The sequence below is a fragment of the Sturnira hondurensis genome, unplaced genomic scaffold (assembly GCF_014824575.4).
Source record: "Sturnira hondurensis isolate 20B ecotype Veracruz unplaced genomic scaffold, ASM1482457v3 Scaffold0003693, whole genome shotgun sequence".
In the NCBI taxonomy this organism is placed as follows: Eukaryota; Metazoa; Chordata; class Mammalia; order Chiroptera; family Phyllostomidae; genus Sturnira; species Sturnira hondurensis.
This window is the reverse complement of record NW_028076324.1, coordinates 8,653,042-8,718,827: the sequence shown is the minus strand read 5'-3', so window position 1 is coordinate 8,718,827 and position 65,786 is coordinate 8,653,042. Positions and strand designations below refer to the sequence as shown.

The following is a 65,786-nucleotide window of genomic DNA, read 5'->3' as shown; positions in this document are numbered from 1 at the left end:
AACCCTGGTGACAGTAGGCAGAGGGGCCTGCAGTCTGTGGGTGCACCCCCCCCCATTTCACAGCCAGGTGAATGTTCAGAGGTGGACCCAGCAAGGCCAGGAGTCAAGGGTTCATGGCTCCTGGATCCCAAGAGGGAATTAAGGTTGCCTCCTCTCTCCTCTGTCCACTTTGCTGGGGCAGCAGTTGCCAGCCTTCTCAGCCTGCGGCGCGCATAAAATAATGAATTACTGACCTTCCGGGGCACACCAAAAAATGTATAGTTTTGCCGATCCAACAACAAAATAGTTGTAATTTTGGTTCCTTCACACCAGACAGCTATTGTTGTGTTGGCTGTTGTCATTTAAAAAAAAAAAAAATTGGCAGTGTAAGGGAAAAGAGGACAGAGGTACTAAATAGTCAGGTATTACTGCATGTTTTAAACAGTCTCGTGGCACATGGGTTGAAAACCGCTGGGTTAGAGTGATACAAATACACTACTTAAAAGAGACAAATCCTATGCATTCTGCAGAACCCGTTTAAACACCCCCACCTGACATCTAGAAAGCCTTCCCAACTTTCCAAGGAGGGACCTCAGTCCTGGTTGAGCAACCCTCCCCCCAGCCCTCCCTTTACCCCAGCCCTGACCATTGGGGCCTCAGAGGGTTCTGGTGGGCCTCCTACCACTCCCCTAAAGTTGGGAACCAAGTCCCCAGCATAGCCTGAACCTGGCGGCTCACGGGTGGGACAGCAAAAAACAACAACAAAAGAATCCCACTGGCTTCATTAATGAGTCTGGTCGAATGACCTCCCTATAAAGGTGAGTAAAATGAGGCCCAGAACGAGGCCTTAAGAATCTCAAGGTTACTGAGGCAGTGGGCGCTAGAACAAGGCAGTGGAGCTCCCCATATTCCTGGATGGAAGGAAACGTGTGTGTGATTTTTCCAGGGGGTGTGGGGCTCACTGCCAACCGTGGCAGGGAATTGAGGCTCTGAGGTCACCCAAGAGCCCTAGCCTGCGGGAGGGGACAGGCCTGGCTGGTGGCCCAGCTGCTCTTCTGGGAGGGCGGTAGGCAGAGGTTGGCGATGTCGGAAGCCAAAGGCTTGGCCTCCCCGAGGGAGCCGCTTTCCCGGACCGGGTCGGATCAATGGGCTGTAATTATACCGCACCAGGCCCGGAGCTGGCGGGGAGGGAGCGGGAGCTGGCAGGAGCTAGGAAGCTGGAGGGAGAGCGCGGGCGGAGAGGTACCCACGTTACTTTGATTGACAGCCCTGGAGGGCGCCGCGCGGGAGCTTCTGGGGAACGTAGTCTTTCCAACAAGCCCGGCTCACTTCTCCCCTTCCGATTGTGTTCGGGTAAACTGAGGCACGGGGACGCGCAAGACCCCCACCCCAACCTATATGTCGGCGCATCCCTCCCCCATCTGACTTGGGAGACCAAAACTGAGAGGTGCTAGAAGCCTCTAGACCCCGGTGATAGTCTCAGCTCTTTCCTGAGAGGTCTAGCGTGGCTTAACGTCTCTCTACCTCAGTTTACCTACCGGTGAAATAGGGCGAAAGGCGCCCAGTTGGCCCTTTCAGGTAGCCCGGCTTTTGCAACCATGTTATTGAATGAAGGGCTCTTATTTTTAAAGGGAGACTCGTCAGGCTCAGGGGGCAACTCGCTTCTCCGTTTTAAGATACTAATGGAGTCGAATCCCCCTCCTATCCGGCCGGGTTTGGGCATCCACGAGGGTCTCCGCTTCTCTAAGGGCGGAGGGAGCCGTACTCTTCACACCCCGCTTTTGCCTCGCCGCCTCCCGATTGGCCCAATCAATCTTAGTTCCTTCTGCCATTGGTTGCCAGTTCCCCGATTTCCATTCGCCAGGGCCTGTGGTGACGTCACGGACCCATGTGGGATCGCCGGGGACGGATTGGCTTGCGCGCCCAGCCAACCACCGCGGAGAAAGGAATTTCCACAGTAGCCTGGGCTGTGAAGCTGATTTAAGGTGGTCTGAGCAAAAAGGGGCTCAGCGGTCCTCAGGTTTTTCCTTTCACACACACGCGCGCGCTCACGTACATCCACCTCATAAAAAAACCCAGGCAGGAACTGGAGCTGAGACTTTCTGTATAGTGAGAGGAGAGAGATCAGAAGTTAAGCCCCTCCCCCCATTTCGCAACTTCTTCCTGAATTTTGCAGATGAGGAAACTGAGGCCCAGAGAGGTGGAGCCTGAAGCCATAGGGGTAGACAAATTAGCTCGAGAAATGAGAAGGTTGTGCTACGCTGCCCAGGCTGTAATTCACACCTGGTGAGGCTTTTCGCTGCCTCCTGCTCTGGCCTAGTGTTGGATTCCAGAGAGTTACTGGGTAACAGGCTGCCTAGAGACCCCTTAACCCCCCTCCCCCATCTCACAGACTACTCTTGTCTGAGCCTCCCCAAATTTTCAAAATTGTTCCCAAGCCGAGGATGCTACTGCTTAGAGAAAGGAAAAAAGTCTCCTCCTTGTGTGTGGTCTTGTGGCTTCTTAGGCAATCCACAAATCTGTATTTACACTGTCCTGTGGAGTGTGCCTGGCTGAGAGATCTAAAGACTTGTGGGTAAAGGTCCCCTCCTCCAGGAAGCCCCCTTGAATCCACCAGGCAGAGACTCTGGCTCTGGGTTCCTTAGGCCCTGGGTCTGCCCCTCCGTACTGGCATCAGCTCTACAGACAGGGAGTGCGTCCTAAGCTCGGTCTCCTCCCTAACCCACTTGGGAGCCTTCCTGACAAAGCCTGGGGCTAGGTCCCTTCTAGGGCCCCAGAATCTTCTATCATGGGGAGGTGGTTATAGGACAATTACCCACTTATCTATCAACTTTAGACAGTCTGTTCAATGTGTGTGTGGAGGGGAAGATGCCTTTTGGTGGAGATGTCTGGAAGGGGGTGCCTTTTGGGCCAGGCCTTGAAGGAATGGATTTTGTCCAGGCAGAAAAAGTTCTGAGGGAATTGGAGGAAGAGATAAGCAAAGGCCCAGAGTGGGAAAGAACACAAGATTAGGTGATCTGGCTGGTGCAGCTGGAGCAGAGGGGGTGTTTGAAGTGGTGGCGGGAGAAGTCCTGCTGGGCCAGGAGGTGAAGGGCATCTGTGCTAACCTGAAGAGCTGGAAACCTGTCCCAAGGTCAACAGGAAGCCATGAGAGGGCCTTAAGTGAAGGAGGGCCAGACTCACATGGAAGGGGACAAGAGGAAGGATGCTCAGAGCAGGGAGCTGGCCTGAGGTCCACTGGGAGACGATGAAGGGCTGGTGCAGGCAGGCGGCTGTGGGATGGGGAGCAGGTTGCAGGGCAGGTGATGGCGGGAGAAGAGGCTAGGCTGATACTGTCTTGGGGGATTAGGGTGGACTGTGGGGCCTAACAGGTCTGGGAAGATGCTTTTTCTATAGACCTCAGGGGCATCCAGGGGAGATGCCCAGTAGGTGGCTCGGTCTCAGAATAGGGGCCAGGGATGGAGCCAGAGCTTAGAGCCATCCTCATGAAAGTAGTCAAGAGGGCATGGAGGCAGGGGGAGAAAAGGCTGCCTGGAAAGGTTTTTTAAATGGAGACTTCACAGACCTCACCCCCGCCCCCCACCCATCCTGAGCCAGAAGCACTGTGGGATCGTGGAACTCCCTTTTTCTTAGTATTTCCCAGCAGCAGTGTGGCCAGTGATTGCTGCCTTTAGCTACATCAGCTGTTTCTTCTCATCCTTATGCCTGTTTATTTATTGAGCATTTACTGTGTGCCAGCTCTGCAGGGACCAAGACAGACTTTGTCCGCACACAGCTTAGTACTAGGAGGAGACAAATAACGACTAGAACAATCCAGGAAGAAACACGATCATGTCAAAAACAAAACAAACTCTGTTAGGGCCTGGAAAGAGAGAGAATAGGATGCAGTATTTAAAAATGACAAGGTGACCACTGCTTAAATGGGTGGCCAGTGGGGGCCTTTCTGAGGAGGTGACATTTGAGCTGGGATTTGAATGACAGAGAAGCAAGGGAACAGTGTTCCAGGGAGAGGGAAGTCAGTTCAAAGGCCCTGAGGCAGGACTGTGCCTGGTGAGTTGTAGGAACAGTGAGGAGAGGAGGTCAGTGTGGCTGAAGCAGAGTGAATGAGGGTGAAAGTGAAGGAATCAGGGAGGGGAAGACCAGGAGAAGTTTGTGCAGGGCTTTGTTGGAAGAGGGGGGAATTTGGATTGTATTTTGATAGCAGTAGGGAGCCATGGAATACTGGCTTCAACACACGTGCACTCACCGGATCTCTCCTCCTTCCCCTCCCATGGCTTTCTGTCTTCATCCTTCAGGTCTCCTCTCTAATGTGAACCTCCTTAGAGAGGCCTCTCCCAGACACCCCTGATAAATAGGTCCCCTCCTGTCTACTTCTGCCACCGCTCCCTAAACCCTTCCTTTGTGCACACAAATAATTCCATAATTACCAAGCTGTGATCTTGTCTCCCATGAACTCAGACAGGCCAGAATCTGTTCTCTTTCATCCATCCTTATATTCCTCGTGCCTAAAGGATGTCTGGCATATAGTAGGTGCTCGATAAATTTGTTGGCTGGAAAGTGATACTTACAAATTCGATAAAGACTTTTGCATGCTTTCACTCATTCACCTACTGACATAGAGGTAGACATGAACAAGGGGCAAGAGTTTTTCTCTGTTTTGTTCCCTCCTGAGCCCCAGAGCCACAAGCAGTGTCTGGTCCACAGTAGGCACTCTACATGTTTGTTGATTGATTTAATGAATGACCTCGAGGCTTCTCATACAAAAGATGGGAGTAAGAATCACCCACCTCCCAGGCAAATGTGAAGGACACTCACTGGATGTCTCAGGTCTGTGGTGGCAAGTGGAGCGCTTGCCCTCAGGTACTTCAATCTGATGGCAGAGATTCAGTTTCCACTCTCACTGGGACTTTGCATCCTAGGACCCCCACAGCCTGAGAGGGGAGCCAGACCAGTCTGCTGGTGGTGAAATCAGAGCACCCCCTTCCACGTCTGGGAGCTTACTGTGTGCCATGCCAGGCTGAGGGCTGTGCATGTACCATCTCATTTAAAAATAGCCCCTGACCCTGCCATTTTCAGAGAATACTGAAGCCCAGAGTGGGGCTGAACCTGGGTCTGCCCAGCACCTCCTTCCCTCCTCTGGGCCTTTGCGTGGGTTATTATTCTCTTTCCCCTGGGGGAAGGCTTCCCTGCCAGCACTTGGCAAGGCTGCTTCCTCCTGATCTTTAAGTCTTAGCTCACGTCCTCAGAAAGGCCATTTCTGACCACAAACAGCTCCTCTCCCCACCGAGCGACTCCCCACCTTGGGCCACCAGGTATTTGTTTCCCTGCTTTCTCTCTCTTGCTCTCCGGGAGGGAGAAGGAGGTCGATGTGTGTGGGATTGGACGAAAGGCTCAGTTTCCCACCCGGCACTGGTCAATGGAAGGGGGTGGGTTCCGGGGACCAAGGCCGGTGGTTGGGAGGGCGCTGGGTGGGCGGCTGGTGGGCTGTGTGGGCGGGCCCCGGGGGCGGCGGCGCCACCTTAAGGCGGCTCTGCCCGCGGCTCCCGGCCGAGCCCCGCCGGAGGGAGGCGGCTCGGAGCCGGGCCCGCCGTCCGCGCCTCAGACACCCGGCCGCGGCTCGCCGACCTTCCACGACCGCCGCCCCGCGCCCCTGCCCAGGGGAGTGGGCCTCGGCTCCTCTCTCAGTCCCCGCGACCTTTCGCGCTAGCTCGGGGGACGCGGGGGACTCCGGGGTCCCCCGCCCCGCGCCGCCTCGGCTCCCGGCTTCTTTCTCCGGGCTGCCCCCCACCCCCAGCCTCTCTCCCCCACAACCCACACATTGTCACATTCCGGCGCGAAGCGGGCTTCCCGGATCGGCAGGATGTACCCCCAGGGAAGGCACCCGGTGAGTAGGGTCCCGGGCTGCGGGGGTGGGGGGGCCGGGCGCCTGGGAACTCAGACCCTGACGTCCCCCGCCAGGCCCCACTTCAGTCGGGCCAGCCCTTCAAGTTCTCGATCTTGGAGATATGCGACCGCATCAAAGAGGAATTCCAGTTCCTCCAGGCTCAGTACCACAGGTGAGGGGGGCGGGGCGCCCCGCCCGGGGGACCGGGAGTTCACCTGCGAGCTCACCTGGGAGCCCGCGAAGAGCGACGGGGCCCGGGGCGGGGGGGGGGGGGGGGGGGGCGGTGGGGGGGGGGGCCCGGGCCGGGGAGGANGGGGCCGGGGGGGGGGGGGGGCGGGGGGCGGTGAGGGGCGGGGCCGGGGCCGGGTCAGACAAGGGCCTCTTGGGTGCGGGGAGAAGGGAGGACCCCCAGGGTTGAGCGGAGGGCTTCCAGGTGGAAGCCAGGCGAGGTGGATGGGGACACTTGGTACTGGGGCATTTTGAGGGGTCGGGGCTGAGTCAAACCCATCACTTTGGAAACTGACCCAGATGGGGTGTCCGCGGGTCTCCCTTGCGGGCGGCAGAGAGAGTGGGGCCCCCATGCCCTGTCTCCTTCCCAGCCTCAAACTGGAATGCGAGAAGTTGGCCAGTGAGAAGACTGAAATGCAGCGACATTATGTCATGGTGAGGGGGTTGGCATGCCAGCGTGGGAGGAGTGGGAAGCGAGGATCCGGGTGCAAATCCGGACTCAATGTGCCGCTCTGGGGTATATCCTTGCTCCTTTTAGGGCCTCATTCTCCCTATCCATAGAGTGGGCTGGTTGGGATTCTAGGCTTTCTCCCTGGATCCTCCCAGCTCTTAAGAACAGTAAGACAAGGATGTCCGGTCCTTATGGGTGTCTCTGAGGAGCCAGGCTCTCTGGACACCACCTGCCTCACCTCCCTGGAGAGAGTGGAGGGGCCCTGCTTCCCTCTAGGGGGTCCCATGGGGCTGGGATGATCTGTGTCCTTCTGTGATCACCCCAGCCTGGGGACTCCTGGAAGACCCAGAGCTGCCCAGCCCAGGGCTGAACATCCAGTGGATGTTCCAACTGTCTTTTCCTTTGCAGTACTACGAGATGTCCTATGGGCTCAACGTTGAAATGCATAAGCAGGTAACTGTGTTGGGTATTCGGTAGGGAGGGCGGGGTTGGGAGGCTGTGAGAGGGACCTGGCACCAGGGCAATCTGGGGCAAGGCAGGTCCAGGGAACAGGGGTCTTTCCCTGAAATCTCTGCGACCAGGGAGCCAGATTTTAGCCTCGGGATAGAAAAATGATTCTGAAAATCTGGAGACTTTGTCCTACAGCTAAAGTGATTGTCCAGCAGAGAGGGGAGCAGTGAGCCAGGGCCAGGTGTCTGTGTCAAGGAAGGTTCATAGCAGAGGCCAGCAGCCAGGTCAGGGAGGCAGTGGAGGTGACTTCTGTCCTGGAGTGGGCCAGATGGACTGTGCTGGAGGTCCCTTTCATCCTGGCGAATCTGACATGTGGACCCTCAGGGTCTGAGGGGACCCCAAGCCTCTGTTGCTGTTGTGAGAGGTCTGAGGCCCACTCCAGGGCTCTGAAGTTCTGAGACTCTCTTACGCTTTTGAAAGTGATTTCAGGGTTCTGGGTTAGACCCGAGAGTTCTGAAACTGACTTCAGTTGTTCAAGCTTGACTCTGAGATCCTGAGACTGACCTCAAGGTTCCTTGATGGCTTCTGATAGGATGGAGATTCTGAGGTTGATGGAGTTTTAGATTCTCTCCATCAGAGAGTATCAGAGTCAGTGGGTGGAGCCTAGTGTGAGGTCTTCTGGGTGGGTGGGCTAGGAGTGTAGGGTGGATAGGGGGCCGTCCTGACACGCTTTTCCAGAAGTGTGTGTGGGTTCTGGTCTGGGCCGGAGGGAAAGTGTCTTTCTGGAGCATGATGCAGTCCCACGGGTGTATGAAATAGATCTCCCTGTGGGGTGGCCGGCATGGGGTAGGGCTCGGGTTTTGGGAGGCTGGTTCTGCACTCCTGGTGGGAACACCCGTACCCCTGACACACAAAGTACACAGCACCCCTGAAACCCATGCAAGGGAAAAGCATGGACTGACCACGCACACACCTGGACATGCCACTGCCACCCCCTTCCCCACCCACGTGGCCACCCCTCTGTTCAGCTTTAATGGGGTACCCCCAGCCCAAACCCTGTCCAGATGAAACCTACAAGTAAAGCCACTCTCACTCTATACTTCTGACACTAAGTGTGGGTTTCCTGCACACCAGTCAATTCTCCACCTCTGACACCAGCGGGGTGTCCTGCAGTTCGGCTCCACTCTGACACTCCCTGCCCGGAGTCTGCAGACCCCACAGGTTCGGGGCTCAGCCCTGCAAGGCCGCCCCCTCTTTAGATGCCAACTGCAAGTCTGGACCACCAGTACTTCTGACCAATTAGCTATAAATTGAGGGGTTTCCACCACTTCTTCCATGGGTCCAATAATTGGTAAAATTGCTCACAGAACTTAGGAAATCTCTTACTATTACCTGTTTATTATAAAGAGTATAGCTCAGGAAGAGCTACATTGAAAGATGTGCAGGGCAAGCTGTGGGCAAGGGCTCGGCATTTCCATGGCCTCCCCACAGCTCCACCCTCCCAGCACCTCCGAGTGCTCACCCTCCCGGAAGCTCTCTGCACCCTGTCTTTTAGGGTTTTTTTTTAAACCTCACAGTCATTTAATCTGCACAGAGAGAACAGAGAACCCCCCCTACCCCTCCCAGCCCCTCAGTCCTTGGGCCCCTAAATCAGCCCAAGGAGCTATTAGGAACTAGAGGTGGCTGGGTCCTCAGGCACACTAAGCTGTGCCTAGAGCCAAGAGTGACAGCAGCTGCCTGACCTTCGAGGAGGAGCTGACTGTCAGTGGGGGCTGAGGGCCAGCGGCCCTCAAAGGTGGCTCAGAGCCATGGAGGTCAGAGGGAGGGGCCCCTGCCTGGCCCCGGAGTGCTCTTCCGTGTAGGGTTGGCTCCGGGATAGTGAGAAGAGGCAGGCCAGGGAAGAGAGCCTGGACAGACAGCAACTCCCACAGTGTCATGGGGAGTGAGGTCTGGAGTGGCTAGCCATACTGCCAAGAGCCTTCAGAAGCACTATGGGTGGTACATGGCAGAGGCCAGGACACTGAGCAGCAGGGTGAAGCTGGCCAGACCCAGAGTGGCGGTCAGAGGGGAGGAGGGCCAGTACTGGATCTGGTCGTACCACAGAAGCAGGGGCTGCCTATTTCCAGCCTCAAGGGGCCTGGCTCTGACCCTGGTAGGCAGAGGGGGTAGGGGAACCAGCCCATGTGGACATGTGGCAGTAGGGAACACAGTTGGAAGGGAGGTAAAGGCTGCGAGAGTCTGGGTGCCATCTCCCAGTAGCTGCCCTTGGTAAGTGAGTTGTGCCCACTGCTCCCAGCCAGCAAACTAGGTCATTTTCAGGGAGCCAGTGGCAGCCAGGCCCTGGCTACCTGCTTCAATCATTGAGGAATTTCAGCCTCAGTCCTAGGGATTCCTGGGCAGGGGGAGTCCAGGGGTGGTGGCTTTGCCATGAGCTCTGTGCCAGGCTCTGGTTGTGTGGCCTGACCTCTGTATCTTGGGCTCGGAGCCTTGGATCCTGGGGCCTCCTCTATGATGCTGTTGGTGGCCACCATTGCTTCGCTGCGCTGTGCTGGTGTTGGGGTCCCTGACACCTAGGGCAGTGGATCAGCACCCTCTGAGGTGTGTACTGAGACCCCGATGAGAGCCAGCATCAGAAGGCAAGCGAGCACCTTGAAAAGGACTGTCATCACCCACCCCTTCAGTCAGGGCCACGGCCCTCACCTTTTCCCGCCATACTACTGAGTGCCCAACATGGCCAACTCCACAGCGGACTCTGGGGCACTTCTGTGCTGGAGGCGTCGTGGTTGGCGGTGTGGTGGTCGCAGGTACTTGGAAGCGCCTACTCCGTCTCTACCACCCAGAGGCTTCAGTATATAGATGTGATTGATTAGATCACTGGCCATCTGTGACTAACTCAGTCCCAGTCCCTCTCCCTCCTTGGAGAGGAGTGCACAGTCAGAGGATGGGGATGAAAGCTGCAGTCCTTGAATAAACTCAAGTGTGGTCGAAAGGGGCTTATTATAAGTAATCAAAAGACCCCCTTCATCCAGAAACCCCAAGGGCTTCAGGAGTCTGTGCCAGGAACTGGGAACAAAGACCAAGTATGTATGTGTTGTATCACATCGCAACACCCTCCCCCTGCGTGTGCTGCACTGGCTGCAGCCCCAGGTTGCAGATGAGACCCAGAGAGGGACATGGGCCCAGCCAGGGCTCCGACCTGGGACTCCGGGGAGGCTCCCCACCCAAGGTCCCTCCCCATTACCTCCTGCCAGGCCGAGATTGTGAAGCGCCTCAGCGGCATCTGCGCTCAGATTATCCCATTCCTCACCCAGGAGGTGAGTGGGCCTGATGCGGGTGGGAGGGGAGCTGGAAGAAGGCTGAGGGGGTGGGAAGGGTTGTATGCCACAGGCACTGGTTCTGCTAAGTGGCTTAAGGGCCTGGGCACTGGCTGGGGCACTGGCTTCCGAGATGGGCGGTGGCTGAGGGTAAGGAGTGGGACTCAAGCCCTGTGCCAGGCTGCCTGGGTCTGAATCCCTGCTGTGTGCTGTGGCCTTGGGAAAGCTGCTTGTCCTCTCTGTGCCTCTGTTGTTGAGTGTAGAACAGCTGATACATAGAAGGTGATGAGGACAATGCTGGGTACTTACTCAGCACCCAGCATAAAAGTGAGCACTTACATTATGCTCCATGAAATAAGGCAGACACCAAAGGACAATGTGTGGTTCTACTCACAGGAGGTCCCCAGGGGAGCCAGATGTACAGTGACAGAGAGAAGAGTGGTGGGTGTTACACCGGCCACGTTTCAAGTGCTCCATAGACACATGTGGCCAGTGGCTTCTGTATCCAGCAGCAGATAGAGAGATTTTAATCATCACAGCACAGAAAGTTCTCCAGCACTGAACGCTGAGCACAGCACAGCCACATTGTGGATGTGGCTCACAATATAACGTTGAGTGAAGGAAGCCAGACACAAAGGAGAACATAGAATTGAGACAAAATAGTTCCACATGGATAAGTTCAGGCAGGTTTGGGAAGGCAGCCATAGGTGGGAACACCACGCAGAAAAACGAGAGCCTTGTGCGGAAGGGAGGCAGGGAGGGAAGCAGGGCATTGCAGCAGGCGGGTGGGGACGGGGCCTCCCAGGCGCTGCCAGTTTGTATTTTCTGACCTGGGTGTTTGGTGTATGGGTGCTGATTCATACAGTGGTTCTTTACTGAGGGTGATCCTGTCCCTAGGGAACACTGGGCAATATCTGGGGAGATCTGTGGTTGTCACTCCAGAGGTGGCCCTGGCATGCAGTGGGTGGGGCCAGGGATGCTGCTCAACACCCCATAGTGCCCAGGGTGGACCCACGTAGTGTGGTCCAGCCGCGGTGTCAGCAGTGCCGAGGGGAGATCCCAATTTATAATTATTAGTTTTAACTGCACTTTTAAAAAAAGATTTTATTTATTCATTTTTGGAGAGAGGGGAAAGGAGGGAGAAAGAAGGGGAGAAACATCAGTGTGTGGTTGCCCCTGGAGTGCCCCCTACTGCAGACCTGGCCTGCAACCCAGGCATGTGCCCTGACCAGAAACTGCACCGGTGACCTTTCAGTTCTCAGGCCAGCACTCAATCCACTGAGCCACACCAGCCAGGGCTTAACTGCACTTATATGCTTTGTTTCTTTTTCTGTTTCATAATTTTGAAAGGAAAGGGAGAGATGGGTAGAAGTGAAATACCAAGTGCCAGAGCAAGAATGAGGGTGGGAGAGGAGTGCGGGCCCCACAGGGCATTGCCTGGGCAGATGGGGGCTCCCAGCAGTGAAGGAGTTCTCCTGAGCACCCCCTTTTCCATATCCCCTGCCTCCCAGCATCAACAGCAGGTACTACAGGCCATGGAGCGTGCCAAGCAGGTGACTGTGGGGGAACTGAACAGCCTCATTGGGGTGAGTCTCTTGGCCCCTGCCCTGCCCTGGGGAGACCCCACTCCCAGATCCCCTTATCAGTAGGTGCCAAAGCTGGGGGTGCTGTGTGGGCAGCTGGCTTGGGTGGACCCTGTCCCCACTCTCAGTGGCCTCTTGGGCCAGGGGTACTACGGGGCACCCGACCCCCCCACCTGCCCCTGGCCCACCCCTGCTCCTCTCTAGCAGCAGCAGCTCCAGCCGCTGTCCCACCACGCCCCCCCTGTGCCCCTCACCCCTCGCCCATCTGGACTGGTGGGTGGCAGTGCCACGGGGCTGCTGGCCCTGTCCGGAGCACTGGCCGCCCAGGCTCAGCTGGCCGCAGCTGCCAAGGAGGACCGGGCAGGTGTGGAGGCCGAGGGGTCCAGAGGTAAGTGGGCAGTGCAGGGTGGCATTGGCTCAGGGGTGTGGTGTGGAGGTGGAGGACTGGCAGGCTGCCCTGCTCAGAGCACCGAACTCACATAAGTGGGAGGGAATGAAAAGGGGGCTGCAGGGCCCCTCTACTTCCAACTGGCTGTGTGTCCTTGGGCAAATTACTGATCCTCTCTGAGCATTTATCTGTTTGGAGTGGGGAAGGGATAATCCACTCCTTGCAAGGGTGTTGGAAGGAAAAGGGAGATTCTGAGCTGGGAAGAGGGCTTTATAAACTGTAGAGGGATGTGCCACGTCTGGCACCATGGGCCGTGAAACCCTCATTCTGTTTCCTTCTCTCTCCTTTGCCCCAACCCAGCAGTGGAGAGAGGCCCAAGCAGGGTAAGTTGAGGGACATCCAGGGATTTGCCCTCTTACCTAACATCTGCTTTGTATTCCTGTGTGGCTAAAGCTGTTTGTTCTTAGCCCCTGAGTAGGGGCTGCATCCAACTTTCAAGCTGTGTTGGCCAGGAGATGCCCATAGGCTAAGTTTTATTTATTTAAGTTTTCCAATCTTGAGCTATTTTTGCAATTGAATAAATGAATACATGCCTCTAGTAGCATTCTTCCACCCTTCTATTTATTAATTTATCTATGATCTAATTAATATTATTATTTACAAGAACACTACCCAATAGAAATACTATGTGAGCCCTGTATGTAATTTCTTAAAAACTAATTTTGAAAGAATTATAGATGGACAGGAGGTCACAGAGAAACGTGCAGGGAGGCCCATGGTACTCCTCACCCGACCTCCCCCAAGGGCAAAATCTTACAAAACTAAAACACAGCATCAAACCTAGGAACTTTACATCAGTACAACCCATGGTGCTTTTTCAGATTTCACAGTTTTACGTGCATTCACTGTGTGTGTGTGTGTGTGTGTGTGTGTGTGTGTGGTTCTTTGCAACTTCATCATGTTTAGCCTTGTACCGATATCTCCACACTCTCCTACACCATTGTAAATTTCCTAGTAGCTACATGAGAAAAGTTAAACAGGTGACATTAATTCCAATAATGTATTTTACTTAATGCAGTTTATCCAAAATGTTTCAACTTGATACCAACATAAAAGTTATAAGATATTTCACATTATTTTTATTGAACTAGGACTCTCAGATCCAAATGCATTTTGTACTTACAGCTCATCTCAACTTGCATGAGTGTCCCCTAAGGGACACTAGACAATGTCTGGGGACACTCAGAAGGTCCCATTTTCCAGGCACGTTGCTTGAGTCACAGATCCTAATGACAGTGGCAGGGATACTCAGGCTTGGCTGGGCCGGGATGCAGTCTGGGGCCCAGGTCCTGACCCTTCTTCCCGCCTGGCTCCTATCTCTCCGCAGAGTGCATCCCCCTCGCCCCCTGAAAGTGTGGTGGAAGAAGAGCAACCAGGCGGCCCAGGCGGCAATGGGAAGCAGCAAGCTGAGGAAAAGGATCTGTCAGGACCTTACGTGAGTAGGGGCAAGACAGGGACTGGGGTGGGCACACGTGGCCTCGACCAGTCCCAAGCCCCACCCCTTGGAGCCAGCTGTGTCCATGACTCTCTCACTCCAGAGCCTTCCATAACCCCATTGCTCATGGAGCACTGGCCAATCAGAAGAGACCCTATGGAGCCAGGCTTAATTCTTCAGTCACTTAAGTCTGGCCCACACTATTTTCCCACCTCCTGGCTTTTGCTCCAGCTGTTCCCTCACTCTAGAACCCCTTTCCCCCTGCCTCCCAGAAACCAGTCCCTCCATCAAGGCACACACACACAATTGCTCTCTCTTGCAGGAAGCTGTCCCTGACCCCTCCCTGGAGGGCTGGGACCTCCTCTCTCATTGTCAGAGGGATTGCTGCTCCTGTACTTTCAAACTCTAGTGCCCCAGGGGTCATGCTGAAAGTGAGGCTTGGGACTGTGGCCAGCTGGAGGGCACTTGTCCCATCTAGACGGGCAGCTGTGACCTGGTCCTAGCTGTCTAGTGAGCCCATGTTGGCCAATCTTGCTGTTTCTCACAGAAGCCTTTACTCTTTTTTAAAAAAAATTATTCAGTATAATAGTTTGTTTTATAAATATCACCAACTAGTTTTGTTTTAAAGAAGAAAACTAGGGATAAGGAAGTCAAAGAAAACCCACCCACTGGATGGATGTGGCCTCCAGGCTGCAGCCTTTGGTCTTCCCTTGGTTTCCAGCCAAACCAGGAGGCAGCCCGGCACGTGTTTCTCCCTGGGGGCAATGGGGAGCCATAGAAGGATGTAGAACAAATGTGGGAATCCATCTTAGGAACATCTCTCTGGAGCTTGGAGGGCTACCTGGAAGGGGCAAGGCTGCAGGCCAGGAGACCAAGGAGGGGATAAGATCTGCACTGGGGCCATGGGGATGGGGATGGGTGGGCACATGTTTGGGTGAAAAGGAGGTATGGATGACTCCCACCCTACCCCCCCATGGCACAGAGGGGGAAACTGAGGTTCAGGAAGGGCTAGGAGGCACTCAGGGCCACACAGCAAGTCGTGGGCACTCAGCACTATCTCCTTCATCCCTTTCCAGGAGTGACCCACCCTCTTCACCCCCCTACCCCCCACCTCCCACCCCCAAGCCCTCCCCTGCATTGAGCATGTGCACCTTCCCTTCCAAACCAAGCAAATGGGCTGCTGTAGCCCCGGAGTTCCCGTCCAACCCAGGACCTGCTGGTGTACACTCCCCTCCCGAGTAGATATAAGGGAGTGTGGAAGCAGGGGCCTGGCCAGGGCGAGCTCTCTCCTCCATGTTCCCCCAGGAGAGCGACGAGGACAAGAGTGACTACAACCTGGTGGTAGATGAGGTGAGTTGAGGTCCAGCCTCCACAACTTCTGGCCTCCAGGACTCAGAGGCAGAGGCAGAGAACTGGACATGGAGCGAGTGGTGGGTTTTTGGGGGTGTGGCGGGCCCAGAGGGAGTGGGGTTACTGGACCCCTCTCTCTGGGATGGCTGGGGCCAGGGGAAGCGGGGGTCACCAGACACTTCAGGCCAACATCCCTCCACAGCATGGTGGCGAAACGGAGGGCCAGGACACACTGGAGATGAGTCGCAGCAGTGGCTTCAAGCCCTGGCTCACAGCGTGACTTTGGGGGAGTGGCCTCTCCTTCCCTGGCTTCTTCTTCCCCATCTTTCCAATGGGAAGAAACAAAACCAAGCCTTTATAAGTCATTGCTGCTTGTTCTTATAGAGCAGGTCCCCTCATTAAACCCATTTCACAGATGAGTAAACTGAGGCAAAGGAAGTTTCATAGTCCTCCAAAGGTGGGTTGCAGATGTCCTATCTAGAGGTTGGGGTGGGGTGCTGGAGGAGTACAGAAAGGGGCTATTGTCAGCCACTTTACCCCACTCAACATCACCTCCTCAAACCCAGGACCAACCCTCAGAGCCCCCCAGCCCAACTGCCACTCCGTGTGGAAAGGCACCCATCTGCGTCCCTGCCCGTCGGGACCTTGTGGAAAGTCCAGCCTCCTTGGCCTCCAGCCTCAGCTCACCACTCCCCAGAGCCAAGGAGCTCATCCTGGTAAGGAATAGGGGAGGTCTTGAGACTCGCCTTGTTCACCCTGGGAGCCTGGAAACAGATACTGTGCCACTAGATATGCGCGATGAGAAACTGGCCAGGCTGACGTGGCCCAGCATGCCCTTCCAGATTATTTGGCCACCTTCTTAAAATCCTATTCGGGTAATTTTTCCTAAATAGACTCCATCTGTTGCACCTAAATAAACATTAAAAGGAAATTTCGTGAGTAAACTTTGTAAATACATATTAAGAGGCAACTCACCATCTTGTGGAGAAGTCAAGTATCTCTTGCAATAAATAAGAAATCCCCTGAAAATAAGTATTGAAACTGCAGAATGGGCCACTCCCAAGGCAGACTTCAGTCCTGCCTTTGAGAGGCATTGAAGACACCCCAGCCCCAACCTGAGATGTTGTCCCCACCAGGAACCAGGATTCATATCAGAACAGCTTTCTTCTGGCTCCCCCCCAGGTTTAATGCCAGGTATAGAGACCACTAAGAGTATTCCCCTGGGGGAAATCTTTTTTTTTTTTTTTAGATAGAGAAGGGAAGGGAGGGATCAATGTGTGGTTGCCTCTCATGTGTCCCCCACTAGGGACCTGGCCTGCAACCCAGGCATGTGTCCTCACTGGGAATCAAACCAGCGACTCTGGTTTGCAGCCCAGCACTCAATCCACTGGGCTGCACCAGGCAGGGCCCTGGGGGAATTCCTAACTCAGCTTTATTTGTCCCTCCCCGCCAAGTCTCCCCCAGACCCCTGCCCTGGACCTACCTGGAAGATGGCTTGGATGTCTAGGCCTGCCCTCCCAGTAGGTTGCTATGGCAACCATCAAGGTTGGGGGCTCACTTTGTTTCTCATGTGCCCTCATCCTCAGATCATAGGGGTGGGGCAGCTCTGTTCTAATGGAGAAGCCCCCTGTCCACACGTTGTCCCTGCCCACTCCCTCTCCTGGGTGTGAGTCTGGCAGTCACAATATGTGTCATTTAGTGATGGAAAGCTAAGAAGTAACCGTCACACGACAAAGATGTGAAGTCTCTTATAAGGCAAAGTGGGCAATGGCATAAAGCTGAGACAGTACAGTGTGCTCCTATGTGGAGGTCTGGCTTCCCCTCTTCTCCAGTGTCCCCATGGGGAGGAATAGCTGTGGGGGACATCCCCCTCCCTGTGGGAATAAGGAAAATACTAGATTCACTATTCCTTCATCTGGGGAAATGCTGCGTGGCCTCCCGTGTCATGAGCTCATCCCAGAGCTTCCCATTCCTTGTACCCAGGGGATCCGACAGCCTCTAACTGTCTGTCGCCTCCTTCTGGGGTCCCCCACTCCCTGCAGGGCATGCCCTTCCGTGGGCCTACTGTGCACCATTCTGTCTACACCTGCATTTGTGACAGTGCATCCACACTGCACACCTTATCATATGCACGCACAGTCCTCACCGTACACGTGGGTGTTGGTTCCCTTTGCCGTACTTATGTGTGTATACGCCCACATGCCCGCCTGTCATTCTGATGTGTGCAGATAGTCATGTGTCCCTGTGCGCAGGGGGTCGGCTGTGCCCAGGGGGTCCCCTTCTGATGTGTGCACGTCTAAAAGTGTCTGAAAGCAGAGAGGTACACCACCAGTGCAGCCACCTTCCACGAGCCTGGCCTACCACTCCCTTCTCCCATCCGTTTCTGACCAGATCCTTGGCCTGCAGGGCACCAGGTGCCTGGTGGTGTTCAGTCCTGCCTTTTCCCCCCAGAATGATCTTCCCACCAGCACTCCTGCCTCCAAGTCCTGCGACTCCTCCCCGCCCCAGGATGCATCCACCCCGGGGCCCAGCTCGGTCAGTCACCTCCGCCAGCTCACTGCCAAGCCAACGCCTTCCACAGACAGTATTGGTGAGCACCCACTGGTCCCTGCTGTAGCAAGTCTCCTCTCTGGGGGAGTTCTAGAAAGTGACAGGGTGGGCGAGGCAGGAGGTTTGGATTCCAGCCCTAGCATTGCCTCGGTCCTTTTCATGGCTGAGTTGGATGCCATCTCACTCTGGGCCTTGGTTTTCTATGTCTTGGCTTGACAGATGGGGAAATTGAGGCTCAGAGAGGGGCAGTGACTTATTCAGGGGCTTCAGCCTAGTGCACTGGGAAGACAAGATTTAGAGTGAGACAGGCTTGGATTTGAGGCCAGCCTTGGACACTTGTCAGCTATGTGGCCTTGGGCAAGGGGCCCAACCTCTCTGAGTCTCACATCCCCCTTAGTGATATAAGGATGGCAGTGCTCTTCTTTTCTGTCTTATGGCCAGATCCTGGGCTGGCTTTGGGGTTCCAAAAAGAAATCAGCTCTGGAACCTGCCCTCAAGGAGCTCCTAGACGGTGGGAGGAGTACCAGATCCCCAAACTCCCAGTCTTGTGTGCTCACAGCTGGGGTAGAAGGGGGGGCCCAAGATAGGAGAAGTTGGAGGCCAAGGATGGACTGGAGAGGCTCAAGGTCATTCCTGAGACATTGTTGGACATTGGGTCTAGATTTTGAGGGATGAGTAGGGGCTCGGAAAGTGCAGAAGGAAAGGGGAAGGCATATGAGCCGGAGGAAACAGCATCTGTAACTGTCTGAAGATTTGACAGAGTATGCTGAGTGCTGGGTCAGAGCATGGGGCCCGGATGACAGGCGAAGGCACTGGTAGCCAAAGCCATGGGGGGCAGGGTCCAGGTCCAGGGTGTCTGAGGACCTGCCTTTATCTCTTCTCACACAGCCCTGAGGAGCCCCCTGACCCTGTCTAGTCCCTTCACCGCGTCTTTCAGCCTGGGTTCCCACAGCGCACTTAATGGGGACCTCTCTGTGCCCAGCTCCTATGTCAGCCTCCACCTGTCCCCCCAGGTCAGCGGCTCTGTGGTATATGGACGCTCGCCCATGGTGAGTCCTCAGTGTAGACGCCAGGAGGTGTCAGCAGGGACCAAGAACTGGAGGCTGGGAGGAAAAGCCAGTTACATAAAGAAAAACAAGGGGTTGGGAAAACGGGGGGAGTCCTGGCTTGGCGAGTGCACGTGGGAAGACAGTCTGAGGGTCTCAGTAGTTCCACAGTGTGATACAAATCAGTGCCTGTGCCTGTAGAAAGAGCAGCTGATTATGCTGCATTAAGAACAGACAGCCCCAGCCATGGGGCTCCCTTTCAGCCTCCTGGCAGATGCTGTCTGTTGTTAGCCCTAATTTTTAAGGGACAGTGACAACCCTGGTAGATTGCAAAGGACTAGCCTGGGGAGAGAATTGGAGGTGACGCTCCAGGAGGAGGAGTCAAAGGAGTGAGACCCCATGCTAAGGCGGCGGAGGGCCTACACGGGCCCCAGAAGGCAGTACGGGGACAGACGGCTGATGCAGTGAGCCATCCCCAAGTAGATCGAGATGCCTTCAGAGGCAGGCTAGGCTGGGTGCGTACTTGCAAGAGATGTCATAGAAAAGAAGTCAGCAAATGCTTTCTGTAAGGGCCCAGAGAGTAAATATTTTGGTCTCTGCCACAACTACTCCAGTCTGCCTTCATATGGCTCAGAAGCCACCACAGACAACACATAAATGAGCAAGTGTGGCCGTGTGCCCGTACAACTTCATTCACAAAAACGAGCAGGGGCTGCAGTTTCACACTCTGGTTCTGAGCATTGGCTGGAAGATCCATCAGGATCTTTCTAACTCAGGGGCTCTAGATTCCCTGGACAGAGACCTTGGCCTTCTCTCGTGTGAAAGTGTCCACTCTCTCAGCGGCACTGTGGGGGAGGGGCGGGCATCTGTGTCTTCTTGGGGAGGGGCTGATAAACACACTGGGGGTCCTCTGATAAACAGAGAGGCAGATGGCAGGGGGGAGCACGGGAAAGGGCACAGGCAGGTTTGAATCACCTGCCCTGTGACACCCCTTTGGCATTTTGGCAGATGGCATTTGAGTCTCATCCACACCTCCGAGGGTCATCCATCTCTTCCTCCCTGCCCGCCATCTCTGGGGGAAAGCCGTGAGTACCAGGCTGGGCTCCCCTCTTCCTCTAAGGCACTTCCACAGTGGAGTGGGGCTTGGGGTCCCCTGCTGCCTTTCCAGAAAGTCTCTTCTGTAAGCTACCAGGGGCTCCCGCCTACCCCAGGCCTACTTGCTCCCTTTCTTCTTCCTTCTCTTTGGAGGGAAAGGTAGGCAACCAGCAAAGTTTAGACTAGTGGTTCTCAACAGGGGTACATTTTGTCCCTCCCCCCCGTTTCGGGACAGTTGATGATATCTGGTGATATATTTGGTTATCACAACTGAGTGCTTCCAGCCTCTGGCAGGTGAGGGCCAGGGATGCTGCTCAACACCCACAATGCCCGGGATGGCCCCCCACAGGGAATGACCTGGCCCCAAGCACCCGTGATGGCAACATTCTACACTGGCTGCTCTGCAATCTCATTGCCATCAGCTACCTGTGGCTTTTGAATGTTTGAAATGTGGCCAGTTCATCCAAGGAACTGAAATTTTTAACTTGCCACATGGGACTGGTGGCCACTACTGGACAGCGTTTTCTGGAACTCAAGGCATCTCTGTGGACAAACTTGTACTAAGTGCTTGTTCCCCATGCACCAGGCCACCACATAGATTCCTTTTTCTCTTTTGTACCACACTGACTGCCCCACATCCCTTTAATCATGTGGTTCCCTTCCCTAATGGCAAAAGTGGGGGCAGGGGGTACGTCAGACAGGCAGAGGTACATTGCTGCCTTCTGGGAGGAGGGTGCGGAACGCCCCACATGCCCTCAGGGGTGCCCCCTCCCCCAACATCATGCCCACCTCTTGTCCAGGGCCTACTCCTTCCATGTGTCTGCGGATGGGCAGATGCAGCCTGTGCCTTTCCCATCGGATGCACTGGTCGGCGCAGGCATCCCGCGGCACGCACGACAGCTGCACACACTGGCCCACGGCGAGGTGGTCTGCGCAGTCACCATCAGTGGCTCTACGCAGCACGTGTACACAGGAGGCAAGGGCTGTGTGAAGGTGTGGGATGTTGGCCAGCCTGGCGCCAAGACACCAGTGGCCCAGTTGGACTGCCTGGTGAGGTGGGGCAAGACAGGCATGTTCACGGGGGCGGGGCTTGCAAGTCAAAAACCGACATTTGGCGCTTACAGGTCAGGCAGGGGTAGGGATTATCAGTCAATGGGGTTGAGTTTATAGGCAAACCAGGGTCGGGCTTGTAGGTCAGTGGGGCAAGGCTTATAGGTCAACCAGGTGGGGCTTATTAGCCACTGCGTAGAATTTATAGACCAATCGGGCAGGGCTTAGAGGCCAGTGGGTTGGAGCTTACAGCCCAATGGGTGGAGCTTACAAGCCAATCTGGGGGATTTATACAGGAACCAGGGGTCGGTTGCAGATTCTTCAGCTGGGCTCCTAGAGGGAAGGTTGGGGGTTTAGCCACATGCCCTTTTTTCTCTCTTCTCCCAGAACCGGGACAATTATATTCGTTCTTGCAAGCTACTGCCAGATGGCCGGAGTCTTATCGTGGGTGGTGAGGCCAGCACCTTGTCCATTTGGGACCTGGCAGCACCCACCCCCCGCATCAAGGCCGAGCTGACCTCCTCAGCCCCCGCTTGCTACGCCCTGGCCGTCAGCCCCGACGCCAAGGTCTGCTTCTCCTGCTGCAGTGACGGCAACATCGTGGTCTGGGACCTGCAGAACCAGACCATGGTTAGGTGGGTGGCGTGTGCCCTGGGACCTTGGGCAAGCCCCTGCCTCCTTCTCTTTTGTGCTGTGGGGGCAGAGGGGCCTTGGAGAATGCTGGAGCAGCACAGACTCCAGGATGGACGCCTGGGCCCTTCTCCCTCCAGGCAGTTCCAGGGCCACACGGATGGTGCCAGCTGTATTGACATTTCTGACTATGGCACTCGGCTCTGGACAGGGGGCCTGGACAACACTGTGCGCTGCTGGGATCTGCGGGAGGGCCGCCAGCTGCAGCAGCATGACTTCAGCTCCCAGGTGCCTGCCGGTGTCCAGTGGGAGGGGGGTAGAAGCTCCAGGATCGTGGCCTCCCTTCTCCCCCTAAGCTACCTACTTCCAGATGCTGGGCAGGACCAAATACTTGTTATCTGTGTTCATCTTTCTTGTCCTTCAGACACAGGCCTTCCCCTTTATTCTCCAAAGACGCAGGGAACCACAAAGGAGCTGATTTGTATCACACGGTGGGGCTGCTAAGACCCTCAGGTGACCTTCTCAGATGCTCTTGCCAAACCGTTCCCCCATTCCTTTGTCTCTTCTTGTGCAGCTGGTTTCTCCATCCAGCCTTCTTTTGACCCTGCTGAGAGCTCCAGGACTCACCCTGGGCGGGGGAGCTGCTGATCTGAGGGGGAAGGTAGAGACTGACATAGGAGCTGGGCACTGGGGTTGTTGAAGGCCCACTGGGAATCAGCTGAAGGATGTTGTGAGGGAGCTGGACCGCTGAGCAAAGTCAGGGACAGGGCTTGAAGTTCTCTGGACCCAGATCCTGTGTACCACGGTCTGGGGGCAGGGCAAAAGCGCCCTGGATTGTCATTTAAGGTCTCCATTCTCAAGTCCCAAACACACCATGCCTGTGAGACCTCTAGTTCTATTATTGTTTCCTCTGGCTGACATGACTTTCCTTTCCTTCCACAAATTGGTAAACTCCTACTCATCCTTCAAAACCCATCCAATTTGCCCCCCTCCTTGAAGCCCCTGATGCTTCTGTTCCCTAGTTCTTTCTGTTCTTTTTAGCTTGAATGTTTTCTTGGCAGGGAAGTTAGGGGTGCAGGTGGACATAGTTGTCTGTCCTCCATCTCCAATACTCAGATGGGTTGTATGGGATCCTGGGGTGAGTGTTTCCCTTCCTGCCTGAGCACTTGTCTCTACACAGGAACACTTCTACATGGTCAGGAGGGGACATGTGAAACCTTCTGGTCTCTCTGCTGGATATTTACAGTTCTCTTCATACATGTTTCATTTGTCAGTAAGATTTCATGAGGTTTAGGATGGAACAGAGCCTTACTCTGTGTGCCTCTTGTGGGGTGAGGCACAGAATGAGGAGGCTACTAGGTCATTTCCAATCTAAGCAAAAGGAGGTGTTGGCACGTAGGGAAAGTTCCCAGCTGGGAGTCAGAAGGCCTGGTCCTTCACAGACTTGCTGGACTTGCTGCCTGACTTTGAGCCAGACTTGGCCTCAGCTTCCTTTCCACCATCTGCTCAAGGGCAGCGACTGTCCTCACCCGGCTTCACCCACCACCCCCTCCTCCCTTCCCTCCCAGAGCTGTTGTACGTTCAGAGCAGATAATGGATGTGAGGCCCCAGGGTTCCGTGTAATGCTGATTAATATTAATGATTTGACATGCAGTTGCCTGCTGCTTCCGGGCCCTGGGCCAGCTGCCTCTCTGTGCAGGGGCCACAGAGGGAGAGAGTTGGACCCCTCCCCTCCCCCAGCCCCTTCCTTCTGGGCACCTCCCACCATCCCAAGGGGTTTTTAACCCACCTCTTCCCTCTTCACCCCCAGATTTTTTCCCTGGGCCACTGCCCCAACCAGGACTGGCTGGCCGTCGGCATGGAGAGCAGTAACGTTGAGATCTTGCACGTCCGCAAGCCGGAAAAGTACCAGCTGCACCTCCATGAGAGCTGCGTGTTGTCCCTGAAATTCGCCTCCTGCGGTGTGTCTGTCTGTGGCTGGGGTGGGGCTGCAGCATGGGGGGAGGGCTGCCGAAACGGAACAGTGCTACACAACAACCACAAAAACAATCAAATCTGAATCTTAAACAAATAATTTGTTAGCATAGCATGTCCCAAATGTACAGGGCATACTTACAATAAAAAGCCCCCAATTTGTTAGTACAGATACATCCCAAATATTGTGAGGGATATACTTACACTAAAACAAAGTTGTATTTTTTTAGCATAAGTATGTCTTAAACATTGCATGGAACATACATATTACTAAGAAAGTAACAATAATGAAATAGTTGGGACACATCAGCACTAGAGACCATTTGTGGTTCATTGAGATTGAAATGTGACTGGGCACTGTGTATTTTACCTGGCCAGCCCCCTCCGGGGGGCACCCCATTCCTGAAGACCAGATGGAGCCCTGAGGCCTTGACTTCACTGTCTGGAAAAATGGAAGGACCCGGCCTCATTTCCCCGAGGGACTTCGCGTTGTCCAAATGAGGGCAGAGGTGCCCTAAAGGGAGAGGCCAGGCCTGCAGCCCAAGGCCCCAGGCTTTCTTCAGCCCTCCCTCCTCCAACCTCCATTCTCCTTCCCCTAGGGCGGTGGTTCGTGAGCACTGGGAAGGACAACCTGCTCAATGCCTGGAGGACGCCCTACGGGGCCAGCATTTTCCAGGTATGTGGCTGTCTGGAGCCCTGCCCCTGGCAGGGTGCTGTGTGCCTCGGGCCCCAAGGTGACTGCACTGGTATGAAGCCTGGGGTCCTCCAAGCCTCTCACCTGCCAGTGGCTGCTGCAGTCGGGTCACAAACTTCAGCCCACAGGCCACACTGGCGCACAGCCTGTTTCCTTTCTCATTGTGGTGAACAATGACAAAGTCTGGGCAAGCTCAACCATCTTCAAGTATGCAGTTTGGTAGCATTAAATATTCACACTGTTGTGCCACAATCCCCACCATCCATCTCCAGAACTTTCTCACCTTCCCAATGACACTTCATCCCCATTAAACACTAACGCCCCCTTCCGCTCCCTCCCACACCCTGCCGGCACCCACCCTCTGCCTTCTGTCTCATGCCTCTCCTCCAGGGGCTCCTACCACTGGGACCCCACAGTGTTTGCCCTTTTGTGTCTGGGCTCGCTCAACGTGTGCAGTTGTCCTCAAGGTTCGTCTGTTTCGTAGTAGGTGTCAGAACTTTCTTTTTAAAGCCGAGTAGCCCTGGCTGGGCAGCTTAATGGGTTACAACATTGTCCCGGCACACCAAGGTTGTGGGTTCAATCCCCAGACAGGCCACATAGAAGAGTCAACCAATCAATGTATAAATAAGTGGAACAACAAATTGATGTTTCTCCCTCCCTTTCTTTCTCCCTCCCTCTCTCTCAAATCAATAAATTTTAAAAGTTACTAAGGCCGAATAATACTCTGTTGCATGAACGGACCACACTTGACCCGTTCATCTGTGGACGGACACTCGGTTGTTTCCACTTTTGGCTGCTGAGTCATGCTGCTGTGTGCCTTCACACGTGTATTTGTGTGGGCGCATTTGCGCTTCTCCCGGGTGTCCGTCTAGGAGTAGAACCGCCGATAGCAATTCAGTCTTCGTGGGAACTACCAGACTGTTCTCCAAATTTCCCACTCCCGACAGCAGCACAGAGGGTTCAGAATTCTCCTCGTCCTCAGTGACACTTACTGTTGTGTTGTGTTTATTACAGTCATCCCCAAGGGTGGGGAGTGGTTTTCACATTTTTAAAGGGTTGTTAAAATAAGGATATGTGAGGCTGATTTATTTACCCTCTGGACTTTTTTATCCTTGCCCAAGGACCTGCCCATTGATTTTAGAGAGAGAGGCAGGGGCGAAAAGGGAGAGGGGGAGAGACACGGATCAGCTGCTTCCCGCACACACCCCGGTTGGGGACCAAACCCACAGCCGAGGCATGTGCCAGGAATCAAACGGGAGACCCCTCAATCTACGGAGTAACACTGCAGCCGACGGAGCCACACCAGCCAGGGCTAGCCTCTGGATGTGACGGCTGATGACTTGCCTGTTTGCCACGTATAATGTGCTCCCATGCATAAGGCACACCCACGTTTTTGGCCCAAACTTGCAGGAAAAAAATGTTTTAATTTTTTAATCCAATTATTTATTTAGAAACAAAACTGATTATTGTATTCCAGGGTATTATTTTGTATATGGATATCCTTATTACTTTCTAGAGTTACACTTTTAATACATAAGCATAAATAAAAGTTAAAAAACATTGATATAGATATGGAATTAGTACTACCCACATATAATGCACATTCTTATTTTTCCCTCAAAAATTGGGCAAAAAAGTGTGCATCATACGCGACAAAGTAGTCTATTTGGACGTCAGGCGCAAAGCAGGAACATTTGCTGTTGTGCCCCTAACAGGAAAAGTTTGCAGAGGAGCGAGGGCTGCTGCTGCCCCCCCCCCCCCCGCCCTGAGTTAGCCCCTCCGGTGCCAGCGGCATGGTCTGCCCCGTGCACGTCCTCTGTGTCCTGGGAGAGGGCAGTGCTGTGTAGCCTCTCTCATGGAGTCCAGATAACAGAGGTCCTGCCCTTTCCGGGAGCAGAAAGGGCCCTCTGTGGAGTTTGTGTTGCCCACTTGCTCCTGGCTCCCACTCTGGGGCCTTCCGCCCCAAGTTCTGTCCCCGCCCCACCTTGACTCTAGACTCATCCTCCGAGGCTGGCAGCGGCCCTGGAGGCCTTGCCTTTCCCTGTGACGTTGTGCAGGTGATAAGGAGCTTGCACCAGCCCCAGCAGCGTCAGCCACACCTCATCCCCGCCTTCTCTTCTCTCACTCCCCTCCCTGCTGCAGTCCAAGGAGTCGTCCTCCGTGCTGAGCTGCGATATCTCGGGGAACAACAAGTACATCGTGACGGGCTCAGGGGACAAGAAGGCCACCGTGTATGAGGTGGTCTACTGAGAACCCCCTTCCTGCACCCCTAGGGGAAGGGTGTGCAAACCAGAGAGCCCAGTACCCCCGAATCTCATGTCCTCCCCTGCTGGATGTGGGGCTGGGTGGGCAGAGGGACTTTGGGAAAATAAATGTATTTATCACAGTCGCCTCCTGTCTTGGGCTGGGGACTGGGCCCCACTGCTGCTCCTGGGCAACTGCTATTGAAGGAAGGTCACTTTCTAGCTATGTGACCGTGGGTCAGTCTTTTTCCTGATCTGGACAAAACCACTTGTGCATGAAATACTATGGGGATCTACTGTGAGAAATGGGTGTTGTGTTGGGCAGTGTGGCTTGCTGTGTAACAAACAGCCCCCAGTCTCAGTGGCTGAACACCATACACATTTCTCAGGCAAGCCAAGGTGGCATGTGGGGCTCGACTCCACCTACACACTCAGGGCTCCAGGCTGGTAGGGGTCTCACTGCTTTGATACATAACTTCAGGGTCCAACAGAGCATGGAGACAAACTTCGTGGCTTTTAAATCCCTAGCCCAAGTTTCAGGTATGGCTTTTAGTGCCAGCACTTTGGACACTCACCCCAAGACATTTCCTGCGTACAAAGGATTGAGGGTTACAGTGGAGTGTGTAGCTGTCGGGGTTATAGTTATGTTTCCTTTGAGAGTCAGAATTAAGGGACTGGAAAACGGTGCCTGGCCCACTGTCATCATCACAGCAAAAGTCCCAGTCCCAGAGGAGGTGGCTGCTAAGCCAAGAGCTAAAGGAGGACAAATAGCCACTCGGAAGGGTCACAAAGAGGAAATAGAATGTACAGCCCTGGCTGGGGTGGCTCAGTGGATTGAGCACTGGGTTCGAACCAGTGTCGCTGGTTTGATTCCCAGTCAGAGCATAGGCTAGGTCCCCAGGAGGGGGCACGTGAAAGGCAAACCCAAGATTTTTCTCCCCATCTCTCTAAAAATAAATTTTTAAAAAAATGTGCAGAGACTTAAAGAGGTAAAGAACTTAGCCTGGCGAAAACCAGGAGGGTGAGGGTCAGGTGGGGTCCTCCTTGACTACAAGGGGAGACGGTTCCAGATCAGCCTCAGGCAGAGGCAGCAGGGCAGTGGGAGCCAGAGGGGCAGGGCTGGCAACACAGGTCTGGGCTCTGGGAGCCCCATGGGCAGCCACAAGGACCAAGGGTTAGAAGGGGCTGGAGGTCCAAGCAGGGGTGCTTCTGGGACCTTCTGGAGAGAGATGGCAGGGTGGCAGGGTCCCCGCTTGAAACAAAAGCCACACTCAGGGAAAAGTCACTCCATGGAAGAAAAGAATTCTGTGGTTAAGGAAGGGAGACCTGTTTGAGACCACTTGGGACGGTTCTTAGTCGGGGGCAGGTGAGCCAATGCTGATCTCAGGACCCTATGGACAGGGTGAAAAGCTCCGGTCTAGCCAGACAGGAAGGACAGAACCCCGTCTCCGATTGTTCAGGAACTGGCAGAAAAACACGTTTCTGTGCGATGGGAGGTCAGCGCCGGGGAGCAGGAGGAAGTGCTCCATGTCTGCTCCCCGCAGTGGGGGCTCGTGGCTTCAGTGGCTCAGAGACCCAGGCTGCAGAGTCCTCCCAGTCTCCACAAGACGGCCAGGGTACAGGACACAGGACCAGACCAGCTCTGCCTTTTCCATTGCTTTATTCCACGTGACACAGACCATCAACCCACCCATCATGCCCCTGCACCATGACCCCTCATGGGAGAGAAAAAGGACCCCGAGTTGAGATGACAACAGTGAGCCCTTTAGTATGTGATCTGGTACACGGAGGCGTGGTCCCTGGACCCCGTGACAATCAGACGGTTGTTAAGGGACACGTCACAGCACATGACAGAGGTGGTCTCAGGTACCTGGGAGGGTCAGGGAGCAAAGCAAGGGGGGCTCACTCACCCTTGCCCCTAACTGTGCCTGTCAGTTCAAATATGGTCCCTATGGGGCCTTTGCACCAGGCCTCCTAGGCTCAGCCCCTGAGTGCCCAGGATCCCTGAGCCCCGCCTGCCCCTCGCCCAGCCAGCCCTGGTACCTGGAACACCATGGCTCCTGTGGGCATGCTGTAGATGCTGACCAGGTTGTCCATCCCGACACTCACCCACCACTGGCCTGGAAGGAGGCAGAGAGGCACCAGGTCAAAGCTGGCAGCCAAGGGCCACAGCATGGGCACCTGAGAAATGGAGGAAGCACCCACCTCCCACAGGTCCCCAAGCAGAGCATCACTGAGAGGTTCTGCCCATGAGGGGTGGAGGGGAGGAAGGGGCTCTGGAAGGGTTAGAATGCAGGGGTTCTGTGGGAGGCTGGGGGCCACAGGGTACTCCACTACTCCTGGCCACTCACCGAGAGGGGAGAACTTGAGACTGAGGATAGTGCTGTCCTTACAGCCCACCATGTATTTCTTGTCCCTGAGGGTGGACTGTAGCCACTGCTGGCCATTGGCTGTACCCACCAGAACCCAGTCCTCCCGGGGATTGGGGGACAGACTTATTATCTAGGGATAGGTGGCAGAAAGGAACCTGGTCAGGGACCTGCCTGGCCCAGGAAATGGACAGGGGCACAGGGACTAACCCCAGGTGCCAACCACCTGCCCATTTCCTGGCTGCAAGGCCCCAACCAGCAACTTCACATCTCCAGGCCTTGGTTTGCTCATCTATAGAATGGGTTTGTCCTCTCTACTTTATGGGATTATCACAAAGACTATGAAAGCATCCGGTGCTATTTGGGCAACAAAAGAATATTTCTAATGATTCCTATTCCCTCCAGCATCATTGAGACTTGGGGTACCACTAACCCCCCCCCCCCGGCATCTATCTCCTTCTCTAGCCTGAGGCCCAGCTGCTACCTGACTATGAAGGCTACATCCCAGCCTGCACACCTGAGACTCAAATTGGTACTCCAGGGGCTCCTTGGCAGTCCTCAGGTCCCAGCACCGCAGACAGGCATCCAGCCCCCCCACCCAGACGTTCTGGTCTTTGACAGCGATGCTCTTGGCCCCATTCGGGGGGCCTGGCAGGTCCCTGACCAGGAGAGGCACCAGGAGATTGGCAATGAGACTCTAAGCTTTGGGCCTGAGGAACATCACCTGCCCAACCACCTTCAGTTGATAAATGGGGAAGCTGACATAGAAAGTACCAGGACTGAACTTTGAGAAAACAGCCCAGCCGAGATTTAAACCCGGGCATTCATCTCAAATCTGAGTTCAAGCAGGCAAAGGGCTTTAATCTTGAGACTGCTGAATCCCTGCTCAGCAGACAAGGTTGGAAGGAGTTCTCAGGGCAACCCCACCCACCCTGGGGCCACACCTAACCACACTCTGGTCCCGCAGGTCCCAGATCCTGACAGTGCCATCAGTGAAACTGGCAAAGGCCAGGCTGTCCTCCAGGGTGGCGGCCAAGGCCTGGCAGGTGAGACTTGCAGAGGGCAGCTCATCTCTTACATGCAGGGCGGGTGCCATCAGGTCCCACACGCTCACACCAGGCAAGTTGTGGCCACCCGTCAGCAGGGCGGTGCTGTTGGGGAACAGCAGGCAGGTGCGCAGGTAGGCCCTGCCGGCCTGGGGCGGGCAGAGGCACCTAGTGAGCTCTCCCCCTGTGGGCAGCTCTTCCCACTCCCCAAGTCCCACCCTCTGCAGCCAGCCCCGCCCTTACCGGCACGCCCAGGTGGCTGTCGGGGAACCTGTCCTCTGCCATCTGGCGGACCAGGCTCCACACCTTGACACCACCTCTGCCGCAGGTGAACACGTGCCGTGTGAAGCTGCTGACTGCTGTGGCCAGCACGGGCTCCCCATGTTTTAGCGTCCGCCTCTTCTCCATTCGGTAGGGGACGGCCACCTTCTTGAACTGCCAGGGCAAGGCATCTGGACCCTTCCATGTGTCTTCAAAGTCCTCAGGGTCCCAGAATCTTAGGAGGGGAGACCTCGGGGTTACCAGTCTGCCTAGAGGGAGGTGCCCATCAAGCCCTAGAGGGGCTTCACTCTTTTTCAGATATAGGGGTTTTTTTCTCAGGCCTTCTTTCCTGAATCGACTCTACTTCCCCAATCTCCTACCCACACCTCTCCAAGTATTCTCCCTCCCCCATAACCAAACACCACTCCTTTCTGCCTGGCATGCTTTGCTCCACCCTGGATGACGATGGCTCATCCTTCAAAGTCCTAGCCATTATGCCCCTTCCTCTAGGAAAGCTGTCCGTCCCACACCTGGGCTCCCCCAGCTTTGGACCACAAGGCTGGCACTGTCTGCAATGAGCTCTGACACAGCCCTACATCGCCCACTCTGCCATTCCGTGTCAGTTCCTTCCCCAAATCCCCTGAACCCAGGCTGATTATGGGGGGTGGGGGCGGGGCAGTGATGCTGGCATGAAGTTGCACATCCCTACCCAGACCCCTCATCTCTGGTTTCTGAGGACATCACTGTGGGAAGGGTGAGGACATGCCTGCAGTTTTGGTCCCCTCCACCTCCTGGGGACAGAGCTACAGACAGGAGGGGAGGTTCCAACACTTACATGGGCTTCAGAAAGGGGCAGCCTCTCCCAGAAGGTTCCTGCAGGAGGATCAAGGTCACAGCTAAGCCAGGCTGGCTCTCTCTGCCCAGACCCCCGGACTCTGAGTAGGAGGGAGGGTACCAACTGAGGCCTGGGTCTCACCTGGGCCACAGAGGAGAGCATCATCCCTGGTGCCATGTCTGGTTCTGTACTCCCTTCTTGGGAATCTGCAGGGGGGACGTGGAAGGGCACAGGTAGGCTGAGAACTGGGCAGAGATAAGAACAATCAGCAGCAGGTATGGCCCCCCGGAACAGGCTGCCTGCTGGGATTACCCAAAGTATCTTCGGTATAAGGTTCTGCTCCAAAGTAGCCTGGTTCTGGGTTCTGGCCTTCCTGCCCGTAAGAAACATGGAGATCTGGTCAGACCAGAGGACCTGCGCAAGGTTATCTTAGGACCAGAACACCTTAAGGAGGCCCAGGTAGTGAGGACGGGACTAAGCAAGTGCCTGAGTCCTCCTGTCCAGAAAGAGTTGGAGACAGTCTCAGGACACAGTCCCAGCTCTGTGGAGGGCATGAAAGGGCTGAGGGTAGAGGAGGTGGACTGGCCCCACAGAGACTTGAATGCCACCACCTGGGAGACCAGCCCAGATACCCGCCCAGCCCGGTTACTCACCAGGTCTGGCACCTGTTCTGTCCCTATGACAATGGGAGGGGAGGAAAATGGAGAGAGACAGCAGGAGAACAAGTTTCAATTCATACTGTCCTCCACACAGTTCGAGGGCACCCCCTTCCCACCTTCAGGAAGACTCACGCTTGCGTCTCAGTTGGTCCACCTTATCGTGGGCCTCAGCAAAAATCTGCCAAAGTTGCTGGGTCAGAACGTCCTGCCAAAGCTGGGGCTCAGAGTCCCAGGGCAGCCGCGCGTCTATCTGCTGGGCTGGGGGCTTGTCCACTCCAGAGAGCTGCTGGAGCCAATCGGATGACCTTGTGTCCATGACGTCTTTAAAGTTCTGTCCCTGAAGACTGGAGGGCTGTGGGGCATTGACCTCTGGGTGCAGGGACATCGTGGGGCGGGCTGGTCTCCGGGAGTCCTGCTCAGCCTGCTCAGCAAAGGACACCTGGCTTACCTGGTACAGCTGGCACTGTGTTGTGAGGGACAAGGGGATATACCCCCTGCCCCAGCATGGCCCTCCCTCCTAGAGGATCCAGAAACCTACCTCCCCAGCCTGGAGGCCCAGGGGTTGGCTGCAGGTCTCCACGATCTGTAGGAAATTTTCTACCTGGGGGGGGAGTGGGGAACATCATTCCAGTTAAAGCTTTGTAACCAGACAGCCCCAGGCTTGAGCCCCCTCCTGTAAGCCAGTTTCACACAGGGCTACACGACCAACCTTGAACATTTGGGAGTGATTCGTGATAACAGAGCCCTCTGCACTCTACCTAGTATAAATCAAGGTCATGATACCCAGAGGGCAGTCTTGACCATCGATGATAGAATCTAATCTCAGGATAGTCGCTGTGATAGTAAAGTAGAAAGCAGAGCAGATCCGGGTTCACGTCCAGCTGTTTTCTGGGGATGTCTGAAAACTAAACCCTGAATACTTTGGTTTTAAAATGGCTTCAGGAAGCAAAAACTGTGTACGTGTGTCCCCGTGTGGGCATGACATTGGAATTTGCTTCAACACTGGAAAGATACTAAGAAACTGATTGTTGCCTCTTGGTGAGGGGGACTGGCAGGCAGCAGGACAACCGGGAGACCCAGGCGGAGGGTCCCTCGAGTTACTTCATATTTCAAGTCGAGGCGCCTGACCACACCGATTCCAACTTTAGTTAAAAGCTTCCATGATCACAAAAGGGACTAAGCGAAATTTCTGTTTCCTTTTCTGCCTCTGTGCCGCCCACCTTTCTGCTCTCTGAGGCTATGCGCCCTCCTCCCCAATATCCTACTGTTTTCTCCATGGCCCTGAAGCAGATACCGGGCCGGTTTCTAACCTCTCCTTCCATAGGACAGTGCAGCCCTGCACGGAAGCTACCAGCCACAGTGGCTATTTCAATGAAGTTAAGTACCGTTAAAAATGACATTTCTGAAGTTCCAGTGGCCACATTTCAAGTGTTCAACAGCCACACAGGGCCAGTGACTGCTCACAGTCAGGTGGCACAGGCACCTAGAACCAAGGGCAGCGATTCTGAGTGCCCGATGCCCGGCTGAGAACCCAGAGCAAACACAGCTGGACCCTCCCAGCCAATACTGCCGAGAATTCAAAGCGTGGAAATGTGTGTGCAGCTGTATTTAGTCCAGTACCAGACGGAACATAGTGACAGAGAACTGCTCTAGAGCTGCCTGTCTAGTGGGGTAGCTGCTAGCTTTATGTGGCTATTGAGCATTTGACATGTGACTGGTGCCACATGTGTCCCATGGCTACCGTTTCGGACAGCATGAACTCTTGTCTTGGCCGGCCTGTAGCTCTGGAGGCAGGTGCCCACGCCCCTCCCAGTAGATGCCAAGAAGCTCCCTAGAACTGCCTGGCCCAGGGAAAACTCCAAAATATTGGGAAAATGCTCTGATTCACAAAGAAAGATAGTTAAGAAACATGCCCTGGCTGGTGTAGCTCAGTGGATTGAGCGCGGGCCTGTGAACCAAAGGGTCGCTGGTTTGATTCCCAGTCAGGGCACATGCCTAGGTTGCAGGCCAGGTCCCCAGGAGGAGAGGTAACTATACATTGATGTTTCCTTCCTTCTCTTTCTCTCTCCCTTCCCCTCTCTCCACAAATAAATAAACCTTAAAAAAAAAAAGAAATGCAGCATAAGCACCGATGGTAGTCAGTGCTGTTTAACAGGCATGGCTGGCATTCCCATTTCACGGATGAGAAAACTAAGTCCCAGAAAAGCAAAGCCAATTTCCCAGAGTCAGAGGAAACAGGGGGCCCAGGCAGTGTTTACCTGCCTCCTCAAACAGCTGGCCCCCCGCCCCTGCCTGTGGGGCAGACCCAAACGTGGTGGGAGGGGCTGGGATGTGGCAGCCCTGCTCTGCACCCTCAGCTGAGCTCAGGGCTGCAGCCTCCTGGGGCCATCAGTGATGGATTCCCCAGCTGGGCCTCCCAGCAGCATGAGGCCCAGGGGAGCCTTCCCCAATTCGCCCTGGCTCGTTAATGTGCAATTTACTGGCACTTTAATGCACTCAGCATGAAAAGTGCTGCTCCCTCCTGCCTGCTAGCTGGCCTTCCCTGGGGAGAGCTGTGCGCAGGCAGAAGGTGGGGAGCAGGGGGGCAGCTGCTGCTGCTGCTTGGGATTTTAAATGCACATCAAGGAAGCTGGGAAAACGAGGAGGGGGGAGACAGAGGGAGGAGGAAGTGGTTTGTTCCAGGACTGCAAGGCTGTCAAGGCTGCTACGGATCATCGGATCATCGCCTGGAGGTTGGGGGCCCTCCTGGGTTGAGCAGCAACAGAAGTAGCCTATTGTGGGGCCTTGCTCCCCCCTCCAGGTCTCGACCCTCAACAAGTTCTGTCTGGTTCCTCCCCCAAACACAGTTCACAGTCTGATTACTTTTCACGACCTAACTGCTCTAAGTGCCAAGCATCCCACACCTGGATGGTCCTGACGGGTCCCCCAGCTCCTGCCCTGGCCCCTACAGCCTGCCCTCCCTGTGGTGGCCAGAGGACGCCCATACGCACTTGAGTGAGGTCCTGTCCCTCTGCTCACNACAGAGGGAGGAGGAAGTGGTTTGTTCCAGGACTGCAAGGCTGTCAAGGCTGCTACGGATCATCGCCTGGAGGTGGGAGGCCCTCCTGGGTTGAGCAGCAACAGAAGTAGCCTATTGTGGGGCCTTGCTCCTCCCTCCAGGTCTCGACCCTCAACAAGTTCTGTCTGGTTCCTCCCCCAAACACAGTTCACAGTCTGATTACTTTTCACGACCTAACTGCTCTAAGTGCCAAGCATCCCACACCTGGATGGTCCTGACGGGTCCCCCAGCTCCTGCCCTGGCCCCTACAGCCTGCCCTCCCTGTGGTGGCCAGAGGACGCCCATACGCACTTGAGTGAGGTCCTGTCCCTCTGCTCACAGCCCTCCAGGGCTCCCACCCCCCTGGGGTAAAAACCCAAGTCCTCACCATGGCTCTAACAGCCCCTGCCCAGCCTGCCCTCCCCTCTTCCCTCTCTCACTCACTCTGCTTCAGCCACCGGAGCCTCACTGCTGCTTCTCCAACATGTCAGGCATGGTCCTGCCCCAGGTCCTTTGCGTGTTGTTTTTCGGATACCTTCATGATTCCCTCCCCTCTCCTTCAGTTCTCTGGTCAAATGTCACCTCAATGAGCCCTTCCTGACCACCCTGACTTGCAATCCTCTCCCATCCTGGTGCCCCACATCCCCTTGGGGATGCTTGATTCCACGCCTGCCTTGCCCTGCCCTCACCATCTGACACTTCTGTTTACCCAGCTCCTCTCACCCCAAGGGCAGGGGTTTGTCTGTGTTCGTCTTTGCTATTTCCCTGGCGCCTACAACGGCACTTGGCAAGGTGATGGATAAATATCTGTTGAATGAATAACTGTTCTGGTTGCTTCCTGCCCCTCCTCCACCCCAATCTGTCTCTCCCCTGTTCCTTAAGCTTCCCACCACAGCCTCTGCTAAATTGTAGACACAGCCCTGGCCCTCTGCCAGGCACATCTGGCATGGGCAGGAAGTCCTGCCAGAACCCAAGAGAAAGGGGCCAGGTGGCAGCAGGACAGGCAGGGGTGGAAGTCATGCTTCAGCCCAGGCAAGGCGCCCTGTGAAGGGAGCCAGCGCCCCTGGTGCAGACCTGCCCCTGGCTCGCATGGGAGCTGGGCCCTGGAGAACCCTCAGACACATGGAAGATGGTAATCCGGGCGTGTCTGGCACACACGGCAGGCCCGTCGAAGCTGAAGCAAGAGACTACCAAGTGCTGAAAATGCCCCTGGCCTCATCTGAGCCACATGGGGGGCGGGGCAGGCCAGGAAGAGGCTGGGAGAGAGGATGGGAGATATACTGCCAAGACTTGGGGGTCTGCTGACATCCTGTGGGTTCCAGGTCCTGCTCTTCTGCCCACAGCACTTCAGGATCCCCATTCCCCTAGGGTAAGAGCCCAAGACCTCCCCAAGGCCCAAAGGGCCCTGAACAACCTACCCCCATCTCCACCTTGACCTCACCTTCTCCCCCTCTCCCCTGCCTTTCATGGAGAAGCAGCTGTATCCCAAGTTCCTGGTGACTCACTTACCTGCTTCTGATGATCCTGTAGACCCTGCTGAACCTTCTGGAGCTATAAAGGAACAACAGAAATCACACTGGGCGGCAGTCAATGGAAGTGGGCAAGGGTCTGGAATCCCAATGCTGTGCATGCTTCCCCCCAGCTGTGTGACCCTGGGCACGTCACTCTTCCTCTCTGGTCCCTACTCTTATGGAATAGGATCACACGCTCAGAATGGGAGCTAATTAGGGAGACCCCTGGACTTCATTCTAGATGGAAAGGTCAAGGGGTTTCCTAGAGACCTTTTCCCACCCTCTTCCCTGTCCCATCCTCAGCTCGTTGCCCACTCTGCTCCAGCCCCACTGGCCTCCTTACTGTTCCAATATGCCCATACACAATCCTGCCTGGGGGCCTTCACACATAGTGTGCCCTCTGACTGGAACGCCTTTCCCTGTTCTCCCTAAGGGTGGCAGGAGCCCCTCATCCTTTGCGGACATCACTTCCCCTGAGAAGCCCTTCCTGACTACCTCAGCCCCAAATCTACTCATTCTTATCTCACTTATTTTCCTTTTAATGCCTACGTTTTCTGAATCTTGTTTCTCTACGTATTTGTCCCTCTCCTTCCCTTAGAGCTGCCCTGTCCCATAAGATAGCCGCTAGTCAAGTGGGGCTATTTAAAGTGAAACAAGTTAAAAAACTCAGGCCCTTAAAAGTACTCAATTGCCGTGTCCTGTTGGACATGGCTGATAAAGGACATCATGGACACTGATACAGATCATGCACCCCTCAAGGGCAGCAACTCCGGTCACGTGCTGTGGGCTGCAGAAATACTTCCTTTAAGCCTGGAACTTTTAGTTTTCGCAGCAAAAATGACTATGAAGAAAAACTCACATGAAACCGGGGCTCAATGGATTAACTCACTTGCCCGAAGTTAGCAAAATAAATAGAGAAGAGGGTGTCTCAAAACCTTGCTCCTGAAGCCAAACAGGAGAGCCCTTCCAGAGGCCACCCAGAGGGGCTGCCTGCTTTGTGGCTCACCAAGGAGTAAATGCTCTCCACCTGCTCGGGCAAGTGAGGGGGAAACCTGTGGAGAAGAAAGACCAGCTGAAAGGGCTGGGAGGAGGGGGCAGGTCTCTTCCCCAGAACGAGCTCAGCCCCTAGCCCCCTGGCTGGGAGGGCATGAGGGTCCCATTCAAGGGGCCACATTTAAGACAGTATCGAGGTGAATACAGTTTTAATGCAGCACTGAAAAATCGTATACATAATTGCAAGCAAATTCACACTGAATAACAAATCAAAGATTTAAGTAAAAACCAGGGTTAATATTCCTGATTTTCTTTTTGCTTCAGGCTCCCCCATTACTGGTCCTGTCTTTTGGGTCAAGGGACTTCTGTGCCACCAAGACACCAGATAGGACTCTTTCCCTCAGTGGGATTCTGGGACCCCCATGAACTGTCCTCACCTAGGGAACTGCTTCTTCAGCTGATCCAGGATGCCCTGATAGTTCGGGGCTGGAGGGCTGGCCTCATGATGAGCCTGGAAAGGTTGAGGGCAGGTGAGATGGGATCTCCTAAAACCTGAAGATAATCTGCCTTCTCTCTTGTTCCTTAAGTGCTACCGAGTACCTTCCATTTTGCATCTTGCCTTAAAAAATGTGAAATATTCCCTCCCTGGCCCTTTATGGGAGAAATTTGCCCACTCCTGGCCTAAACTTTTAGCAGTGGTCATCTTTGGGGAAGTAACATCTGGAGGAGGAAGGAGTTCACTTGTCAAATATTAACAGAACAGACAATATAGTCATGTGTTTCACACCTGGATTATAAGAACTTTAATTTAAAATAGCAAGTGCCTTGGCACCTGTCAGGTATGACGGGTTATACCTGACTCCAGCTTAAAGGCCTGGCCAGCCACCCTGAGTCCCTCCACAGAAGCAGGAGAATTGGATATGAACCCCAGGCCCTCGCCCCACCCCCTGGAGTTAATGCCACAACACAGCCTCCTCACCAAACTTCCTGAGGGCATCACCATCATTGGAGGGTGCCCCTGGGGGTTAAGATAGCCACCAGAGGTCATCTTCGGGCAGTACTCCCAAGGGTTCTAAAAGTAAGGAGAGAAGACTGCAGGTTCTGAGGGCAGAAAACTAGGCAGTGACCGGGAGAAAACAGCCCCACCCCATGCCTGGGCCTCCATCACCCCTCACCATGGCCCCCCAACCCCATCCCTGACCTCCAGTACCCTACTGCAATCCCTACAGCCTGTGTTCATCACTCGTCCAACATGCTGGTGCCTGCAGCTGTGCTACCAGTGGGGACCCCAAGGACCTCACCCTATGAGGTGTGGGGGGAGAGCAGTCAGGGCTTGGGGATATCAGAGAACATCTAAACTCAACCTCGGTTTTCAGACAATTTCCTAAAGCACGGGAGAACACCAATGGAAAGAGATTTTGAAGGATGAGTAAGAGTTGGCCAGGTGAATTAGGAATTTCTCAGGTAAGAGGAGAGACCTCTCTACCCTAGTCACTCCTGTTACGCCAAGTCCCTTCTTTACTTCGCTTCTGCCCCTCAATGCCCCCTAAGCCTGCTCCCCAGCTCAGTGACCTTGGAGTCCTCCTAAAATTCCAGGGCCTACTCACCTCCCTTAGGATGGAAGCTCACAATAAGCAAGAAGGAAACTGCGGGGGTCAGCCAAGTTCAGGCCAAGAGGAAACGCCTGGCCCCTACCCTCACCCCGGGGGGCCATTTGACCCGTCGGGCCCCGCCCCTGCCCGCCCTGGTCCTGCCCCGGCCCGCCCCGGCCCCGCCCCGCCTCCACCTGTACCGCGAAGCGGATCAATGAACAAGCAGCTGCTGCACGTGGGCTCGGGCTCCGGGGGCGGCCGCCGGAAACTCTGACCAATTGCGAGGCCTATTGCCCACGTGGGTCTCGGCTGCTATCGTTGATTGGTGATTTCGCTCTAGCCGAGATCCTGGCTGTCAATCAGCGCACCCAGGGACAGGATTTAACCCTTGCGGTCGGACTGCGGGGAGGAGCAGCATGCACAGCCGCAGGCAGTTAGGATGCTGGCTGGGGCAGGGATAGTTAGAAGGACCTGGGGCTTGGGTTCAGAGGGTACAACTTGGTGAGGGACTGGGCAGCGTGTAGTTGCACTGTTTGGAGAGAAGCCTGATAATTTTTCGCGATGCCCAGGAGTGGCTATTGGCAAGAGAGGGGGAAGGGGCAGCGAGGCGGGGTGAGGCCAGCACTTGGGGTGGGGGGATCTTTAGCACTCTCACTTTAATCCTCAGATATGGGCTAATAACATTTTCGTGATATTAATGTGCAATGCAAATCAAGCTTCAAGCCTCCTTTCCGAGGAAAACTTAACAGCTCCCTTTTATCCCGCACAACCCATAAGCCAAGCCTCGGGCTACACATTTTTATCAGGAACTTTCCCAACCGCCCTCCTAGCCCAGGGACTGCAGATCTGAGAACTGAAAGCAGCTACTGCAAAGGCCTTGAGGCTGGTACACTTTCCCCGGGGTTCAAGGTGGCTAGGAGAGGTGGGTATTCTGAGCCTGAGGTGATGTCAGGGATAAGTGGGTGGGGGGTTGTAGGGGGCTGTTGCGGGATTCCAGAGTTCTGTTTTAGCTTGGTTTGAAATGCCTACTCAAGATGTGAAGTGGTCAGTCCAGAGTTTTGGAGTGAGAGGCCAAGTTTCTGCCTACCCCAGGACCTTTGCACTACCTATTTCCTCTGCCAGGGATGGCCTCCCCACTGACAGCCACTGACTCACTCTCTCATCTTCAGCTCTGGCTCAGAGGTCACCACCTCAGTGAGACCCCCCATTCTCTCTTTCTTGTTTTATTTTACTCCAAATGTGGTTTGAATTGGAGTTAATCTTGTTTTCATCTCAGTGGCTCTAAACCCTGCTGTGTTCAAAATTCACAGAATGCTGACAGGACTCTAATACATTCTTATAACTGGCCACAGGCTCCTGGGAGGGATCCACACGACCAGAGATCTCTCCCATTGCCCCTGGTCTGTGCTTTTTTACTAGAGGGAAATTGAGGGTTCAGATCCTGGGATGCATAACCCCCAGAGGTTCTGATGTAAATATACACCTTGGGTTTTTGTGGCTAGTCTACGAAGGAGAAAGTGAGGGCTGCCATATATGAACCGCAAAATAGGTTTTTGCCTGTGATCCCTCAACTGGCCCTTAATTGAAGTGTATTTTATTTATGGTCCAGCCTGCTAATTGCCTCCCTCTGTGAGCCTGGCTCTCCTCCTCCCGAGGATGTAGACTTTCAGCTGGGATACCAGCTCATTCGAAGCTGGTTTGTCTCATCTGCTTTCTGCTGGGTACCTCTCGCTGCTTAACAAGAATTAAAATTAAATAAAATTTAAAACTCAGTTCCTCAGATGCACTGGCTGCATGTCAATTGCTCGGTGGTCACAAGTGGCTGGGGACTGTCTGCACCGGACAGCATGGACCTAGCCTATTGCCATCATTGTAGAACGTTCCACTGGATGGTACAGATATGAGTTTCTTCAAAAAGAAAAATTCTAGGTCTGTGAAGAAATTTGAAGCATTTTATGGCAGCCATTCCACGCTCTCACTTGTGAAAAGCCCTGTGTGCGGGGTTAGATAACATTTTGGAACTTTTGCTGGTGTGTGCTCCCTGCTGGCTCTTTCTTTTACTGTCCCTGCCTGCCGTAGCCTGGCCAGCAGGGATGCAGCTTCCTCAGCCCCCGGGGGAAGGGGATAGATGACACAACAGAGACGAAAGGAGGAAGCACAGATTTCCTTCTTGGCTCCTGAGTTGTGCTTTACTTGGTGGAAATCCAAAGTCTGGATAAAAGTTTGAGAAAAAAATATGTTCGTGTTTCCAAAGCTTTGGAATTCCCTGGGCCTGTCTTGGATTTGGTACCTCAGGCGCCCCAGAGTCACCGGAGTTGGATGTGGACCAGACAGAAGGGTCAAGAGAAACCTCAGGGTGGAGAGGAGGCTGTGGAGTGACCACAGGAAAGTGACAGCAGGAAGGTGGTGACAGGCTTCAACTGCCCCATTCTCTCTGAACCCCAGAACTTCCCAGTGGCCCACAGGAGTGAGAGACATGTCAGAAGTGAGGGAGAAGCTGCAGAAAGCCTGTAGGTAGAAGGACCTTGGTGTCCAACCAGTCAATGAATGACCAAGAGCAGTGGGACAAGGACCCTGTGAAGATGCTGGTCGGGCTGGGAGATGCTCAAGGGCAGGTTGCCTCCTAGATGCCCCCACTCTCAGATACCACATTACCCACTACCCATGAACTTAGACCTGGCCCCAGGAAATGTGAGTTTACTGAATTACCTGACATTAATTGAGGTTTGCTTCCTGCCACCTGGTGGAAAGAGGCTCGTAGTCCTTTTCTCTGGGCAGCTGTAACAAATGACCACAAAATGGTTGGCTCAAAACAACAGGAATCTATTCTCACATTCTGGAAGCCCAAAGTCCAAAATCAAGGCATTGGCAGAGCCAAGCTTCCCCTGAAGGCTGCAGGGAGGGACCTTCCTGTCTCTTCCAGCTTCTGGGGGTGGCAGGCAGTCCTTGGCCTTCCTTGGCTTGGAGACACATCATTTTAATTGCTACGTCCATCTTCACATGGCCGTCTCCTCTACATGTCTGTGTCCAAATTTCCCTCTTCTTATAAGGACACCAGTAATTCGATTAGGGCCCAGCCTATTTCAGTATGACCTCATCTTAACATCTGCAATAACCCATTTCCGAATGAGGTCACATTCCTAGGGTGTGGGGAGATAGATGAAGGGCCACAGTGGGGAGGGGGGATAGATGAGGGGAACGAAGGAAGATAATGGGTTAGGACTTGAATATGTCTTTTTGGGGAGACAAAATTATGCCCTCTACAAGGCTCCAGAGAGAAATGAAGTAACTATAGCAACCTACTCAATCTTCCATGAAGCCTGCTCTCTCCATTTTGCAGAGGGGTCTACTGAGGTCCAGAGAGGTTACCTAACCTGCCCCAGGTCACACTGTTACTAAATGTCAAAGGTAGAATCTGAATCCAGGCCATCTTGCTCTGGGATTGAGACTAATAACCCTTACGCCGTAATTCGCATATCTAACTTAGGTCTCTGCTATTGAACTGCCCACGTAGTGGTAATTAGGTTGGACCACCCCGTGAACCCAAGGTGGCAGGAAGGCACGTCTGTTCCGGAAGTGGGTTTTGGATCCACTTATCTTTGGACTCAATTCTCACTTCTGAAGAAATCCAGCTAGAGTCACAGATCAAATTGCCCTCAAACTTGGTGACGTGACACAATAAACATTTATCATCTCAAAGGTTCTGATGGGCAGGAATCCGGAAGTGGCTCTACTGGTTCAATGCTGGGACGCTGATGGGCAATAATCCAAGTTCTAGCCTCTCTTTTCCCCTTTTCATAGAAAACAACTTCTGCCGTCCAATTGGAAAATCTCTTATCAGGAAGGCTCCATCACTTTCTCCTGTGCTCCCTAATCCTACTCACCACTCTGTGGGGTTTTTTTTTTAATTTAAATTTTCCTTGCTTGTCACGTTTGCACATTGCTGGAAGGATGGCTGAACGGAAGACACCTGTGTCCATACACGTGCATTTTGTGTGTATGTGCTTATTTTCCTCAAGCCTGTGTCTCAACTGGGCATCCAAGGTGGCTTCGTGCCTTTCAGGTGCCCCTGCGTGCTTCTGACACTGTCCCCCATTAGGGCTGGGCAGGGTGGGTGTGCTGAGGTTGTCTTTTGATTGTCAAGTTAAAGTTGTTTTAGGCTGTTGAAGGCTTTCCAGCAAATTTTCAGTGTGCCAATCCCAATGACGCCTGTGAACAAAGGCAGTGGCTCTTATACCAGTGAGACCCCGTGGGCCATGGAGAGGCTGCAGGGGAGGCTGCAGAACACCTTCTAGAGGGTCCAGTTCATTCCCTCCCTGAGGGGGGAGGATGGAAGGTAGTCTGTGCAAATTAAATGTAATCCCCTAGGCCCGCACTTTTGAAATGGTGTACTGTGGCGCACTGGTGGGTTGCAGGAATTTTTTTTTAAATATTTTATTTATTTATTTTTAGAGAGATGGGAAAGGAGGGAGACAGAGGGAGAGAAACATAAATGCATGGTTGCCTCTTACCCACCCCCTACTGGGGACCTGGCCTGCAACCCAGGCATGTGCCCTGGCTAAGAATTGAACTGGTGACCTTCTGGTTCACAGGCCCACACTCAATCCACTGAGTTACACCAGCCAGAGCCTGAAAGAATTTTTAAAACATGCAATACCTGACTATTTAGTCAGGGGCACTGACCTCTTTCCCTTTAGATGATCAAATTTTTAAAAATGACAACAGCCAACACAACAATAGCCATCTGATGTGAATGAATTAAACATATCTATTTTTCACCATATCAGCAAAAAATATTTTTTTAGTATGCTGCCAAATTTTAATAATTAGGTTCTAGGTGCCATGGAATGACAAAGGTTGATCACTACTTTTGGCCCATTCTGAGTTAAACATGTGGTCTCTGGCACCATCTTCTGGTGGAACTTTTTATTACAGATTTATTGAAGTACAATTACATAACAATGAGGTCATCCATTTTAAGCATATTGTTTGATGATTTTAAGTACATTTGTCCATTTGTACAACCTTCACCAGAATTCGATTTTAGAAATTTTCCACCTTCTCAGAAATGTCCTTCTTGTCTGTTTTGAATCAATCCTTTCCTCCCGTCTCTAGTTTTCTGTCCCTGTGCCTTTTCTAGAAACATTGTATGAATGGACTCACAAAATATGTGGTCTTTTGTATCTGGTCGCTTTCATCATTTTTTTTTTGAGATTCATCTATGTTTTTGCGTGTGTCAGTACTTCGCTCCATTTTGTTGCCGACTAGTATTCCATTTCATTCCTCCTGATGGACATTTGAGTCGTGCCTAGTTTGGGATGATCGTGGATGAAGAAGGAATGAACGTCCGTGTACAGCTCTGTGTGTTGGGATTTGCTTTCATTTCCCTAGGTTAAATGCCTACAAGATGAATCGTTAGGAGAGGTACTATAATGTGTCTGTTTAACTTTTTCAGAAGCTCCTGGGCTGTTTCCCAAAACCACTACATCGTCTTCTGTTCCCACCAGCAGTGTGTTAATGATTCCAAAGTGGAATCAATTTTTGGAAAAAGATTTTGCCCTGGAAGATGTAGCTCAGTGGATTGAGCACAGTCCGTGAACCAAGGGGCCACAGAATTCCACTTTCCGCTGGGATAGAGGACCGTGGGTTCTGGGTTGCTGATCTCAACCCTAGACTTTGATTGGGGGAGGAGTTCGAGGACTCCAATGTCAAAGGTCAAACGTCAAAAGGGAGCTGGCTCTGCCCTAACAGGAGGTGACGTCAGTGTGTTTTTGTTCTTGAAAATGGGGCATAGACCAACGGTGACTTTGTCGCTGGACGACCCCCTGACCTCGCAAGTCATCAAGCCCTTCTGTCCCGTCCAGGTTCTAGATAAGGGGCGCTCCGCAGGGAGACACGGAGTCAGGATTTTCTGACTCCAGCGGAGAACGATATGGAAGCCGGGGAACTAGAGTCAGTGACTGGACTACCCAATCAGAGTCATGAGGAGGAGCATGCCTGGAAACATTGTCCAATAAAGGTGTGGGGCGGGTTTCAGAGAACTGTCCAATCAGGGTGAGGGGGTTTCGACAACTGTCCAGTCAGGACCGGGGGCAGGCACACACGTAGTGTGTAAATTGCCAGAGTGTCGGGCCTCAGAGGATGCCCGGGATATGTAATGTTAAGCCACTGGAAGATGGTGAGCGCGTGGGGCCGGGGCTGAAGCCGAAACCGGGAGGGGCTGGTTCAAACCAGTGTAACTAGCTGGAAGCGGCTGCAGGCCTGGGTTCCCTCGCACCACCACTAACCTCCGGGGTCCGAATCCGGGTCTTCTTCCTGTGCCGAGGAGTGGGGTCCTGGCGTTCTGTCCCTGCCAACCCGTTGGGGGTGTGCCCCTTGGGTCCGGATTGGAGTGTCTGCCAGGGGGTGGGGTACCAGCGTCGTGTCCTGTCCTGTCCCCATTTGGGGGGCCCGGGTGTCTGCCCTGGGCTCTGCTAGGTGTTTTGGGTTTTCCCGTGCCCCCTCACCTTCACACCCGCCCACCTTCACACCCGCCCCAAGCCCAGATCCTAGTCCTTTGGCTGGGTGAGGTCCGAGGGACTGGACGACCGTGGGTGCTGGTGGTCAGGGCAGAGGGTGGCTACGTCCGGGGATCCTCCCTGGACCAGATAAAGTCAAACCCGGTTTTGATTAAGGAGAGACATTGTTTCTGTTAAAACAAAATCGAACTGAGTTAAGATCTGATTTGCTTTATTTAATGATTCATAAATGAAGGGCATCCCATCTAGCAGATAGAAAGGCGTTCCTAGAAGCAGTAGATTTTTACAGTTAGAGAGGGAACTAAGATGTTATACTAGCAAGGAGCTGATTGTGGCAAGGTCACTTTCCTCTAAGGGAAGGTGAGATCTCTCCGGCAGATGACCTCACTAGTGCTGACCAGTAATTCCTGATTGGCAGGTTTAAGATTCCATTCAAGGGATAGGCTGAAACTAAGTTTGGTGAGTGTGGCTTAGCATAAATGACTCCATGGGGGCCTGTTTTGTTTTAACATCCAAGACTGTTGCAACAGGAATGGGGCTCACATCTCAGAGGGCTTTTTTTCAATGGAAGGAACGTGAACAGGAAGGCGGGTGTGACAGGAATTATTCCCAGTGTGCTGAGCACATCCTTTGCTCAGGACAGCAGAACCTTGTTCTGCAGTCTCAGTGTTTGCTCAGACCTAGTGCGGGACAGTGTCTTGGACCTGTGCGGAGGACAGAAGACTGACTGAAGTTTGGGTAAGAAATGGGCAATTGTGATCAGTTGGTCCGGGCTATGGCAAATAAAAAATCCAAACTTAGTAATGGGAGACTTTCATTCAAGAGAATTATTACTGCAAGGGGCAGGGAGAAGGGACTGTGCACTGAGGGCAGGGACTGTGCTGTAGGGAGAAAGTGCCGACCTTACCATCTGCGAGTGTCTCAAGAGTTGGGCTTTCTGAGTTTTGCTTTTGTAGACAGGAGTCAGTAAAAGTAGTAGGGACTCAGTTGGGATGGAAGGTCCTCAGGCCAGCCCGTCCTCAGAAAGGTTGTCTGAGGGCTCAGGCTGAGGGTGGGGGGCAAAGTTCAGGGGTCTGGGGGAAAAACAGTAGCTGAGCCGGGTCTGGCCAACAAGCACTTCCTCTTTTTGGTCAGTGGAGATCAGCAGCTCAGCCGAATCAACGACCACGAGCATGATGGGGATTGGGGAGCATCTGTTTCCGTCTTATCTTGGATAAACGAAGGGAGGGCATTCACCAGTGTGCCCTTTCCCAGCACAAGCCAATGAAGGAGATCTTTCTGTCTTCCTTGGATGTTTCCAGAAGCACAGGACTCAGGGAAGATTCCACATTGTCACCTGATACCTATGAGCAGCCTGTGCCCAGCTCAGCACTAAGAGCTTTCCCTTATTCCAGCCTCAGGTGTCAACAGATGTAAAATGACCGAATTCCTTCTGCCATTTTTCTCCATGGTAGTGAGTGAGTGTCTCAGATCTGTTTGTTCTGTCCTGCGGACTCCTGAACCAGAGAAGCCACTGGGTAAGGGGCTGAACCAGAGAAGCCACTGGGTATGTGTCAATACAGAAAATGTCCTCTCTTCCCGTGGAATTGCCGGGGGTGGGGGGTGGGGGTGGGGAATGCACGAAGTTCCACACCTTCATGAGAGGTGGGTGGAGATTTGGATTAACATATTCATAAAAATCATAGTGATTCCTTGATTCGGGGTGCTGAGTATGATACTGTGATGCTGTCCTACTTGCTGTTAATAGCTGGTTGTCAAAGATTAATGTAAATCCTGTGAAATGTGACCTGTGAAACTGGGATGCATTCAATTCTGATGAATTCATTTACAATTTGCTGTTATAGTCGTGATGATGATGTTAGTGAACTAATGTCTGTTTTCTGAAAGAGATAAGTAGTTTCCAGTTATTAAAAACCACAGAAGTGCCCCAGAATTTTTTCCCCCTACTCTTTCCTTGAACCTGGGTAGAAGTAGGGATTCTGTGGGATCTCATTCAAGCACTGGGACAGGCAGGGCCTTTGTCTCGTCTAAATGACCCTCGGTGCTTGAAGAGATGCATCACACGGGTTGGAACAAGCTGTGCCCAAAGACGGACCTGTGTGGGAGGTGAAGGAAGGTGCAGTGGGGTCTTGCTGGGCGCTTTCCCCTGCAGGTGGCCTGCAGACTCCAGAACCACCCAGAATGTGTTGGGTGCTTAGAGAAGCCACAGAGCTGGAGAGAAGGAGACCCACCTGCAGATGGACTGGGACGGCTTGTGGCTGCCTGGGGTTGCTTCCTGAAGCTTCGTTTTGGCATCCTGCACAGAGTTGGCGGAGTTAGCTGGGATTTGTGCAAAGTGAGTAAGTCTGGGAAGGTCAGTCAGACTTAGGGAGTGAACCTTTGGATTTCACTGCTGGCTGGAAATTGGAGACTTTGAGAGTTCATTTTGGCCAGAACTTAAACTGATTCCAGCTGAGTATTTCCTCCTCGGTGAGAATTGAGGGCCTGGAGGAGGGGAGTTCCCACACGGAGGAGAGAGCAGAGTGTGTGGGGATCCAGAGTCTGGTTTCCAGGGGAAGGGACCACCCTGGGCTACCTGTCAGCTGGGAGAGCCCAGCACCCACCCCCTCAGCTGGGGAGGGCCTAGACCTTCTGTCTGGGGTTCCCTTGTGCACTGTGGGAAGCAGGCTGTGGATCTGAGCCAGCTCACTGCGGGCTGTTCTTCCCCTTTGTTTCCTGGAGAGGATCTTGCTGCCTCGTGACCCCAGATCGCACCACCGCTTAAGAGGGCTGCCCCATTATTTCAGTGTATGAAATTTTCATTTTCTCCACTGTTAGCACTGCTCAGGGTGTGGCCCCATGGCGACCACAGTCCTGGTTCTTGTTACTCTTTGCAACTTCAATCTGTTCGTCACCACCAAGCAGTTAGCTGTGAGCTCTAGTATAAATCCTGCTCCATGAAAAAGCCAATTCCAATTCTTCATCCAAAGGTGCTGATGAGGTTGTCAGACACCATCCAGTACCAGTCCCCAGCAGATGACAAAGCAGCAGAGGGAGAAGGAAGACTTGAGGAAACTCCCTGGGGAAGACACCCTCTTCTTCATGGGCACTTGTGTGCTTCGCAGGGGGCTTGGAGAGGAACTCCCTGGGGGAATATTTCTGGCTGACGACCAATTTCATATACAGTCTGAGTTTTTCTTATTTTATTTATTTATTTATTTAGAGGGGAAGAGAAGGAGAAAGAGAGGGAGAGAAACATCAGTGTGTGGTTGCCTCTCACATGGCCCCCACTGGAGACCTGGCCTGCAACCCATGCATGTGCCCCGACTGGGAATTGAACCTCTACCCTTTGGTTCACATCCCTCAAGCCACTGAGCTACACCAGCCAGAGCCTGAGTTTTTCTTTAAGATGCTTTTGACTTCTTTTCTTCTCGCAATATAACCCTCAGACTGAGAGCTTTTTTCCCTCCAGTACTTTGGGTGTCTGGTGCTACGAGTGTCTTGTTGGGTCTGTGAGCCACGTGGGCTCTCACAGTGACCACTTGTGGAGCTGATCCAGGAGGATTTTTTCCATGTCACTGTTATAAGTAGAAACTGAGGCTGGGACACTGCTCCTGTTCCTGTTATTGCTGAAGTACAGCTCTACCCAGGACCTCCGTCCTCCTGTGTCCCAGGGTCCCACTCTACACGCGCCAGACAAAGGGCACACAGCCCCCAGGGCCAGGGCCAGGGTAGGGAGGGGCGAGGACAGGCCTGGCCTGAGCCAGAGGGCAAGTGCTGGGTCCAGGAGGTGCTACAGCGTCATTCCAGGGCCTCTGCCGACTCTCCTTTGAATATTTCTTGGTGGTCCTTTTTTGGTCTCGGTAATACTGTGCAATTTCTTTCTACAATTAGAACTCACTGATTTTTGAATATGTGATACCTGGCCTAGGAAGTGTTTGAAGATTGCATTTAGTGTGTGGGGGGCATATTTGAATAGACCGATTTTCTTTCCTTTTTTTTCTTTTTCTTTAAATATTTTGTTTATTTATCCTTAGAGAAGGGGGAAGAGTGGGATAAAAAGAAGGAGAGAAACATGAATGTGTGAGAGAAACATTGATTGGTTGCCTCTCGCACACGCCCCAACCTGGGGCTGGGCCTGGCAACCCCAGCACATGCCCTGACTGGGAATTGAACCGGCCACCTTTTGCTTTGTGGGATGGTGGCCCACAAACTGAGCTACATTGGCTAAGGCTCCTTTTTTTTTTCTTCAATTTTTAAAAATTTATTTATTTATCTTTAGAGGAGAAGGGAAGGAGACAGGGAGAGAAATATGTATGGTTGCCTCTCGTGGGTCCCCTGCTGGGAACTGGCCTGCAACCCAGGCATGTGCCCTGACTGTGAATTGAACCCGATCCTTTGGTTCGCAGGCCTGTGCTCAATCCACTGAGCTACACCAGCCAGGGCTTCCCTACCCCCCAATTTTTATTTATTGGTTTGAGAGAGTTGATTTGTTGTTCCACTTATTTATGTGTTCATTGGTTAATTCTTGTACATGCCCTGACCTGGGATCTAACCTACAACCTTGGCCTGTTGGGATGACGCTCTAACCAACTGAGCTACTGGGCCAGGGTCCAATTTTGTTTCTTTAGTGACCATGGACATGCACAGATGTTCTGTTCACTTGCATCATCTCAGCTCCATTTACTGATGTCTATACATTTATCCCATTACATGTAATCTAAAAAATCTCTTCCCACAGTGGTTTATAAATCTCCACAATCTGCTTAATCTGTGAAACATCTGTAATTTTGTTCCTTTTAAAAAATACTTTCTTAACCCTGGCTGGTTTGACTCAGTGGATTGAGCGCCAGCCTGCGAAACAAAGGGTTGCCGGCCGGTTTGATTCCCGGTCAGGGCACAATCCTGGGTTTCAGGCCAGGTCCCCAGTAGGGGGCACTCAAGAGGCAACTGCCCGTTGATGTTTCTCTCCTTTTCCTTCTTCCCTTCCTATCTCTCTAAAAATAAATAAAATCTTTTAAAAAAGAAAAAGAAAATTATAAAAAAAATAAAAATACTTTCTTTTATTTGCCCAATTTGTGTTTTTTTTTAAATTAAAATTGCCATTTTTCTCAAATTCTCAGTACTCGGTTGGTCATTTGAGAGGCCCTCCTGGTTTGACCGATTCTTCAGGAACTGGACATTCCTCCCACCTGGCAGACATGCTGGGCCCAGGCCCTGGCCTGTGCCCACGCCTGCAGTGCTCACCTCCTCCTGGGAGGGTATGTCTGCCTCTGTCAGAGATGAGGGGCTAGACCAGGCTCCCCAGTGCTGTTGCCTTCCAAGGCGAGAGTTGTTAACATCATGCTACCCTGGAAACCTCAGGCTCACAACACCCTGAAAGTCCGGTCGCAGGCCTTCTAGCTGATGGGGAAGTAACTTTGGGGCAGCCCAGTATCCATTTCCATGTTATCTGAATGAAGATTTCATTCTTTAATCTTTGTCTGACTCAGTAGCTGCTTTACCTCAGTAAAAATCATCCTTATAATTATCTGTGGGTAAGTCTGTCTCAATTGTTGTGGCACTTTGCTTCCAGGATCCAAGCACTTGCCCTCACTGAGTGTGCTGCATTGGGTTCGCCTGCTTATCGCTATTTACCATGAGAATGTGGGCTCAGGAGTCCTAGGAATTGGGCCCCGTTTCCTGACTGATGGCCTTCTCCATTTCCCACACACACTGGTGAAGAGGTTGTTGAAAGAGAATATGTGGGGAATTTTAGGATGTGGTGGTCTTTGTGGATGTGGCTGTGAACTTCAGCCCAGAAGAGTGGGCTTTGCTGGATCATTCTGAGAGGAAGCTCTACAGAGATGTGATGCCGGAGACTGGCAGGAGCCTGGCCTTCGTGGGTAAGAACATCTTCACCCCTTCACTTAGATTTTAGGGAATAAATACTTTTACAGTTGTCCCTTCCTTTAGGGGACACAGTCTAAGCTTCCATGGAACCTACTGAGAATCAAATAGCTTTTTCATGAAAACAAAGATTCATATATTAATCTGTTTATTACTGTTCATGAAAAGTCTGAGGGTCCCTGTTTTTGTAAGTGTGGGCACAGTCTCCAGTTCTCTGTGGGGCAGTGAGAGCAGCTTTGTGGTTTTCACCCTTGAGACAGCTACACTGTGGTTAATACACATTTGACATGGTCATCTTGCTTTAATTAAATCTACGCTTACCCAACGTCAGTGGCCTTTAGGGCCATAGAGGCAGCCCTTTTCATTGAATGTTCATTGTTTGCCATCCTCCCCCGTGATGAGCTTTTGTCCAGGAGCAAGGCAGGGGCCACACGCCATCCGATCTTCCAGAGGCGGCTGGGGACCGTGGAGAAAGGTTTCATCTAGGCCTCGGTTTCTGCAAACAGCAGGAAAACCTCCGCCCTCAGGAGGAACAGGCTCTGAGTAAAGGCATGACATCCAGGCGCGCCTGGCAGAAACGACAGTCTGTCTGGGAAGGGTGACAGTCGTCTGTCACTGGCCTCCGTGCTGGACTTCCCATCCATCGCACTCACGTGGGAAGACTCTGCATCTCCTCTGGTGAAGGGGCCCTCGGCACGAGCATTTTGCCCGGGTCCTTCCTGCTTTGCTCTTCTGATAATACTTACTTCAGTATCAGCCTTCGTCTCTCCAGTATTTCTTAGTGAAAAGACTTTTTTTGCTATTATTGCCAAAGTTTCAGATAGCCAAGGTCCTTGGAGTTTTTCTGTGTTCACATGTCCACTTCTTATAAAATTTGTTTATATTTTGGGATCACATATGAAAAAAATCCACACATGGACTATTCACTTCCTCTAACACATCATTTTGATTCCTAGAAATTATATGCTACCTATTATTACAGAATGTTTCATGCACAAAACCAGTAGATCATGTTCTCGGTGGAATATTCTGGAGACTGAAATATCCAGTGAAGACAACATAATCAGATTCACAGGAAACGATTCCTGCTCTCTTTCTGGAGAACACTGGACATTTCACGACGTTGGAGACCAGCCCCAAACCCAGGGGAGGCGTTTGAGGTGAGCAGCACTCCTGTGGGAGGAGGGGGCTCGGCAGCTGAGCATTAGACTAACTTGAAGTTAAAGAAGGAGCATAGCTGTAGCTGAGCAATGGTGCACTCAGAGAATGACCACCTGACAACATTTTCATAAACGTGATGGAGATGCCGGGTGTCTGTGCAGAATTCGGTTGGAAACAATGATCAGGAAACCCCACTTGTCAGAAACAAAGAAAGTTATGGCCTTATTTGAGCTCAGCCAGAGAAGTAAGCTTGTTCTATGTTGTAACGGTGCAACAGTGCCAAAAACAGCCACTCGTTGAAAATGGCAAATGCGTAGTCAATATAGTCATGACCAACCATGAATGAATCAGTAATCAAGACATCATCTGTAATCTGCCCTGGCTGGTGTAGCTCAGTGGATTGAGCGTGGCCTGCAAACCAAAGGATCGCGGTTTGATTCCCAGTCAGGGCACATGCCTGGGTTGTAGGCCAGTTTCCAGCAGGGGACTCACGAGAGGCAACCATACATTGATACTTCTCTTCCTCCTTCCCTTCCCCTCTAAAGATAAATGAACAAAATCTTAACAGAAAAAGATATCATCTATAATCTAATAGTGCACTTCCTCTTTCAAACAGAAGTCACGTGCTGGAGGCTCCCTGTGAGAGGGGTGGAGCTCGTCCATGTGGACACACCCCGAACCCCGTCACAGATCTTCCTGTGGAGGAGGGACACCCACCCGGAGTTAAACCCCATGAGTGCGCTAAGTGTGGAAAAGCCCGCTCGAGTCAGCCAAGGTCTCCCACTGGACACGAACCTCATCCCTGTGAGGAATGTGGACGATCCTGCACGAGTGTCTCGTGTGCAGCCCCTCACGTGGAACCAGAGCGTGTGGACAAACCCTGTCACTGTGGGGACACTGGGAGAGCATCTGAGAGACACGTGAAGAGCCTCAGTAATGCAAACCCCATCGAGTGTCAGAAATGTGGAAAAGCCTTCACTCGCCTCTCCTCCTTTCAGGGACACGTGAGAGGTCACTGTGGATAGAAAACTCATGTTTGTAAAGTGTGTGGGAAAGCCTTTAGATATTATTCCTATCTTACATGACATCTGAGAACACACACCGGAGAGGAGCCCTGTGCCCGTAAGTACTGTGCCCGTAAGTACTTTCAGCTGTTACTCCTACCCACAAGAACACATGAGCACACACACTGGGGAGAAACCCTGCGAGTGTAAGGTGTGTGGGAAAGCCTTTGCTTGTCCCAAATACTTCAGAAGACGTGTGAAAACGCATACTGGAGTGAAACCCTGTGAACGTCTGGAATGTGGGAAAGCCTACAGTTGTTCCTCTTCTCTTCGAGAACATGCAAGAACACACAGGGAAGAGAAACCCTATGAATGCCAGGCGTGTGGGAAAGCTTATAGNACACACACCGGAGAGGAGCCCTGTGCCCGTAAGTACTGTGCCCATAAGTACTTTCAGCTGTTACTCCTACCCACAAGAACACATGAGCACACACACTGGGGAGAAACCCTGCGAGTGTAAGGTGTGTGGGAAAGCCTTTACTTGTCCCAAATACTTCAGAAGACGTGTGAAAACGCATACTGGAGTGAAACCCTGTGAACGTCTGGAATGTGGGAAAGCCTACAGTTGTTCCTCTTCTCTTCGAGAACATGCAAGAACACACAGGGAAGAGAAACCCTATGAATGCCAGGCGTGTGGGAAAGCTTATAGGCATTCTTGATATTTTCAAAGACACGTGAGAATGCATAGTGGAGTGAAAGCGTATAAATGTGAAGATTGTGGGAAAGCGTGCGGTTGCTCCTCCTCCCTTCAAGAACACGCGAAAACGCACAGTGGGGAGAGACCCTATGAATGAGAGCCCTGTGGGAAAGCCTTCAGTCGTCAGTCCTCCCTCCGAGGCCACGTGAGAATACACACCAGGGAGAAATCTGAGTGTGCCCAGTGTGGGAAAGCCTTCCGCTGGTCCCCACCCTTACAGAAACATGCGAGGACGCACTATGAAGAGAAACCCTAGGAGTGCCAGCAGTGTGGCAGAACCTTCTGGCACCCCACCAACCTGCGAGCTCACGTGAGTACGCACAGTGGGTGAAAACTTGAACACAAGGACTGTGGAAAGCCTTTGTTCTTCCTTAAAACCTTGTAAATGCACCCTGGCTGGTGTAGCTCAGTGGATTGAGCTCGGGCCTTTGAACCACACGATCGCAGTTCCATTCCCAGTCAGGGCACATGCTTGGGTTGCAGGCCAGTTCCCAGCGGGGGACTCACAAGAGGCAACCATACATTCATATTTCTCTCCTTCCCTTCCTCTCTAAAAAGATAAATAATTTTTAAAAAAATTAAGAAAACCCTTGTAAATGCGAGCAAACACACTGGAGAGGAACCTTATGAATGTAAGGAATATGGGGAAGCCTTTAGAAGTAGCCCATCACTTATTTTGTACCTGCAAACTCAGGGCAGGACAGAAATCTTTTATTTATTATATTTGTAAAGATGATTTTGACTTTGTAAATGTGTGTGTTACATGCTGTTGAGTTGGCTTCAACTCTGGTGACCGCATGCATGAGCCCACCCATCTTTGACAGCCCTGCTCAGCCGCTGTAGACTCATGTTTGCACCTTCTTTTATGGAGTCAGTTCATTCACGTTTGGTCCTCTGTCTTCTTGCTGCATTATTGTGCTTTCCAGCATTAGTGTACTTTCCAAAGAACCCTGCCTTCTCATGATGTGCCCGAAGTAAGAGAGCTTCAGTGTTGTCATTTTTGCCTCCAGCAATGTTTCAGGCTTCATTTGCTCTGGGACCTGCTTGTTTATGTTATTGGTGATTCAGAGTAACTAGAGGTCTCCCCCAACACCATATTTCAGGTGAGTTGATTTTTTTCTCCATCAGCCTTCTTCACTTTCCAGCTTTTGCCTTCATATGTAGTCATTGGGAATACCAGGTTGTGGACAGCTTGGTCTTGGTCTGCAATGACCCAGCTTTGCTCTTGGGGATCTTTCCTAAATCTTCCATTGCTGCCTTTCTGAGTCTCGGCCTTCTCTAGATTTCTTTGCTGCAGTCTTTATTTGAATTGATGATTGAGGTGAAGGTAAGCAAAACCTTTAACAATTTCTCTGTGTTCATTGTCTATGTTAAAGTTATTTTTTTCTGTAGTTATAATTTTTGTCTTCTTAATGTTCAAATGCAGTCTTGCCTGTCTCATTTTTATTATAATTTCTTTTAGACCTGGGTGATCCTAGGTTGTTTTTTTGTTTGTTTTCTGTGCAACTTAATACAATTTCAGATGAAAAAAATTTAGATTCCCTACTTTTCATCATGTTCCTAGCATGTGATCACTTGTATTGTTAAAATTTCTGGTCCAGTGCTACAGACACAGGGGTTTTTTGACCTGATATCCAGTCCCCCCTCCCCACCCTTTAGTCTGATTTACTGAAAGATGCACCTTCCACATTTGTTGCTGGTGGATGCCACACATGTGTTTTGCACAGAAATTAGTACTTGTTGAAAGATTTTGGAAGAAGACAGTCTCATCTGATTATGTTCATAATTTGGCCTCTGCTCACTCTCCTTGATCTTGGTTGGAAATCTGACATGAAGCATTGAGTTTATAAAGAGAGACCTTGTGATGTAAAGGTGAAAGCTGTGTCCCAATCATTCTACTGAATCATGTTGTCAGCGTGGGGAAGTGGGAAACTATTTCATTGTCCTTTGGTTTATGGCTCTGAGCTAAAGTTCCTGGGAAGAGGAAGCTGCGTGGGGTTTGGAAGGCAGACGTGAAGAAGCCATGACCTTCAGCTGTTCTGTACTGTCAGCAGACAGAGAGGTGGGAACCCAGGGGGCCTGACTTACAGTGCATTCTTCTCATTTCTGGCTCTGCCCAGCTGGAACTGTTGCAACCAAACACACGTTTAATGTTACCTACCCCCCTCCCCCCAGGCAGCAGATCCTGCAGACCTTTGCACAAACTTCCCATCATGGATATTTTGGGTGTGAGGTTCACACAGATCCTTGCATTTTCCCATAGCTCTTGGTTTTCCATCAGGCTTCTTTCTCAATGACTACTCTTACTGATCCTTTCTCATTTTCCAACCCCCTTCTTTGTTTTTGCTAATATGATTTCTGCAGGAAGCATTTTGTCCCTCTAACAGAAGACCCGTTTCCTGCCTCCAGCCGACACTGTCAACACTGTAGGTGCAGATGCTGGGCACTTGCTTTCCTTGTGGTGTTGAGAGACTGCGTTCCTTTTTCTGGAGACTTCCAGGGTTGAAATAAATATTTGTGAACATATCTGGTAGTTTTTGTGTTTTCTTTTACAGCTGAATTTTCTCTAAATGATAAGCCCAGTTTGCTTAATTACTTTCCATATTTATATGCAGCTACCGATTTTTTTTCATTTTTCACATGTGATTCAAAACAATGTGCATTTTTGTCAAATATGGTTTTTTACATTGTTTCTTATGAAACTAGTATTAGCTAGGTTTCCAAATCAGTTGCATACTAACAATATTAGATTATATTAAAACATAAAATGTGTTTTTATATACAACATACATCATTTTTATATTTCATCAACTAAGAAGATATGTAAAAATGTCACATTCCAGATGATTAACTTACTCTCGTAATTGTGTCAATTATTTTATTTCTAAGATTGACATTACCAATTTAGATAACTCATCACCATACCACATTGAAAAATAAACTATCTCAAATTATTTCAATGAACACAGAAAAAGCGTTTTACACTATTCAACATTCATCCATGACAAATTTCTTTTTTTTTTTAAAGATTTTATTTATCTTCAGAGGGGAAGGGAAGGAGAGAAGGAGAGAAACATCAATGCATGGTTGCCTCTCATGAGTCCCCTGCTGGGAACTGGCCTGCAACCCAGGCATGTGCCCTGACAGGGAATCGAACTGCGATCGTGTGGTTCGCAGGCCCGAGCTCAATCCACTGAGCTACAGCAGCCAGGGCATCCATGACAAATTTCTTAGGAGGCAAGGAATAGAGGAGAACTCACAACTTGTTGAAGGGCATCATCAAAGGCAGTGTTTATGAGAGGACACGTATGTAGGCATTTAAAGTTGACCCGTCCAATAAAATAATACACAAATAAGAATACTCATCACTTTAATTCCCCCACTGGTAGACTAGATAGCCTAGCTAGTGCCATGAGAAATAGGTGTGAGTTTGTAAAGGAAAAATAAGGTCACGTTTTTCTCAGAGTTGCCACAATTGTGTATATAAAACCTCAAAACTGTATGTGGGTAGCCATAGAGAAATGGTTATTAACAGTTTCTTAGCATTGTTTCTTACTAGTTTAATATAAAGTGGAAACTTTGTTACCTTAAACTACATGCTTTTCACATTAAAACGTTTTCTTGGGTCATGGGTCTTATCAGGAGCTTCTTCCTTGTCCCAGGACAGGAAAGCGGCTCTTCCGAGAATCCCTACCCCACCGGCAGGTTGTCCTGGGTAACCCACGAATGAAGGGAACAGAGTAAAGTGTTTACAAAGTGAGATTTGGTAATGATTTCTTCAATATCACAGCAAAAGCACAAGCAGTGCAAGGAAAAGTTTATAAATCGGACTCCATCAGAATTTAATTGTGCATCAAAGGATGGCATCGGGGGGTGAATGACGTCTCCCAGACTGAACATATCAGTAAAGTCTACAGGTGATAAGGTTTTATTATTCAGAATATCTGAATAACCCTTTCATCTTAACAGAAGTGCAAACAACCCAGTTTTAAAACATAGGCAAAGGACTTGAATAGATATATCTCTCCAAAGATGAAATACAAGTGGCAATAAACACATGAGAAGATTCTCATCACTAATCACCAGGGAAAGGCAAATTAAATCCACAAGGTGATACCACTTCTACCCATTCAGATGGCTAAAAACAAAAACAAAAACAAGGGATGTGGAGAAATGGGAACCCTTGTCCACTTCCAGTGGGAATGTGAAATGGTGCTGTGGGAACGAGCCGGTGGTTCCTGATAAGAGTCAAACAGAATGACAGAGGACCCTACCTGTATCGAAATAGATGCTCAAATGGGTTATGTGAATGTGTTTTGTAGCACTATTCAAAATAGCCAAAAAGTGGACATGTCCAACAGTGGGATGAATGTTCCCAAACAGCTGATTTGTCCACCTGGCGCTAGTAGAGCCAAACACTGCACACTGCAAGAATTGCGGGGGGGAAAGACTGGCTGTTTTTATTATGAATGGTGCCACCCAGAACACAAAGCTGATGCCCAGAGGCCCCAAGTCCTTGAATTTTCACAGACAAGGGGTTTTACAGAGCCAAATCACCAGTCATAATGAGTGAGGGGTTTGGGTCCTGGGTCTTGCTGATTGGTTGAGTGAGGCAAGGACAGTACATCATCTTTTTAGATCTTCACCCCAGCATCAGTGTCCCTCAGTCTGATTTAATGGGAACTCAGCCAGTGGTCATTCAGCTCAGGAGCTGAAACACAACTTAGGCCATGACTGTATCTTTGGCTTAACAGAAACCCAAACTTCATGACGTTTAGTGAAAGCATGGCCATTGTTTCTGGCTGCCTTAGGGGGTTAATGGGTAGTAAGGAAAAGGGCTAAGGCTTACAGGGCATGCTGGAAAGAAACTGAATAGAGGGCCGGGGCTATCTATTAAATCGAAATTATACATTAAATAAGACCCTTGGTTTCAGTAGGCAGTTTGCTTTGTGTGCTGAAAAACATCTCAACACATGTTACTCAGTTATCTTGATGTGCAGGGTTAAGAAGCTATACACCTTGTGACTTTTACTCATTGTATGCTATTATTTATGCTGTCTTGACTATTTATTTTTTAAAGATTTTATTTATTTTTAGAGAGGGGGGAAGGGAGGGAGAAAGAGAAGGAGAGAAACATCAACGTGAGAGAGAAACATTGATCAGTTGCCTAACGTACATGCCCAGACCAGGGACCCAACCCGCAACCAAGGCATGTGCCCTGACCAGGGATCGAACTGGTGAACCAGTTGACAGGGCTCATGCATACTTTTAAGTGTAAAACTTGGTGGCTTTTTTCCTCTTTTAATACTTACTCAAGGATATACTTATTAATGTTTAAGAGGAAGAAAGAGGGAGAGAGAGAAAGCGGGGAGAGAGAGAGAAACATTGGTCTGTTGCCACCACCACCCCACCCCCCACCCCCTGGCCCTGTACCAACCCCAACCAGGGATGGAACCCACAACCTAGGAATGTGTCCTGAGCTGGAATCAAGCCCGCAGCCTTTTGTACAGGAGGATACTCCAATCAACTGAGCCACCTGGCTAGGGCAACTTGGTGGCTTTTTGTACATTCACAAAGCTGAGCAACACCACTATACTATCTGAATAAGGAAAGATAACAACATCGACTAGGTGTTTCATCACCAAAAAGGATTTATTTTGGAAAAAAATTCGCAATGCAGGGCACAGACATAGCAAGCCACATGCATACACTGAACTCTGGGCCACGCGTTAGAGAGGTGTTTATAGAGGAGAAGAAGGAAGCTAAGGGGCAGTTACAACCATAGAGCTTTATTTTAAGCAGAGTTCTTTTTGCAGTTTTGGCTGTGCCATTGTGTGTGAGAACTTCAACATATGAGACCTCCTCCTCTGCACTGTCTCCTGGATGATCCCCTCCACGGATCCTCCCAACTGATCATGTTCATTTAAAGTGTGTCAGTCTTGCGCTGGCTGGTGTGGCTCAATTAGTTGGATTGCCTTTTTGTAAACTGAAAGGTGGCGGGTTTGATTCCCTCAGGGCACACTCCTAGGTGAGGCAGTGATGCTCATGATTCTCTCTTGTACCGATGTTTCTCTCCCTTCCTCCATAGAAATAGTGAAAGAATCTAAAAAACAGTCTGCTGATCATCCAAGTACTATCCTTTACATTTCAAAATTCACAGGGACTAAAATCCTGATCGGACGAAATTTCCTTTGCAATGTAGAATGCACACCCGAGGATTCCAACATCGCACACCTGTGGTGGTGCTGAGACTAGGCCCGTAAGTCAGCTGGGCCCACAGGTGTCCACTGTCAGTGGAGACAAAGTACCTGGAGCCACGGGTTGCTGACCTCAGCCCCACCGTAGGGACAGGGCCTCACGGTGTCAAAGGTTACAAGCAAAAGCCTATCTTGCGCGCGGGTCTGTCTAAACAAAGGGGACAAATTCAGCGTGGCCTCGTCGCTATGGCGACCATTGATTGACCCTCCAGATCACAAGGCCCTTTAGTCGGGACCTGCCCCTGCTCCTGACAAGAAAACATGCACGAGGAAACTGAGTACGGTCCATCAGGACAAGGTGATGCCCCTGAGCTGCGGAAAGACGCGGGGTGCGCCTGGATAGGAGCGGGTTCGGCTCACAACCCACGGAGAGCTCCGAAGGACACCGCTCTGCAGGGAAGGCCTGAGACCCGCGACCCTTATTTCTGCAGAGCTTAGCCACGTGATCCCCGCCTCCGCCCATTACAGTGACTCTATCCAATGAGGGAAGACGGAGGCATGGCCAAGAGAGAAAATTGAGAATATAGAGGCTGGGCCGAAGAACTGCCAAAACGAGGCGAGGGAAGAAGGGTTCTCAAACACTGTCCAATCATGGCCTGGTGGCGTGATAGCAGTTATATCCAATCAGAATCCTTAGAAAAGAACTGCTTGGAGTTCCGTCCAGTCATATCGCGGGTGCCTGCAGCATTGTCCAATCTGTGGGGGGCGGGGGTACCAGGCTTTCATCTCAGTTGGAGTCTGACGCTTTGGCATCCGTCGTTGACATCTCTCCCCGCCGGCGGAGGCGCTCTTGCGTTTCTGTTTGGAGCGATCCTGGGGTCCTGTCTCTCGCACCTTCCGGGGTGCGGAGCTGCGGGGAAGACGACGCCCCGAGAACTAGCCGCGCGGCTGCGAGATGGTGAGGGCGCGGAGCGGGCCAAGACCAGGCTGGGTTGGTTCGCACAGGTCGGATCCGTCTGGAAGAGGCGCGTGGCCTGTTTCTCCGCGCCCCCCTTTCCCCCCGACCTGAGTTTCCTCTCTCGGTTTTGGGGTGGGTCCGAGGAAGGACCAGACGACCACCATAGCTAGCGGTCAGGGGCTGAGGGCGGGGTGGAGGTGGAATGGGAGGAATTGATCTGACTCTGACAGATACCATCAAATCCGGACTTGCTTCAAAGACTGCTGCTGTAGGGACAAGGCTCGGGTCTCAGAGCTGTGCCCGTGTCTCAAATCAGAAGCGGGCTTTTCTGTGGCAGGAGGGTGAGCAGAAGGAGGTGTGACAGCCGCCGTCTCTCTGGTCAGCGAATTCTCAGCTCAGGTCAGGGGGGCCCTGTCTGTTTCTCAGTGCTTGTTCAGACGAGGTGGGGACAATGGCTGGACTTGTCGGGAGAACAGAAGTCTAGTAAATCTTGGATGGGAAATTGTGATCACTTAGTCAAGCCTGTGAAATTTCAAAAAGCTAAGCTTTGTAAGGAGCGACTTTCATTCAAAAGAATTATAGCACCGGATGGGGAGAAGGGCACGGGCGCCGGGGCTGTGCAGTAGGGGGCGCTCTCAGACCATGCCATCTGCGAGTATCTCCGGAATTGGGCCTTATGAGTTTGCTCTCGCGAGTTTGCTTTTATAGAGGGAAGCCAACAAAAGGTGGAAGGACCCGGTACTGTTGGGATAGCAGACCCTCATCTCAGGTTTGTTTTCAGGAGGGAGTGTTTATGGGCTAAGAAGGCTGAATACAGACCTACGTCCAGGGTCTGGGTTTAGGAGAGAAGGTAAACTAAAGTCTGGCCAACAAGCATTTGTTCTGCGTGGACGAATAGTACAGCCAATTATTTAGGACTCAGAGAATTGGGATGTGGGATGTTTGCCTCTGGCTTTGTCATAGGAGACATATGAGTCTTATCAAGTCAGTGGTTCTTGCAGCGTGACCTTTTCTAGAACAAATGATTGGGGTGGTTCCTTTCACCTTCCAGGCATGTTTCCAGGAGAACAGGATATGGGAGGATTCAGCATTGTCACCTGACACCTGTGAGCAGCCTCCTCTGTGTCCAGTTCAGCACCAAGAGCTTGCCCCTGTTGCAGCTTCAGGTTTCAGCAGATGTGAAATGACTGAATCCCTTTTGCCTCATTTCCTCATGTTTGTGAAGGTAGTTGTGTCTCAGGTCTTTTGTCCTGCCCACTCATGTTATTCCAGTACTTAACTAGAGATGTCTCTGAGGAAGAATATCTCAGATACAGAAAATGGACTCTCTTTTATTAGAACTGTGGAGAAAATGCACACAGTTTCAGGCCTTCATGCAAGGTCAGCGGAGGTACGGATTAAAAAGATTCATAAAAATCGTAGTGACTCTTCTGTTCAGGGTGCAGTTTGTGAGACCCTGTGTGATCATGTTCCACTTCCTGTGAATAGCTGATGTCAAAGATTAATGCAAATTTTGTGAATTGTGACCTGTGGATGGTTGATCATCCACAGAGGTCCTGGAGTTAAGTGTAATTTGTGTAAACTGGGTAATACTGAAGATCGGCTTTAGGGAGTGAACCTTTGAATTTTATGGCTGGAAGGAAGCTGATAAATTAGAGTTAATTTGGGTCAGATCTTATGCTTACCTCCTTGGTGAGAGTTGAGGCCTTAGAGGGGAACGTTGTACCCACACTGAGGAGGGAAAGCTGGGTGTGTGGAGATCCAGAGTTTGGTTTTCCAGGGGGCTCAGGGTCCCCTTACTCCTTCCTTGGATGGCCCCACCCTGGACTACCTCTCAGCAGCGTGAGTCCGGCCCCCAGCTCAGAAAGTCCTTGACCTTCTGACTTGGGTTTCCTTTTGTGCTGTGGGATGGAGGCTCACACCAGGCCACTCTTCCCTTTTTTCCCCCCTAGAAAGGATAGAAATTTCTATTAAGGTGACTTTGGGATCACCATTTTCACTCTGTATTGAAAGGAAACCAAGGAACTCCCAGAAGCTTTAATCTGCTTTAGAAATACAACCCAAGTCTTCTAGTTCCATCTCTGGGTCCTTGTTGCCACCCATCCAGTCCTTGACAATTGGTGACTGAGGCAGGCGGGGCATCCCGGCATCTGGGGAGAAGGAGACTCACTAAGTGGTATCTTTTAATGTGCTGTTTTCTTCCTGTCTCTATACGTGGAACTGAAATTGTTTTTTGAAAAAATAAATTTTTAATTACAGTTTACATTTGAAATTGTTTTGTATTACTTTCAGGTGTACAGCATGGTAGTTAGACAATCATATAGTTTACAAGCTGTTCCCCCTAATATTTCTACTACCCAATTGGCACCATACATAGTTATTGCAATATTATTGACTGTGTTCCTTATGTTGTGCTGTACATCCCATGGCTACGAATCTGTACTTCTCAGATTTTTCCCATAATCCCTGTCCCCTCTCCTCTGGCAAACATCAGTGTATTCTCTGTATTTATGAATGTGTTTGTTTTGTTTGTTTATTTATATTATTTTTTAGGTTCCACTTGTAAGCGAAATCATGTGGTATTTGTTTTTCTTTTACTGACTTATTTCACTTAGCATAATATCCTGTAGGTCCATCTGTGCTGTTGCACATGGTAGGATTTTATTCTTTTTTATGGTTGAGTAATATTCCATCACACACACACACACACACACATACTGTAGCTTTTTTTTCCACTCATCTATTGATGGGTCCGTGAGTTACTTGCATTGCTTGGCTATTGTAAATAATGCTGCAGTGAACAGAGGGTGCATCAGTATTTGTTTTTAAGGCCTTTCAGTGTTTGCTTTTAAAGCCTTACAGCTGATTGGATGAGGCCCATGCACATTGTCCGGACTCCTCCTCTGTACTTAGTTAGAGTCAACTGATGGGAGACGTTTACCGCATCTACAAAATACCTTCACAGCAGCTCTGTGATTAGTGTTTAATTGAACTGGGTACAATAACCCGGCCATGTCGATGCATAAAACTGACCATCACATCTTCTCTGGGTTGAGAGCTGAAGATCTGCTGAGGTTTCCAGAAGCAGAGGCCTCTTTTCCAGTAAGATTTTGGTTTTTTTAATGGTTGAGTAATATTCCATTGTGTGTGTGTGTGTGTATATATATATATATATATACACACACACACAAATATATATGTACTGCAGCTTTTTTATTCACTTGTCTAGTGACAGGCACTTGCCTTGCATCCATAGCTTAGCTATTGTAAATCGCACTGCGGTGTTTTATGCAGCAGAAAGAAAGAAGGCGCTCCTACCCTTTGCAACAGCATGGACGGAAATGGAAAACATTATGCTGAGTGAAATAAGCCAGGAATTAAAAGACAAATATATGATCTCACCTTTAACAGGAAGCTAAACAACAAAACAAGCAAGCAAAATATAACCAAAGGCACTGAAATAGAGAACAGGCTGACAGTGACCAGAGGGGAGAGGGGAGGGAATTTCAGGGGAAAATGGGAAGGGTTTACAGGAACTAGTATAAAGGACACATAGACAACGACTAAGGGGAGTGGAAATGGGAGGGAGGTGAGAGCACTGGCGAGGTGGGCTGGGATGGGAGTAAAAGACAGAAAACTGTACTTGAACAACAATTAGATTTTTAAAAATTGCACTGCGGTGAACACAGGGGTGCATATATTCTCTTGAATTTGTGTTTTGGGTTCCTTTGGAAATATCCCCAGAAGAGGAATCACTGGACTCTAAGGCATTTCATTTTTAAGTTTCAAAGAACTTCCATGCTTCTTTCCACCTTGGCTGCACCAGTCCGCATTCTCCCCAACAGTGTACAAAGGTTCCCCTTCTCTCCCCGTCCTCGCCAGCGCTTGTTTCTTGTGGATTTATTGATGATGGCCTTTCTGTCAGGGGTGAGGTGACATGTCCTTGTGGTTTTAATCTGCATTTCTCTGATGATTAGTGACATTGGACGTCTTTTCATGTCTGTTGGCCATCTGTATGTCCTCTGTGGAGAACTGTCTATTTAGATCCTTTGCCTATTTTTTAATTGGATTGTTTGCTCTTTTGGTGTTAAGTTATATGAGTTCTGTATAAATGTTGGATATTAACCCCTTATCAGATGTATTATTGGTGATGAAATTAATTTTGCAATGTTATACTTTAACCAGCACCCCTGCTATGATGAGTTATAAATTTAATAATTTGTCTGGAGGATGGGGGGATTTCCAAGTACTAAACCTTATTATCTAATACTAGTCAAGTTTAGTGTTTTCACTGTAAATCCTTTTCCACTCTCTTGTTTCTGTGGCCTCGCTGGCTTGTCCTTCACAGGTGTGCAGCTGTGTACACGCCCATCCTTTCCTTCTTGTTCCAGGAGGGAACAGTTGTAATGTTTCACTGTCACGTGGGAAGTTGGCTCTGGGCTTTGTGCAGACGCCTTTTCTTTCTGACTGCGTGTGTTCCCTTCTTGTCTTTAAGTTGTGTTGTCATCCATGAGCAGCGACGAGAGGCCAGCATGTCCTCAGCTTCTATGAACTGGAGGCCTATGGTTTGTGTGTTCTTTTTTTCGTTTTTTTTCTATCAATGAGATAAATTATAA

The 65,786-nt window shown here is 51.6% G+C and overlaps 3 protein-coding genes and 1 pseudogene across 15 annotated transcripts in view; 3 read left to right on the top strand and 1 right to left on the bottom strand.

Moving 5' to 3' along the window:
- The first annotated feature begins 5,503 nt into the window (after positions 1–5,503).
- Positions 5,504–26,549, top strand: TLE2 (TLE family member 2, transcriptional corepressor). 7 transcript variants are annotated; one of them, XM_037042484.1, is made up of 21 exons: positions 5,506–5,863; positions 5,938–6,035; positions 6,463–6,526; positions 6,951–6,995; positions 10,244–10,306; positions 11,818–11,892; positions 12,097–12,277; positions 12,638–12,660; positions 13,665–13,772; positions 15,078–15,122; positions 15,538–15,579; positions 15,689–15,838; positions 17,574–17,712; positions 18,561–18,721; positions 19,727–19,803; positions 20,614–20,863; positions 21,251–21,498; positions 21,634–21,781; positions 23,304–23,454; positions 24,067–24,143; positions 26,304–26,549. In XM_037042484.1, the coding sequence occupies exons 1-21, from the start codon at positions 5,840–5,842 to the stop codon at positions 26,409–26,411; spliced, it is 2,277 nt and encodes a 758-aa protein (XP_036898379.1). In that variant the 5' UTR covers positions 5,506–5,839; the 3' UTR covers positions 26,412–26,549. The 7 variants fall into 7 exon arrangements, with proteins under 7 accessions (XP_036898384.1, XP_036898379.1, XP_036898380.1 ...); XM_037042485.1 differs by having other exon boundaries at positions 12,094–12,277; positions 12,641–12,660; XM_037042483.1 differs by having other exon boundaries at positions 12,094–12,277.
- A 1,474-nt stretch (positions 26,550–28,023) lies between these two features.
- Positions 28,024–38,835, bottom strand: TLE6 (TLE family member 6, subcortical maternal complex member). Of its 6 annotated transcripts, none has more exons than XM_037042477.1 (17): positions 38,723–38,835; positions 38,095–38,187; positions 37,553–37,626; positions 37,129–37,174; positions 36,121–36,162; positions 32,113–32,175; positions 31,707–31,995; positions 31,569–31,591; positions 31,228–31,288; positions 31,057–31,121; positions 30,916–30,953; positions 30,063–30,315; positions 29,718–29,968; positions 29,291–29,432; positions 28,756–28,906; positions 28,448–28,524; positions 28,024–28,274 (listed from the first exon to the last, which is right to left on the bottom strand). In XM_037042477.1, the coding sequence occupies exons 2-17, from the start codon at positions 38,161–38,163 to the stop codon at positions 28,170–28,172; spliced, it is 1,749 nt and encodes a 582-aa protein (XP_036898372.1). In that variant the 5' UTR covers positions 38,164–38,187; positions 38,723–38,835; the 3' UTR covers positions 28,024–28,169. The 6 variants fall into 6 exon arrangements, 5 of the variants coding, with proteins under 5 accessions (XP_036898372.1, XP_036898374.1, XP_036898375.1 ...); XM_037042479.1 differs by having other exon boundaries at positions 31,707–31,860; XM_037042480.1 differs by having other exon boundaries at positions 31,707–31,857.
- Positions 38,836–44,841: 6,006 nt separating this feature from the next.
- On the top strand, positions 44,842–53,778 carry LOC118984634 (zinc finger protein 77-like; annotated as a pseudogene).
- A 7,306-nt stretch (positions 53,779–61,084) lies between these two features.
- Positions 61,085–65,786, top strand: part of LOC118984466 (zinc finger protein 77-like) — a 14,358-nt gene continuing 9,656 nt past the window's right edge. For both annotated transcript variants that reach the window (XM_037042473.1, XM_037042474.1), the window contains exon 1: positions 61,085–61,170. In XM_037042473.1, coding sequence (XP_036898368.1) covers positions 61,168–61,170 — 3 coding nt within the window. In that variant the 5' untranslated portion in view covers positions 61,085–61,167. The remainder of the gene's footprint in view (positions 61,171–65,786) is intronic.

Coding starts and splice junctions, on each gene's coding strand:
- TLE6 (XM_037042477.1), bottom strand. CDS start 38,163: ATGACCTCTGGTGGCTATCTTAACCCCCAGGGGCACCCTCCAATGATG. Junction 30,954..31,056: donor TGCTCTCCTCTGTGGCCCAG/GTGAGACCCAGG, acceptor ATCCTCCTGCAG/GAACCTTCTGGGAGAGGCTG. Junction 29,433..29,717: donor CGGGACCAGAGTGTGGTTAG/GTGTGGCCCCAG, acceptor TCTCCTGGTCAG/GGACCTGCCAGGCCCCCCGA.
- TLE2 (XM_037042483.1), top strand. CDS start 5,840: ATGTACCCCCAGGGAAGGCACCCG. Junction 15,580..15,688: donor AGTTTCATAGTCCTCCAAAG/GTGGGTTGCAGA, acceptor CCTCAAACCCAG/GACCAACCCTCAGAGCCCCC. Junction 20,864..21,250: donor TGGCCCAGTTGGACTGCCTG/GTGAGGTGGGGC, acceptor CTCTTCTCCCAG/AACCGGGACAATTATATTCG.